This window comes from Brassica napus, chromosome A2, assembly GCF_020379485.1.
Source record: "Brassica napus cultivar Da-Ae chromosome A2, Da-Ae, whole genome shotgun sequence".
In the NCBI taxonomy this organism is placed as follows: domain Eukaryota; kingdom Viridiplantae; phylum Streptophyta; class Magnoliopsida; order Brassicales; family Brassicaceae; genus Brassica; species Brassica napus.
The window spans coordinates 16,634,340-16,706,428 of record NC_063435.1 but is presented as its reverse complement, the minus strand read 5'-3'; the positions used below and the strand labels follow the sequence as shown (position 1 = coordinate 16,706,428).

The following is a 72,089-nucleotide window of genomic DNA, read 5'->3' as shown; positions in this document are numbered from 1 at the left end:
TTAACAAGAATGGAGAGTTTATGGGCATCACCATTCTCCTCCTTGAGGAACTGGTGATGATTGTTTCTAACTTATTTTTTATCACTTTAACTCTGCTTTGCTTATTCTTTGTTCATATATGAAACGTGTCTTCATCTTTTTGTTTTGGTTTTGTCTATGGGTTTTTTTATGAACAACTAATGATTTTTCTCTGTTTTTCTTACAGGATTCTGCGATCTACGGTTTCATCCCTGCAATCTCCAAACAAAACAGGAAAACTGAATGAATTATGTTTTTGGCAACCGAATCTAAAAGAAATAAAAGACATCTTACTTAACAAATTAAAACATTTTCTTTTGCAGATTCCGACGACGACGAAGCACCCAGGACCAACGACAATGGAATGATGCAGATGAAGCCTAATAACTGATGTAAGTAAACTCCTCTTCAATAACGCATCACACTATTATCGCTCCTCAATCTCACAAACTTAAGCTCTAATCATGCCAGAGATCCCACAGGTGATGCTGTCCCGACGACGGAGAAAAAAAAAGAAGATAACCTAACGTTTTTTTTATTTTCAGTTTTTAAGTTCAAATCATGTTTTAGACATAGAGCCCAACATAATTTGAGCCCAAACATTTTAAACCCACAATTACTTTTTTTATAATGTAAAAACGTCAACCTTCGTTTGTGTTTTGTTAAACTATTTTAATCTTTATGTTTTGTTAAACTATTTCACACAGGAGACAGATCTCCTTAGAAGGGGAGCCACTCGCCACGATGCTTCCAGTTTCACCATTCTTGAAACTCTTATGAACCACAAAGCCAATATAAGAGCTCTGTTTTAATCCAACGGCTGGATTTTGTCACAGACCACCGCTAAGCCAGAAGAGGGAAGACAAGTGGAGTGCTGCGTTTTGGAAGATGGTTATTTGGAGTTTACAAGATGAAGATGGAACCCGTGACGAGGAAGACGAGGAGAAGTGTTACTTGGAATATCCTAACGTTGAGGATGTAGACAATGTGTGATCTTAGCGATGAAGATTAGTGTAGCTCTAATATATGCTACTACGGTCGTTGAGCTCCCTAACAAGTACTAGCAAACAATGTGTATTTTGAAAAAATAAAATAATTTTGTAGTGCAAGTAGTTTGAAACTTTGAGTATTTATTCAAACAACGGATATATACAGAGTTGATAACTTGATATGGACCCCCAAATAAGTTGGTGTTGCGCTGTCACAATATATGTCTTTTTAATTTCATATACCTGACGTAAGCTTATTCATCTTCTTCTCTTTCCCTTTCCGTTGTTTTACGCTCTCTGTTTCATGTTTAGGCATTTTTCACATTCTCTATATTTTACCTTAATTATACTTTTTGAATTTTCCTTCCGTTTTGGGAGATGTCTCTAACTTGAGTTAATCGTCAAAAGCTAGGATCAATTTTATTGTCTTATTTCCGATAAATTTTATTCTTTAATTTACACAAATCTTAAACAACACCAACATTCTGTAAATCATATCGTCCCACGAATATCCAAAGTAACCAGCCCCGCGCTTGCGCGGGGTCTCAGCACCTAGTGTTCTATAATTAGCTAGTACTTGCAATCAACATGGATTACTTTAATACCACTTGTTAATATTTTTAATTCTGATAAATATTTATATACGAACTTTGATATGAGGATGTTAGATGAATGAGAAAAGATACAAGAAATTTAATAATATAACTCTCATAAAATGGCTTTCATGTAGAAATCTTTTCCCACAATTTTCATCATCAAAAGAAAAATTGTCATGAACAAATATAAATATCACAAGACTATAAAGCAAAAAGTCTCTTAATTATTATCTCTCTTGATCTATCTTTTTGTTCTACTTATTTCAAGATGATTTGCCTTCTTTACAACGACCATTATTTATACTAAAGTCTTCCTGGGTTAATTCTTTTTTCTTATTGTTATAATGTTTTCACCGTAAGCGTGAAACTAATTATTTATTTGGCTTGGACTTGAATAAATAATAAAACCCACATGAAGCAAATAATCAAATAATATTATGCGAGGATTTCATTGGAAAGACACCAAAAATATTTGGAGTAGAGTACAATAGTTTGAGGATGGAATTTTTTTGTTACGACTTACGACCTAAAATGTTTAGTTGTTACGGTTTGATGCCGACATATTTTCACCCAATTCATTTGACCAATTTGTTTGTACTATATAATCTCAGTTTTCTGGTTGGAAATTTGTTGAATTCACTTAACTAAAAGTTTGAAAATAGAAGCACAAATACTTTATATTAACCAAGTACACATGCACTTTGTGGGCACTAAAAATGGCTATTCGATCCACTAGTGCATTACATCTTCTGAATCAAAACAAGAAAGAGCTCATAACAACTGCTTGTCAAGAGCTCGCTGAAAAATGCTAGCTAGTTAGGCTAGCGCAATGGCTTTCTCTGCTCTGATAGGGGCTTGCTTCTTCAAGCTCTTTCCAACCTATACAAAGTGATGTAGATTGGCACAATTGGTTAACTAGCTGACCTTCCAGCCGCCTTGAGTTTATTTGCATTTGGTTTAATATGGTACCAATAACAATAGTCATTTTCCAGTTTATTGACCACAGCCTATAGGAACCAGGCTATCTACCGCTTTTAACCATGTTTACATAAGATCATGAACTGATTACAAACAATAGCAGTTTAAAGCTTAGCCTCTCACAACAGCGACGCTGCACGGGGAAGTATGGGTTAAAGGAGTGGACATAGACTGATCCTATCTTTATGACTGGCAAGTCCATACCACAGCTAATATAGAAAATCTAAAAATCCCAGCAAACCCAAATTGATTTGAACACAAGTGGTTCTAAACTGATCATGTACTTAAAGATAGTAAAACTCAATGTTCAAGAAATCGCTAGGCGGTAACTATGCGCTTAAGAGAAGACTAGCGACTCCGAAGCTTAGACATAAACGAGTTATTGATATATTTTATATATGTTTTTAATTTATTTAAAATATTGAAGTTTTTGGGTGTATATAAAATTATCATGATAAATTATCAAAATTAAAAAATATACCAAAAAAAAAATCAGAAACATTTGTGATTTTTTACTAACACTATTGCTTAATTTAATAGATAAAGACTATTTTGGGATGTTGCGCCAGTTATGCATCCCAATATGAGAGTCAGCGATCTCATTAATCAGGCAGCGAAGAATTGGGATGTTGGACTTTTGGAAAATTATGTCAATCTTGATGACATACCGCTCATATGAAGTTTGGCCATTAGCTCAGCTCATCGTCGTGATACCTAATGCTGGAGCTACATAAGGAATGACCAATATACGGTTAAATCTGGATATTGGGTGGCCCAAAACTTATTAAAGACGGAGGAAGAGAAGGGGATCTTAGAGCCGAGTATCACCAAGCTTCAAGCCTTTTCTTCGAAGTCAAAAGCACCTACGAAGATATGCCATCTTATATGGCAGTTGTTAACTGGTCATGTGGCAGTAACAAGGAACTTAGCTAGACTCAATATAAGATGCGATAATTACTGCCCAAGATGCGGAGATTTAAAAGAATCTGTAACCCACACCATTTTTGAATGCCCGCCAGCTCTACAACTTTGGTCTTTATCAGCAACTCCAACAAGTCTAGATGTATTTCCAGTATCAAGTGTCTACACAAATATTGACTCTCTTTTTTGGAGGAAAAACAATATTATTGAGCCGGAACAAGACATGGACCATTTTTCTTGGATAATCTGGTATATCTGGAAGGCTATGAATGATAAACTGTTCAGGGGGATAGATAGAGAAACTTTGGAGTTAGTTTGATATGCAGAAAGTGAATGTCAGGCCTGGTTTGATGCGAACGAAGTGGTACAACCAGTGGAACAAGATAACAATATGGAGAATCCCCAAGTCATAAGCTTGAGTAATATATGCTTGTTAGATGGATCTTGGACCGCCTCTGCCAATTATAGTGGATGTGGGTGGGTTTGGATGGACAGTAGTGGGAAGACTCAGCTCATGGGGATAAGAAATTTCACTCGACGCGAATCAGCCTTACATTCGGAAGTAGAAGCACTGCGGTGGACGATGGAGAATATGCTTCAGTACTCAACATGTCAGAGCTTTGGGACAGACTGTAAGGAGCTGATTGCAATGTTAAAGGAGCCTCATGCTTGGCCAAGCTTTGCGACGGAATTGGAGAAGATAGAGACGCTACATATATGCTTCCTCGATTTCAACATCACTCATGTTCCACGAGCGCGCAATCAAATTTCAGATTTTTTTTTAGCTAAGACTGCTAGATCCTTCTATAAGGAGTTAAATTTTTTTGGTTGTTCTATTCCGGTCTGGTTATCCAGGCCACCTCAAGTTTGAGTAATAGAATAGCTGTTTGATGTAAAAAAATAATAAATAAAGACTATCTTACATCGATTTAATACGTTTTAAATGATTTAAATCGTATAAATCAGATTTTTAGAAAATCACGTATAAAAGGACCGAGTTGCCGTAGACCAATTTTTAGAACAATGGTAAAATTCTGAAGAAAACCAAACCAAAACGGACTGAGCACCCATAATCAATCGTTTGATGTTTTTTTTTTGAGTAATTGGCGTAGATACACCCAGAAACCCATGTAATTTGCCATATAACCTTGTTTCTTTTTAATATTTTTAATGACTATAATACCCTTATCTCTATATCTCTCTTCTCCCTTTTATGTGTTCTAATCTCTTTATCTCTCGTACAAATTCTTCAAATCATCTTCTAATTCAATATGAAACTTTATTTTTTTTTTATTCTGATTCTTTTGACACTCATAATGCTAATCTTATTATCTCACCCCAATTCCAATGTTTCCAATTTCGAATCACAATCAACTTTAAGATAATATATACGTTAGTAGGTATTTTATTACTTACCTGCTATTATTTAGATTTTAATGGATTCTTAATCGATACATGAAGTGTTAGCTGTTAGCCTGTTACAAATAGATTTGGAACTATTTAATAGATAACTAATTAATTGTTAATAGTTTCATTAACTGATATATGATTTGTTAGTCGATACATTTGTTTGATACATAGATTGTTAGATGATACTGAAATTATTAGCGGATATGTTAGTTCGTATGTAGATTGTTACCTGCTATGTAAATATATTACTTGTTTTCGACAAAGCATAAGGGCATTTTCGTCCGCACAGTATCAAAAGGTTACTCTTTTTTGAGTTATCCATAATTATGGGTATTCAGCAAATTTGGATCTTAATCGGGGATATTCCACATATTGTCTTTTTTTTTTCCAGATTGACAAAAAAAAGTTTTTTTTTCCCAAACAAACTGGAAAGGAAAGGATTTTGTTTTATATTTGTTTGGGCTTAAGAATGTAATGGATTTAAGTGTAGCGGAGCTAAAAGCCCAAATAGAAAGAGAGATATTTGTGCTTTCCATTTTTTTGTTGTTCTTACTTCCCGAGGATTCTTTTTCTTCTCAGCTTCTAAGTTCCGAATCTGCCACGATTGTCTGAGAGACAAGACTCCACAAGACAAGAGATACTCCCTGTAATCGGATCGAAGCTTTCAAGGTTAGATAACACTTGCGCTTGTTTCTTTCTGAGTTTCTGTTTCTTCGAGATTGTATGCGCGCAAGGTGTTTGTTCATTTGCCGAAACGAAGTTACTATCGAAATATGCATCGTTGATATTACTTCACGAATTGAACTAAAAATTGTCAATCTATGGTGCAATCTGACTGTGACCCCCCAAAGGATTCTGTATATCTCCTTTGTTAGAAAACAATTGAAAAGAAACTTTGTCTTCTCCAACAGATAACAAATAATCCAGTTTGTAACTAGGAGTTGTTTTGCTTAGAGGTTTTGGGTCGAGAAGATTCTTTTAGGACATGCGTTTGATTATCTCTGCTTCTGATTTAGTTTTGTTTCTAAATGAAAATTTCCATGCTTACCAAATTGAGGGTTTTGTTTCAGTGCAGAGATAGATTGGCGTATGAATGGCGTTGAGGCACTTAGGCAAGAAGGTAATCATTCATTCGTGCAAAAAGATTATAGCTTTCCATTTCATATTTTTTTTCTGGCATTTGCTTAAACTTTACTTAATTTTAGTGGTCAAACAACTCTTTTTTTCTCCATGGGATATGTCGTAGTTATGTATGATGTTGGATTCTTGGTTCTCGATCTGTTTCTCTTTATTCATTGCCACATTAAAGCCTACGAGTATGTGTTTATCCATGGATGAACGTGAAGGGTGTTTTAGTCAGTTCATTGTCTAAGCTACTCCTTTTTCAAACTGTTGGTTGAAGATTTAAGTGATTTTCTTGTACATTTCGGTCTCATTTTTATTAGCGTTTTCACATATGTTTACGGATGTATTTACAGGGCATTGAAACCTCTTTTAAAAGAGGTTTGGTTCTTCCGCGGGTACCAGCATCTACAGAGAGACATATTTCCTCTACGTTTTCCAAAAGCACTTCTGAAAGTGTTGCTTTCTCATTCGCTCGGTACATTAATGGTAAGCACAGTGAAAAGGATGGTTACAAGATTTCCTTTTAACGTTGTTGAAAATGGATAAAGACCACTTTTATTCATGTTTTAGGGTTCGGGTTCAGCTCGCCTAACCATGAATCTTTCCCAACCTTAACATCCATAAGGTATTAACCATTCGCCTACACTTTTTAATCCTTCTCTCTTATATATTATTCTATAGAAATGTTCACTGTCCTGTGTTTTTTGAGCAGCAGGTGCTTTCATGCAAGCCGAGAAACACTGGCGAGAAGAAAAGAGGATCCTGATCGTCAGCTGAGCCATCGTGAGCTCAAGAAGCAGACTGTGAAAACGAAAGGAAAGTTCTCAAAACGGGAGAAGAAAACTGATAAGCCACCCGTTGAAGCTCCTTATGTGCCTCCCAGGCTACAAAGATTGGCAAAGGGATTGGCTGAGAAAACAGTCGACGTGTTTGAAGGCATGACCTTACTTGAATTCTCCAAGCGTACTGGTGAGTCATTGGCGGTTTTGCAGAGCATTCTCCTCAATGTTGGGGAAACTGTTGGTTCCGAGTTCGACGCAATCAGCATAGATGTCGCCGAGCTTCTTGCAATGGTAATAAAGTGATTCGACCTCTAGCGCCAAGGTCATGGATTTTTCAGGGGCAAATTCATGTTAAGATCTTCTTCTTTTGCAGGAAATAGGGATCAATGTAAAGAGACAGCACACTACAGAAGGATCGCAGATCCTCCCAAGGCCTCCGGTTGTAACGGTAATGGGCCATGTCGATCATGGAAAGACCTCTCTGTTAGACGCTTTAAGAAACACCTCCGTGGCGGCAAAAGAAGCAGGTGGGATCACTCAGCACGTGGGTGCGTTCGTGGTGGGCATGCCGGACTCCGGCACTTCAATCACCTTCCTAGACACGCCTGGTCACGCCGCTTTCAGTGAGATGCGTGCTCGGGGAGCTGCTGTTACTGATATAGTTGTCTTGGTGGTTGCTGCTGATGATGGTGTAATGCCACAGACGCTCGAGGCCATCGCGCACGCTAGGTCGGCGAATGTTCCGATTGTGGTTGCGATTAATAAATGCGATAAGCCGGGAGCTAATCCGGAAAGAGTCAAGAACCAGCTCGCCGCTGAGGGGATAGAGCTTGAGGATATTGGAGGGAACGTTCAGGTTGTTGAGGTGTCTGCGATGAAGAGTACAGGGCTAGACAAGTTGGAAGAAGCTCTGCTTCTTGAAGCAGTGGATATGGACCTCAAGGCACGTGTGGAAGGACCAGCTCAGGCATATGTGGTGGAGGCTCGTCTAGACAAAGGCCGTGGACCGTTAGCAACCATTATTGTAAAGGCTGGGACTTTGGTGAGTGGTCATCACGTAGTCATTGGGTCTCAGTGGGGAAGACTCAGGGCTATCCGGGACATGGCCGGTAAGCAAACGGACCGAGCAACACCAGCGATGCCTGTTGAGATTGAAGGGCTTAAGGGTCTTCCGATGGCTGGTGACGATGTCATTGTGGTGGAGTCAGAGGAAAGAGCGAAGATGCTTAGTGAAGGGCGGAAAAGGAAATATGAAAGAGATCGGTTGTTGAAAGCAGAGGAAGCTAGAGTAGCTGAAGCAGAGAAGAAAGAAGCCGAGTCTGAAGAAGGGTTTATTCGAGTTGAGTTACCCATAATAGTGAAGTCTGACGTGCAAGGAACTGCACAGGCTGTTGCTGACGCGCTAAGAACGTTAAATAGCCCACAGGTGCTTAAATATAAAACCTATCTGTTTTGGTGGTTGTTGATTATTGGCTCTATGTGTTTGTGATTGTTTTCTTATGGTTTTTGTTTGGATAGGTTTTTGTGAACATTGTTCATAGTGGAGTAGGAGCAGTGTCTCATTCTGATTTAGAAAGGGCACAAGCTTGCGGCGCGTGTATCGTTGCCTTTAACGTCAAGGGTGGAGGTTCCGGTAATCTTTCCGCGGCTCAAGCCAGCGTCAAGGTATATGGTTTATGTTCTTGCTTTGGCATTTTTATTGTGGAGAGCGCTTTAACGTTGTAACCAATGGTGATCTGATCTCTTAGGTATTCCATCACCGTGTGATATACCATCTGCTCGAAGACATAGGGAAGTTGATCGTAGAGAAAGCACCGGGGGTATCGGAGCTGGAGGTGGCTGGTGAAGCTGAAGTTCTCAGCATTTTCAAGGTGTTGGGAAAGAGGAGAAGTGAGGAAGATGGAGTGAGCATAGCTGGTTGCAAAGTGATGGATGGTCGGGTGTGTAGAAGCGGGATGATGAGGCTGTTAAGGAGTGGGGAAGTGTTGTTTGAAGGGTCGTGTGCGTCGCTGAAACGGGAGAAACAAGACGTGGAACAGGTAGGGAAAGGGAACGAGTGTGGGCTTGTGATGGGAGAGTGGAATGATTTTAGAGTTGGAGATGTGATTCAGTGCATGGAGGCAGTCATTAGGAAACCTAAGTTCGTTTCCTCTGAGAGTGGAGCTGTGAGAATCGAGTGCTGAAAATCTTTAAACCCTTGTCAATTCAATTAGGGATCTTACCCTGATAATAATTTTGTTGTTGTTACAGGAAGTTTCATACATTTCAAATTTTTTGACGAGCAATTTGTAATGAAAATTACTCGAAACCAACAAACTCCATCATTTACTAACTACAAGTTACTAATATATCAAATGTAACTTGAAAAAGCGTTTGAAGTTTTCTAACGTTGGATTTTTATTTCTTCTATCTACATAGCAGGGTATATGGATAATGTGTGACCGGCAAAATTTTCTTGATTTTCAAACTTATTTTAATATAAGAACGAACTATGATGTATATATATATCAAAAGTCATCTATATGTTTCACTTTTTCAGAATTACTCATATATAGAGTGTAATTGAGTATAAACGTTGAGTGTTTTCTTCTTCTAAACCATAGGTTTCAACATAAAACTTTCATGGGTTTTTAGATGACAAAAAAAACTATAATTTGAAATGATTAGGATTTGTATGTTCAGCGCATTCGGGTTTCTTGAACATGTCAAAGAAAGTGTGTTCAAGTGATATCGAGTATGACGGATCAGCTGGCTCTCCTCGCGATGTCTCTTGTTTCTTTTGTGGAAAGATTTACATTGATTAATGGGTTCTGTTGGAAAGTTTAGGTTACTACGATTTAGTGTTCTGTTGGAAAGTTTAGGGTACTACGATTTAGTTTGATCGCTATAGTAAATTTAAATTATTGCTTTATCCTAAACATTATAGCGATCAATCAAATATCATAAAATCATTGCAATTTTAAAGTGGATACTCTCTGACGGATCTGATCCAATTTACGAGATTTTCCTTACCTCAATGTCTTTTTTTTTGTCGCTAACCTAAATAAAGGCAACACTGAATTAGTTGCTTTTACTGCAAAGCAACAGACAGAAACCTTTTCTAAAGAGCTCGTTTCATCCACCAAAATTATTAGGATATATACTTTTTTTTTGGTGGGGGAGGGGGGGGGGGTGTTTAAATGTTAAAATTATTAAGATATATGCTTTTATGTATTATGTATAACATGTTACATGCAGATTAGAGACACCAGTAATTACCTTATCAGTGGGATTCTTAGAATCATCCTCAATAACAACCAAGTTAGCCTCAATGTTAACATTCACTGAATCATCATTTCTAATCTCACCAGATTCCAAATCATCCGCCTGTCTGTCTGCATTAGGTTAACATAAGGAAGCGAAGATGAAGATGGTAGCATGACACGGTCAATAGCGTGCGACTTTTTAGCATCAGTACCATCAGAGAACATATTACTATTATGTTAATCTATGTTTTTTTTCTTCAGATGGCTATTCTATTACTCAAGTTTTTAGGTGGTTTCGAAAACCAAACTGGATCAAAACAACCAATGTAGTACAAGTTCTTGTAAAAAGATCTTGTTATCTTGGCTACTGGATCAGACGATATATTTTGAGATCAAAGGAATTAAACAATCAAGAACTCAATGAATGTACTCTTCAGCTTCAGCAGCTCTTTTAGGGCAGTGGAAAAGTTAGGCCATGCTCCATGGTCTTGAATCATTAATACTAGATCATTATAATCGGTGTCAAAAATCTGACACGTCGAATGTTGTAACATGCACTCCATTGCCCATGAAAGGGCCTCAAGCTCTGAGTGAAGCGGTGAGATTCTTCGCAGTTGGTTTCTTGCTCCCAATAGCTGAGTTACTCCTCTGGAATTTGTACATGTCCATCCATAACCACTGAAGAGTGCGTCATGTGTCTATCATACATCGTTCAGAGATTATTGCTTGTTATGGGCGTTGTGGTTCCGTCGGGTCCTCCTGTTTACGATTCACATCAAATCAAGTATGGCATTTTCACTCAGCATGTCGAATAATTTCCAATGGGTCCATGTCTGTTCCTCTAAACAATTTATCATTTATCATTTTTCAAATGTACCATATGATCCAAGGATATGGATCTTTATCTAGCTCATGATCTTGAATATCGTTCTTCCGCCAGAATAAATAATACATATTCGTGAAGTGGCTTGCACTAGGAAACAGTACATGTGGTGTTGGGTTTCTGCATGTGCCCATGTCTGTAGAGCTTGGGGACATTCAAAATTGCATGATTTATAGTTTTATCCTCTGCTCCACATCGAGGAGGATAATGATTTTCACATCGCATACGACGATGTGTCAAATTGCTTGTCACTGCTAGTTGTCCAGATATATATTGCTTGCCAAATATGATGTTTGATTTTTGGTGGAGCTTAATCTTCCAAGCCTTTGCTTGGAGTTTTGTGATGCTAGGTTCTGCTTGTGTCTCCATCGTATCCCTATTGATCAATAGAAGGTTTCTGGCTATCCAGTATCCTCACTTAAGAATATATATCTCATTCTTTGTATAGCTCTAACAATAATCATCTTGATGGTATCTTTGGCTTATGGCCAAATATTGGATCAATGGAATGTCCTCCGGATTGATATATTTTCTAGCAACTCAGTGTTCCATCTTCTTGGACTTCCTAGTATTAGTTCACTTACAGAAAACATTGGGTGTACCACCGGTGCAATAGGCCTTGATGGCTTTGCTGGGATCGTTGGTAGACAGAGGTCTTCCCAAGTTCTAATTTTATTTCCAGAGTGTACCTTTTGCCTGATTCATAACGATTAATGGCTTTTCCGCCATTATGCTCGTCCACCCATATGAAAGGTTAGCATCCTTGTTTAGTCTCAAAGGCGAACTACATCTGAAATTTTTTTCCCTTAACACTCTTGCTAGCAAAGAATCTGGGAAGTGCACCAATCACCATAGCTGTTTACCTAGTAGGGGAAGATTGAATTCATAAATCATCTTGAATCCTATCCCACCCTCTTCACTTGATCGACATAGTTTGAATTCCGCTAAAACTTTGCAATGGTGCTAGATAGGTTTTCACATTTCTTCAATGGTAGAAGCATAGTCAACATTACATAGATAGGTAGAGCCAGTAGGATAGACTTTTATCAGTACTTCTTTCCCTCCCTTTGTTAGCCATCGACATGTCCAGCCATTAACCCAGTTATGCAAGCGTTCTTTTTGGAAAGCAAACATCTTCTTTTTCGAACCGCTGATGTCCTCAGGAATACCAATATAAGTTCCCATTCCCCCATCATTTGTGAGATCAATTGAGTTTTGACCACCTCCTTTACCTGTCCCGGTATCATCTTATCAAAGAGTAAAGAATATTTTTCAAAGTTAATACACTATCCAGAAGTTTTCCCATTAGTTCTAAGTGTTTACATGATTTTATCGCATTCACGGGGCTCCTTCTTATAGAAAAACAAGCTATCATCAACAAAGAGAAGGTGTGATACCAGAGGGCTAGCGCGTGACATGCGCATCCCCGCTATTTTACCTTGATTCTCAGTGTGATTAAGAGTGATAACGAACGCTTCTGTGCATAAGATAAAGATGAAAGGAGACAAAATATCTCCTTGATGCAATCCTGTTTTGGGCTATATTTTCTCTAGGTTGGCCATTGAACAGGACGTGGTACTTCACCGATGTTACACATCGCATTATCCACTTAATCCATAAGGCTGAAATACCCATTTTCTTCATGACCGCATTGATAAATTCCCATTCTAGAAAATCATAATTTTTTGCTCATGTATGTCTTTATTTCCATATGCCTATTTCTTCCACCGGGATCTATACGAAGAGCTTGAAACACCTCATGTGCTATCAATACATTATCAGATATTTGACTTCCAGCAACAAAGGCAGACTAGATTTCAGAAATTCGATCCGGTGATACTTTCTTTAATCTTCCACATAAGACTTTCGATATTATCTTGTAGCTTACATTGCAAAGAGTAATTGGTCGAAACTGAAACATCTCATTTGGTTTTTCTTTCTTAGGGATGAGACAGATATTGGCATCGTTGAGCCCATTGGCCATTATTCCATCGAAGGAGAATTCATTAAGAATCCGGGTTAAGTCATCCTTCACAATGTCCCATAATTATTGATAAAATAATGATGTGGGTCCATCAGGTCCAGGTGTATTTTCTGGGTGCATTGCAAATCGAGCCAGCTTAACTTCCCATTCTGAAACAAGGGACGTAAGATCCACATCTAGTCGGTCATATATTGTTGTCGTGACATTAGCCAGGGCCTCGTCAATCAGTTCTGGATTGAAAGTCGTAGTTTTTCCTCGTCCTCCGCAAGACTGCCTGCAAAATTCAAAAGACTCATAATCTTATTCTTGAATCTTCTCTGTTTGGTAATAGCATGAAAGAACTTGGTGGTCAAGTCCCCCTCTCTGGGCCAGAAGACTATGTTCTTCTGTTTCCAAAATTGTTCCTCTGCCATAAGAGTCTCTGTAAGTTCTTTCAAAACTGCCCATATCTCTTCTGTTGTGGCATCATCATCCGAATAGAGGTTATCCACCTTTGATTTTAGATCTGCAACTAATTTTGCAGCATTTAAGTCTTTCTCTCTTTTCCAATTTCCTAAAGTTTTCATGCAGCAAGATATATCTCCCCTTTTTATTATTTGAGGTGCATTTTAAAAAATAAACCTCACCTTCATGTATGATTAGCAACTTTGTCATTTCTTAGGTGTCAACACCACAATGCACCTCACACCCTTTATTAAATAGCCCTCTCTTCCCTAGGCTAATTACATGTCATGCCATTGCCAAATAAACCTACGAAGTCATTATAGTATATGTTTTCATTTTATATGCATGGTAAAGATGTTATGAATAGTGTAATTTTGAATTATTGATTAGCCTTCTTACCTTATTCGACCAGTTTGATGTAATGTATATTTATATAAGAGCGAAGTGTGGAAGCCAGTAGATCTCAACTTGTGGAAGCCATGACATTAAATAATATTTTGGTGTACTATTATCACATATCATCTCCAACTAGAATTCTAAATTCATACAACAATATTAAATATAATTATATTATTACATTTGATTTTATATAGTGTCAAAATTTATAATTTTTTATTCTTTACAAAAGTCATTAAGTAAAATTTAATTTTTTTTTAATATTAAAATTTGTATATCAATCTTTATGTTATAACTAATAACTTTTGTATATCACCCCAACATGTCAGTCCTCTTGGACCATGCTGAACTTTTCAACGTTTTTTTATATTTTGTACGTGTTTTTAATATTAAAAATTTATATATCAATCTATATGTCATAACTTATAATTATGATCTTTGTATATCAAACTTTTGTTATTATGATAATCATTTTTAGTCCATTTGTATATGCTTTGTACAGCAATCTATATGTTATAATAAAAAGTTAGTGACCTATATAATACATGTTCTACGTGTTTTATACTCCATCTCAATCTCTTTCAAACTAAATTTGGTATGCAATTAATATGTTTGACCGAAATAATGACGGTTATTATTTTCTATAATACATTATAAATCATAATCATGTCATTATGATAATGGTCATCAGAATGATAAATCATAATCATGTCATTACTTGCGCAATATTGATTCAAACGAAACAATATTATGAAGTACATAAATTCAAACGGATTGATATTGCACGATATCGCTATAAATCATAATTTATTGATATTACGAAGTACATAAAATTCAAAAGGAAAATCCATAATAAATTAATGCAATCCTTTAACTTAATCACCAAGACATTGAGATTAAGAAATCTCAATAAATTTTAATAGACTAATAATGTTATTTTTCATCAATTGGAATTATTTGAGAAGACGAATGTTGATAAATCCTTATCATTTTCCTTATCAGCCCAGAGTGTTGATAAATACATGTTGTGATTATTAAGGGATCTCCTTTCCAATATACATATATTACATTATTATGATGACATGATTGTTTATGGGAAGTCGAATGATTTATTTCCGATTTAAAAATCAACAATACGATTTATGCAACAATTTTGATATGACAAAATGTACAATAGGTTATGTGTCTTGATTAGTTTTTGCTAACAATTTACTGATTGTTGGATTTGAAATGTTTATGGTGTAAATCTAATCTGTATTCTTTCCAAATTAGACGATCAATTAGGGATTGTAGACATGATTTTGTGGCTATAAAATCTTAATTACCGAGAGAAGTTTCCTCGCCTAAACCGTAACGTCGAAATATTATATATATATATATATCTTGCCTATGCTAAGACTACACCACCATCACAACCCAAAAGTTTCAAAAGTATAATCCAAAATGCAAGGCATGAATTTTATTTCTGATTTAAAACCAAAAAAGTCTCTATGGAAGATTAAGGTGAAAGTCATAAGACTTTGGAAGCAATACTCGGCCGCTGGTGGAGAGACCATAGAAATGGTTTTTGTTGATGAAAAAGTAAGTTATAAATTTTAGTTTCCTGTACATATTGAACATGTTATTTCTTTCGTATCTGATGTTTTTTTTTTCTTTTGCAGGGAGATAAAATCCATATATCAATTAAAAACGAACTGGTTTCCCAGTTTCAACATTTATTCACCCAAAGATGTTCTAAGCTGATGTTTAACTTCTTCTTGACACCATCTTGTGGTTTCAACATTTCTTTTGGTAAACTCACTCTTCGTTATTTCTCTCAATAGGATTGCAAACCAGGAATTTTGAAGACAATTTTCATGATTTGGTGTTATATTTTTCTATTACCTATGTTGCTTTAGTTATTATAATCATAATTTTATTATGAATGGAATAATTATATTTTCTATGTTTTGTTTTTTTTAATTCATAATAAATTTATATAAGTCTTTGCTTATTTTTATAGTTTTTTTTTCATAAAATATACTTAAATGCACCTATCCAACTACATAAACTTTTTCAAAAAAAAAAGCTTACATTATATAAACATGCACATTATAGTAAGATATTTTATTATATATAATATTTGTGACTTTTGACTTTCTATTATATATAGATTAAAAGTAATAATCTTTTTTAGCCATTAACCCCGCACATGGCGCGGGTTATCACCTAGTGATCCATTATATTTGCTTTAAGGAGAGAGGTCACATGAGTTCCAACCATCGAAAATGACTTGTCTTATTTCTTCACTATCCAGCCATCGCTTATCAAATTTGAAGGTTTTTCTTTTCGTTGTTGATTTGGATAGGATATTTACAAGTACTGGATGATGATGGTCCGAGCCCCACATACATAAAACTGAACTTTATAATGTGGATAGGTTATGCTCGTTTGAATATCCTTAATTAACGGGGAACGTAAAGAACAATGTACGGTTGCATGACTATTTTTCCTTCACAATTAGTATGAAGTATCCCCTATATATTAATTATGGAGCAATACAACATGTTTTCGTAGCCACGTGTCATCACTAGGATGATTCTTATAATCCTTACAACTAACTATCAAACTGATTAGTAGTGTGCAAAAGAATATTCTCAATTATTTTCTTAAAGAAAAGCTACGGAGTTACCTAATATAATTAACATATATATGAAAGTTAATGATTATGATTAATACATATTTGATAACAATTTTTGTATATTCTCTCTTTTTTATTTAATTTTAATTTTATTAAAAAAATAAACAATCACATTAAGCATATAATTAAAAAAAAAATTAAAACGACTAATTAATAAAAAAATGGTAAAAATTCTACCTGAAAATTTTGTGATCAATGGTTTAACTTTTTTTTGGTTCAAGAAAGATATAAATTGTCATAAATCGTATGATAATATACAATATAAAAATATGTTGATTTCAAAATTTGCATTGAAAAATTATTGAAATTTTAGTATTTTAATTTTGAAATTTGTATTGAAAAATTTCACATTAAAAGTTTTGTTATAAATAGTTTAAATTTCTGTTAATGTTAATAAATTCATATGAGTAGGAAGTGTCAATAATAAATATTTATATTAAAATATACTATATATCTATGTCCATATCACTAAATTTTAATTATATACCATATAAAGTAAATAAAACGATTGTTTAAATTTATTTACTAAAACATGATTTACCATATAAACTCGATGCTTCTGGGATGTAACCGACACTGGCTCTGGCTCATGGATCTGGTCAAGCTCCTTAAGCTTCGGCAACAGGCTGCCTCCTATCTGCGATCTGAGATCGGAAATGGTAGGCACACTCTATTCTGGTTTGATAACTGGCTTGACATGGGAAGTCCGCTTGATGTTGCAGGTGACTCTGGCACTCAGCTCCTCGGTATCACTCGCTACGCAACTGTCTCTGAATCAGCCACGTCTGGACAATGGAGCATTCGACGATGTCGCAGCTATCACCTACGGGCGATGATAGCTCGCATCCACGATGTTCCAGCTCCGGTAGTGGATGCAGAACACGACAAACTGCTATGGCGACACGGGGAAGACGACTACAAAGCATGGTTATCCTCATCGAGGACATGGGATCAAGTGCGAGAGAGAAGCCCCACAGTGGCATGGAGTGAGTTGGTTTGGTTTCCACAAGCTATACCTCGCTTCTCTTTCACTGCATGGCTTACTGTTCGCAACCGTCTCTCAACCGGTGATCGCAGTCAGGCTTGGGGTGAGCACCAACACTGTCGCCTCTGTGGTGAGCCACAGGAAACGCGAGACCACATCTTCTTCGGCTGTCCTTATACATATACGGTCTGGACAGAGACGATAGGATCACTACTTCCGAGACCAAACCCAGACTGGAACATCACCATCACAACACTCCTCTCTAGGCGCTTATTTGCTTTGTCTCTCATTCCAAGCCGTGATCCACAGTGTTTGGTGTGAACGGAACAGACGCAAATACAACAATGGTTTCAATACAGCACCAGAGCTCATTAAGAAGATTGACAAGATTATTCGAAACAGAGTGTCCTCCTTGCGTCACAAGAATGTTGCTTTCTATGGCAGCATTTTGCTTGAGTGGATGGGAAGAACAACATAAGGTTTACTTTGCTCTCTAGTTTACCATTCTAGCTCTACAAATGTTTCCAAACTCTACTGTGCTGTAAACATTTTTTTTCTTTTGTTGATAAATAAATTTAACATTTCAACCAAAAAAAAACATGATTGTAAATAAACAAAAAATATTGATTTTTATTTATTTGCTTACTCTTAATGTATATACTTTTATGTATACAAATTATTTTTTAAATAGATGGTTTCTAATATGTTATTTGATCATCACAATCCCAGAAATATAATTCTTTAAATCCGAGTAATTTTTAATATTGGAAGCACTTCATATATATATATATATATATATATATTATTTCATTCAGATTAAATAATTTAGTCTTGATTTTATTATTAAAAAGCTTTTAATGAAATATAATGACAAGATTCCAATCACCTCTTTTTGATTTTGTTCGAAGAATGAGAGATTTGATTATTCGTCTAATATTTATTTCTTCCTATTACCCTGTCTAGCTATTATAATTACAAGAATGAGATATTGAACTATTTATTATAAGTTTTCTGTTTTATCATTTAATAAATCAAACAGTTCTTAGTTTATACATAGTTTACATATATTAGAATGGTAAAGTATTATATATATTTTTATCGGTATACTTTTAAGTAACTAAACTTCAAAAGCATAGGTTAATAGAATAAGTAATTTGTTTTGTTGTTCCAGAATTAGATCATTTTTTGACCTAACTGGTGAATATATACTAGACATGCATTATATTTCGAGTCTGAACTTATATTTTATAACATCTTGATATATTAGATTTGAATACTAACATCTTCAAAAATTTGATTCCTAGATATGTATCTCGAGTGAAACTAATTTTTACAGATTTCCATCTTTTTAAACTGACACTTATGTAATTCACAGAATTCGTAGAAGAAGTTAAAAAAAAAATCATATCAGTAAAACAAAAACGAGTACAAAAGCACAAGTTTATAGAGGTAGAAAATGAAATCACTTATAGAGAGTCAATAGTAAACAAATCGAGAACTGAAAACCTAATCATATTTCTTTATTTTACAATTGAAGTTGTCTATCTTGTTTTGGTGATTTGTGTGAACCGCAAAACTTAATTTTTTTTGTGCATATGAAGTCTTAAAAATAATTAAAATGAGCTGCAATACGTTAACACTTCAACAACGATGATACATTTAAGAGACCAATATTTGTATTCGCCATTTTACAATCAATAAAGATTGTAATGTTGCAAAATGTTAAAACCATTTAATGAACAAATATTAATATAAAAAAACTCAATTCCCGCATGCACGCGGATTATCATCTAGTATTATATAAATCCCATAACCAAAAAATAAAATACAACGAAAAATTGTTGTGTCCTCAGTTTAATTTATTCCTAAATCTGCGGTTAAAATATCTTAACATTTCGGATAGAAGTATAACAAAAATGATTTGCACTTCACGGCTTGGCTTGATTCACTCATTTAACACAAAACTTGCACCTAAAAAAGCTACTCAACTCCTCTCCCCACTCAACTAGGTATTCGCTATTTTATAATCGACAAAGATTGTAATGTTGCAAAATGCTAAAAACATTTAATGAACAAACATTAATATAAAAACTCAATTCGCGCATGCACACTGATTATCATCTAGTATTATATAAATCCCATAACCAAAAAATAAAATACAACGGAAAGTTGTTGTGTCCTCAGTTTAATTTATTCCTAAATCTGCTGTTAAAATATCTTAACATTTTGGGTAGAAGTATAATAAAAATGATTATGCACTTCGCGGCTTGGCTTGATTCACTCATTTAACACAAAAAGCTATGTATATTAACAAAATGTTATGAGAGACTGGATATCCAAACCCGAATGGATAATATCCTAACGCGAATGGATATCCGAAGATAACCGAACATATGTATATTAACCTTATATTTCTAGTTTACATCTTTTATTTTATATAAAATATTTATATTGATACCAAACACACTTTAAGTTCATATGATATACATACAATTACGGAGAAAATAATTTGCTATTCACTTAAAATGCATGTCAAACTTTTTATTTCAAGAATTAGCAAAAAATTACATCCAAATTTTTTTAAAAATGACTAAATTAATGTATTTTTAGTTTCAAAATGTTATGTCCAAATCTATTAACCATTTAATCTATTAAAAATTAAAAAAAAAACTAGTTAAGTGAAAGTTATATTTTTAAATACAAGAAATTTGAGAAATGAAAATTTTTAATTTTTTTTTCAAAATCTAAATATCCGAACCCGATCTGAAATAACCGAATCCGAACTAAAAAATACCCGAACATGATCCGAAGTACAGAAATACCCAAATGGGTTCTACACATCTATACCGAAATACCCAAAAATCTGAAATACCCGAACGGGTACCCGAACGGATACCCGAACGCCCACCCCTATCTTAAACTCTATAAATTAACAATGTCAGAGATTTTGTATTTCATTAACTTATAAATTTATTCCTTTGAATTAATGGTTTAATTTTATAATTCTCTGAAAAATTTTATGTAGATAAAAGATGCGATTTCTATATTTTATATATCTGATCAAATTAACTTGATTAGATTTTAACCCATTTTCTATGTTTACCATGACACTGAATATTTAGTTTTTTTTTTTTGTTGAGAAAGGTTTGTCGTTACTCTCCAGATTTTGATCCCATTGAATATTTAGTTATTGTTTTTTTTATTTGTGTACCATGTGCCGATATGCAGCTTTAGATTGTATTCTGACTTGCTTCAATTTTCCAAAAGCAATCCTGTTTTAAAGAGAAATCAGCTTTAGTTATATTGTGTGCGTTTTCTTTTTTCCTTTTGGTTCGAGAAATTTGGTTATAAATCTCCGTCCAGTAATACCTTGCCACAGAATTAGCGGAGGTGCTAATCAAACCAACCTTGTTAAAGAAGGGATCAACAAAGCAATACTTGAAGGTTTGGTGACCAAATAACTTTCCAGTGTGATGTTTCGAGTCGATGCGGATAATGAGATTAAAATTATGGGTTACATGTCTGGAGATGTACGGATAACTTTTATGATTATGATTAAAAAAAGTCGTATCAAATTCATAATGAGTAGTAGACAGTAGACACTGAAGAATCCAAAGGGTATTTCGGATCCTGTCAATTGTACTACGTATTTAAAAAATCCGTGAATTGCAATTTAAGGATTTATTATAGCCAAGTTTGGATTTTCTATATTTAAGGGTTTATTATATGTTTTAGTCTTAAAATTGTATTTAGTTTTTGGTTGATTAATAAAAAGATTTTAAATAATATTGATTAAAATTTTAGTTATATTCGTATAAGCTTCTCTTTTATTAGAATTCTCAAGTGCATTCTGTTCTCATTCCATCTACACAAGCTTTTTCGTATATGCACTTGATTTGAGTTTTAAACTAAAAACCGAGAAAACTTAACATGAACATATTTTTTGTCGTTCGTTCTAGCCAACTTAAGTGAAAAAATGTTCGTATTGGTTTTAGCTCAAGTCGGATTATTAATTTAAATGCGAAGCAATAGAAATACGTAGAGGGATTTGATTTACGAAGATCTCGTTTCACCAAGATTAAAAATTTAAAAGATACACTTTTTAACTATTACACATCTACAGTAATGAAGATTTCTACTTTGTGTTTTTGCTATTTTGTTTTTATCAATCGATGAATTCCTGTGTGTAGTGATTGTTACTTCTTCATATATATGTTCCTAAACGGAAATGAAATGGTTTGAGGAAATATTATATGTTCAAAGTAATCGTAAAAGGAAAGGTAAGGAATTAAAGTGTTCTGATTTCAACCACGCACCTTTAACGTTTTCAGTTGAATTATATTTTCCGTTATTTTGAATTTAAATTTTTTTTCTTTGTTTAGCATGTAGAAAAACAAAATATAATATTCTTATTCTTAATAAGTGTCACTTTAACATTTTTCACATAGATTAAAAAAGTGATTAAAATGTATTTAAATTGTTATTTATTACACCTATTTGATCAATATTATTTGAGATAAATAAAATTATTTATAAAATCAATGCAGTTTGTAATTAACTCTCAGCTGAAAATAAATATAATTTGCATTAAAATTTTAAAGTAAAACTTTTTATGTAACAAAAAAAATATGTTAGAACAACACTTATTATGAAACAGAAAGAGTATTGATCGAAAATTATTGGTAGTGTATTTAATGCTTAGAAATCCAAACTACATTTAGTGCTATTATATGATTTTAGAACGTATGCTGAAATTATATATTATTGATTTTATGATTAATAGATTATATTTCAGTGTTATTCAATCATGGAAATTTTGCTAAAATGACTTATCTTTTTTTAGTTAAATACAGAACTATTTTTTCAGTTTAACATATTTTGCCATTTCATTTAAAACAATATTAATATATCAAATTATTTACAAAATATCATTATATGTTATTTAAAAATCAAAGAAATGTCTCTGAATAATTTTATCACTTTTTTTTTATAATCGTGGGGATCTCAGAGGTTTTATAGACTCAAAAACTAATCCCACAAGGTGTTGCATCTCGGTATGCAACTAATCCATAAATATAAAGTGGCCAAGAGGAATCAAACCCAAAATGGAAGCTCCAGCCGGAATCCGTTTACCACTAGGCAAAGATCATTTGGTTAATTTTATCATATTTAATTATTTACGAAAAATATTTTAGAGTTTGCTTTTTTTTTTTAATTAATCTTATTTTTTCCTTATACACACAACTACAATATTCTATTTTCTCTCTAATTCATCTAACTGTTTTTAAAATTTCCATTTTCAAAATCATAATTTCATGGAAATTCTTCAATTTTGATAAGTTTTGGTTAGTAATGACTGAGTATCTTTCATTTAGTTGAAGTTCAAACTTCAAAGTTATATATGCTTAAAAATCTAACGGATCTAGATAATTATTTATTGATCTTCATATTTCAAAGATATGTGTCATGAAAATACTTTATTGAAATTTCTTTGTTAATTTTAAACGTAGAATGTCTGCTAATTATCTTTAGAGAAAAAATTAAGTCGATTCATGTGACGATGTGAATCTCCGTAAAATAAAGTTACCAGAATTTGATTTTCCGAATGATTACTTCAAAGAGACTTTGCATGAAGTCTCCCTAAACTGCACATCGAGTCTCTATATATCAATTGAATTTTTCTCATGTTAGTTTTGTGTTTGATCAAATGTTAAAGAAATTAACCAAAAAAGAAACTAAATTGCATACTTCTTGTGAAATCTTCTATTTTTGAACATAAAACAGAATTTAAGTGTTAATTTATTTTAAAATTTTAGTCAAACACAAAACTAACATATGATTACGAGAGTTTACATCACGTAAGGTCTAAACATTTTCAGACTTCACGGGCAGTGTACTTTGGTAAAGTCAAACATAGGCAATAACAAGACAAATATGTCTTTACACGATTTCTTTCGAAGTCTGTTTCGAAAAGTTAATTTCTTCTTAAATTGTGGTTTATTGTAAAATTAATATGACCATCATGTAGGGTACACTCATCTCTTTGAGAAATCTCATAGAGAAGTCTGCTATATAACTATAAATTTGTGTTATGTAATTTTTTGTCATGTGTTCTTTTGAAATTATGTTACGATTGAAATTATGTTATGTTGCAATTGTAATACAATACTAGGTAATAACTCGCGCCTTACACGGAATTTGATTATTAGTTTCGTTATTTTTAATAAAAAGGCATTAAATCTGTTTAATCTGGATATTGGTTCGGTTTTAAGTTTTTTTTTCTTTAATCTTCTAAAATATAACTATTATTTTAAATTAATATTCATTTTAGTTTATTCGGTTAAAATGTTTGATTTTTTGGTTTTTTTTTCCGGTAAAAACCAAAAATTAATATTATTTATTTATTTTCATGTTATGAATTTTAGATAGTCGTCATGTCGAACCAATAGTTTCATATTATAGTTTGTAAACATATAATAGTTTAAGAAAAAGAAAAAAAAAATATTAAGATAAATTATTTTACTACCATTTGGTCGGTACAGAAAGAAGCATTAAGAAAAAATATTTCAACTTTCAAAAAAATTAAATATTTCAGTTACAAGGTGCTCACATCAAGCTGCACATGTATGTGTATGTAAAAAGTATATAAAAATAGTTGACAAATATAAAAAGATATTTATAATTAATACAAAATGACATTTTTGTTCAAAATATTACATTAAAGATAAAATTAAAATTAATTTAAAATAAAAAGGCCTTGACATTAGTCAATTTTTAGTGTAAAGAAAATAAAAGTGTATTTGTAAATAGGGGTAGGCACAAATAGAATATCTGGATATTTGAAAGCATTCGTGTCGATTCGATCTTTAGCCACCTAGATATTCGGATATCCGAAATTTTTTAGAATTTTAGAATAACCGATTTTATCCGTAAATAAAATAAAATTTTAAAATTATTGAAAATTTCAATAATAACATTTTATTATTATTGCAAAAATAAAACAATATTTAATTTTTTAAATTCTATTACCTAATATAATAATTTTAATTCACAAACATATTGTAAAACTGATATAAAGTATAATATATATAATGTATATATATATATATATATAATTCTTTACATATATTTATATATAGTGAAACCTCTATAAATTAATAATGTTGGGACTACACAAAAAATATAATTTTTTATTAATTTATAGAGATATTAATTTATCGATATACTAATTGAACCAAAAACTCAATTTGGGACTATAAAATTATATTATTTTATAGAGATTTTTAGTGTATATTAACTTATAGAGTATTAATTTAAAGAGGTTATACTATATATGCATATAACAGATCAAATTAGATATTTGTTCTTAAAAATATTGGTATTTGTTATTTGCTTCTTTTTTTGGATATTGTATTTTAGTATTTGATTTGTTTCGTAGAGTTACGGATATCCAGATTTTTTTGTTCAAATCAAAACAGATAACGAATCAAATCAAAATTTATGAATATTTTGCTCAACTTTATCGGTTAAAAAATAAAAATAATATATATATATATATATATATATATATAGTTTGACTTTTGATTCATTATCTATTTTTATTCGAACCGGAAAATCCAGAGTTTTATTGGAACCATGTATGTGAGTTTTATATTTAAGAAAGTGCAAAAGTACATAGTGTGAACAGATTTATGAATATAGTGTGAACGCGTTAGCATACTTATTATCAAATTATTATAAAGTTGTCACGTGTCTATTATAGTGTGAATGCATTTATTATAATGCTTTTCTTTTAATATATAAGAGATGAGTGATACAAAATCTATTACATCAGTTACAATTTACGTCTATGACTTTTTTTAAATAGGACTCAATCTACATTCACTCATCTATGTTGCAAACAATTTAATTCTATTAAATCTAAATTTACATCATTTGTAAATGTTTATAGTTACATGACTCAATCTTCCTCCCATATAAATATTTTTGATAAAATTTATAAATTATTTTTAAAATTTACTGTACGAGAAGACTTTCCTAGATGTCTTCTCACGCGGAGGATTATTATAGTAAAACTCAATACAAGTTTTTTGTTTGGTCATACGAGGTTTGTTATAATTTCACTAGTTTTTTAGATTACTTTGAATTTGATTAAATTTGGGATACACTTTTTTGTATTTAAAATCAAATTTTAAGTTATTTTTGTAAAATTCCCCTTTTATTTATGTTCTTTTACATAAATATGAAGAACAAATAATATTCATTATATATATATATATAGTTTATAGATATATATTCCCCTTTTTGTCAACATAGATATATATATTCCCTTTTTATTGTTTATGTAGTTTTGGTAAGAAAAGAAAAGGAAAATGAAATTAAAATAAAATCGAACCAGAAATTTATTAAATAAAATGGAAATATAAATAGTTTTAACATTGACAACTATGTATGACTTTTTTTTTTTCGCTATAGAACTATGTATGACTTTTAATTCATGAAAGTTAACTTTATAATTGATAATGAAAGAATTATGATATTCGATCAATCCAGCCATTATTTGGATGCTAATGTTTCTTATGTCTTTCTAAAAAAGGATGCGCCTTGCTGAATCTATCCTTTAAATTATTTTTGAAAAGTTAGTAGTTGGGCAAATAATATATCGAGTTTCCCACACGATCAGTGTTTAAAAAAGTCAATATGCAAATTTTGGCAATTTAGCTTTAGACGAAATACAACTAATTATATGCGTCTCTCAAAGCCACTTTTTTTAACCCAAAAACAAATATGTGAATTGTGTATATAAATAAGGTTTCAACGGCCCTCTTTCTGTTCACAAACCAACACCGCTACTCATTTCTACTAAACGCAAGAACCATGGCAAATCAAGTCTCCAAACAAATATTCAAAACCCTATTTTCTTTCTTCTTATTCGTTTTACTCCTCTCTGATACGGTCTCATCAGTCCGAAAATCAATCGACCTAAAAAAACCATGCAAACATTTCGTCCTCCGTCTCCATAACATTGCCTACGATGGTGATAACGCGGATAATGCCACGTCAGCAACAATTGTAAACCCTATAGGACTAGGCAACTTCAATTTTGGAAAGTTTGTAGTCTTTGACAACCCTGTGACAATGGACGAGAACTACCTCTCGGAACCGGTGGCTCGTGCCCAAGGCTTCTTCTTCTACAACAAGAAGACGACCTACAACACGTGGGTGACTTTCACGTTGTTGTTTAACTCAACGCAACACAAAGGGACAATGACCATAATCGATGCGAATCCGATGATGGAGCCGACCAGAGACCTATCGATTGTTGGCGGGACCGGTGATTTCCTCATGACTCGTGGGGTTGTTACGTTGACGACCGATACCTTTGAAGGCAGCAAGTATTTCCGTATCAAACTGGATATTAAACTCTACGAGTGTTACTAATATATATGTATCCTTTGTCTCCGTTTGGGTTTCATGTGTGTTTGGACATTTCAATAATGCATTCCAGGTGATGTTTCTTCAAGTTGCCACATAATAGTATTGTAATTCGCTTGTAACGAGTTTTATGATAATAATAATCTTATGTTTTGTTTACTAAATCATAAACATACTGATAAAGCCATGAAAACATACATTTTTAAAGTATTCTATGTCGTAACATATCGCGTTTTCAACGTCAGGATGTCTCGTTATATGAGCAACATATATCCACGATCAATTTTATAAGCTTTTGGTAAAAAAACTAATTATGAAATCTTGTTTCAGTTTTTTTGATAAAACAATTTCGAACTTCATCTCCGGAACATGGCCTAGCATAGTGATAACGCGGCTAATGCAGTAAAGTTACATCAGAAACAATCTCATACTAGATTAAGATCCGTGCCTTGCGCGGGATAAACATTATATATATAAATATATATGTTTACAAAATATTATGAAATAATAAATATATATTGAATAATTAAAAAATCATTATCTACTACTTATATAATTAAATTGGTGCGAACATATAAATAAATTTTATAAATCGAAAAAATATTTTTTCTATTTGATATGATATATAATTAAATTTAAATGATAGTAATATATATATGGTATATTTAAATATTAATATTTATTAGATGATGCTTTTTGCTCATATCTTTTTTTATCATTTGTATCTGTTATAGCAAAAAAGTTTAAATTAGTGATAACAAAATTTTCACTGTGGGATTAATGGTTTAAGTAATTTATAATATTTAAAAAAATTAAGTTGTCAATATTTTTTCAAAATTTTTATCAAAAAAATGTTCAAAGTAAATTTCAAAATTATGATATTCATGTATTTTTATATGGCATATAGTTTAATTTAAAATGATACATATATTTATATATCTTTTATTTTTGATACTTATTAAATGAGATTTTCAATTTATATTATTTTTTAGTTATTTGTATCATGTCATAACAAAATTTTTAAATCATAGATCACAAAATTTGAATGTGAAACTTTTAACAGTTTTAGTAATTTATACTTGTTTTTAAAAGTTCAAAATATAATATATAAATAATTTTTTTAATTTTTATTATATGGTAACTATGATTGTTTAATTTATTTTAAGAGCTTAAAATTAAACAAATATAATTATAATACATACTTATTTTTATCAAATTTTTATTATTCAAAATCATAAATTGTTATATATACTTTAGCAACATTAGGCAATTCCGTAATCTTATTTTAAGGAAATAATGAAGCACATTAATAATGTATTTATTGTGGTTTAATAAAAATCTTATTATATATTTAGATGGACCAACCTATTTTTCTAAGGATTCTAAGAATCATTCTAGTGATGACACGTGGCTACAAAAAAATGTTGCAATGCTTTTCAAATAATATATAGGGGATTCCGGGAATTGACGGAAGAGTCGTAGCCTCTACTTATGTAATAGTTACCGACTTTTAATTAATTAATCAAGAAAAGGAGGTTGATTACTTACTTTGAACATAAGTAAAACCTTTGACAACCTAAAAGTTATGGTTTGTGAGGACTGTGGAATTGATGTAAACAGTCAATATATAGCTGAGTTACTTACCTACTGATTTGATCATTAGCATCGTCTCACCACCTGTTTTCATCACCAATGAGCATCCACAACTCAAAAATTATCTTACATATGTTAGGGACAAAGCTTCTACGAGGTTATGTGTGTCTATTCGATCTAAGGTTATAGGGCTGGGACTTTTAACCGGTACCGTTTACCTGAACCGGATCCAACCCGAAATGGACCGATTCGGTTCGGTTTCAGATATGGCCATATTACCCGATGGGTCATTGCTTCTAATACCCGTGGGTATCGGGTCGGTTCCGGTTATTACCCAAAACCCGATCGGATACCCATTTAAACCAAAATGGATAGCCTAAAACCCAAAATATTAGAAAAAGTGTCAACACCTCTACTCGAACCCGGGTTGGATAGGTAGAAAAGCGGCTATGTTACCATCAGACCATTTCAACTTTTATGCGTTCTTCTATATTGTAAATATATATAGTATTTCAATATTATTTTTTTTAATAAAATTGACAATTTAGGGACTTGAACCCAGGTTGGCCACACTAAAGATAGAGTATGTAACTACTAAACCACTTCAATTTACACACATTATTTTATTTGATAAATATATATATGATTTACATAATAAATGGGTACCCGGAACTGAACCGAAACCGGTGGTATCCGACCCGAAACCCGAACCGAAATCTATTAAGTACCTATTGGGTAGAGAATTCATTAATCCGAAAAACCCGGACCTGAATGAATCTTACCCGAACCCAATCCGAATATCCGAAGTCCCAGACCTATAAGGTTGAGACAGGCAATATCACAGTCGATTTTAACTTGAATGAAGAGCCAACCGAATCGCCTAACAGAGAGGAAGAGCCTATGTCATATGAAGTTTAAAGATGATACTGATGGTGAAACCGAGTTTGAAGAAGAAGATGTTAAGCTAGATGAAAGTGATGATGATAACAATTGTGACAAAGATATGATCAACAAAAAAAGTGTTTCCGTTTTTCTCTGGTTGATGTTGTGAAGAAGCGTCAACATTTTACTAGCAAAATAGCTTTGAAGGCAACAATGGAAATATGTGCAATGAAAAATAATTTCGACTACATGCTTGGCAAATTGGATAAAAGTTTTTGGTATATAATCGTTGTGCAGATTATGATTGCAGCTGGCTTGTTCGTGCAGAGGGATTAACAGGTTCTTCATATTTTATTATCAAAAAGTACGTACCTGATCATTCATGTGCTCCATCAAAAAAGAACAATTTTGTTCCGACAGCTTCATCAAAAACAATTGGTACTCTCATTGTGCGTAAGTATGAAAGTGTCAAAGAATGGCTGAAACCTAATGATATCATCCAATTTATGCGTACTGAGCATGGAGTTGAGATACCTACTTTTTAGTATAGGAAGCACGTGAGTATGCAGTAAATGCAGTGAGAGTTATTTCAGAGTAAGGTTATGAAAAATTCCCAAATACTTGCACATGATGAGGGAAGCTAATCCAGGATCACACACATTTTATGAGACTGATAGCAATGGGAGATTCAGATTCCTCTTCATCTCATATGGTCAGTGTGTTCTCGGTTTTTATGCTGCCATTCGGAAAGTTATTGTTGTGGATGAGACTTTTTTGAAGAGCAAATATAAATGAGTATTACTAGTTGCTACTGATTTAGATGGAAACTAGAACCTATATCATATTGCATTTGGAGTTGTCGACTCAGAGAAGGAACGCTCGTGGGACTGGTTTATGAGACAGCTTAATGTTGTCTTTGCTGATGATCCGAGTTTAACTTTTGTTTCTGATAGGAATACCTCAATTGATAAAGCTCTTGCGAAAGTTTATTGGCAATCTCATCATGGGATTTTCAATCACCACTTGACGAACAATGTTGTAATATGTTTCAAGGGAAAATGTGTCGCTGGTTTGGTTGCAAAGGCCTCGAAATCTTACCGAGTTGCTGATTTAAGAAGATGTTCACTGCTATTTTCTCAATTAGTCGTGAAATTGGAAAATATCTAAAATAACCTGATGTGAGAAATTGGGCTCGTTGTCAATTTTCGGGTTACATGTATGATATTAGGACCACTAACCCTACTGAATCTATAAATGTTGTTTTGCGTTCACCCATAGAGTTTCCAGTTATACCTTTGTTGGGCATCATAAAAGAAATGATGAATCGATGGTTTTTCATGTAGAAGTTAAAGTACTTAGTTCTTTGCATACGTAGCCACTGAACATTGTTGTGGAGAAGAAGATTGACTAAAGGATTGAGAAAGGTAAGAAGTGTAAGGTTTTCCCAGTTAGCGATGACAGGTTTTTGGTTCGAGGTGAAACTTTTGAACGTATGGTTGACTTGGTCAGACGCACATGTTCATGTGGGAAATTCGATTTGTTGAAAATCCCATGCAGGCACGCCATAAAAGCAGATTTTTGTGTGGGAAAAAAGCACATACACTAACTAATGACATGTACACCACTGCTTCATGGAGTAGGAAAGCATAAATCCTATTAGTGTTTTAGAGGATGCATGAGTTGTCCCATCTTACATAAAGCAGTCAAAGCTCCTTTTTTGAGAGTCTCAGCACCAGGATCATTTAGCTTACACTTGCCCCTTCAACATCCTCTTCTTAATCAAAAAGCTCTACATTTGGAGGCAAAACTTCAACTTCCCAAGCGAATTGCTTCCAGTCTTGTTTGACATTGATAAGAGCAGTAACACGACCAACTCTTTCATCACCCTTTTCACTTAAAAACTCAGATTAATCAATCTCATCGAAATTCTTAGTAGAAGATATATATTGGAACAGCTCTCCCTGGCAAGAACAAATGAAACAATAAACATAATTTTTTTGACAATTGAACTGAATATAAAAAAAAAGGAAAACTAATTACCTTATCGAACTGAGATTCTAGACTAGCGATATCTTCGTAGGATACTTATCCACTTTCTTTCGAATTCCTACATCTCACTTTGGTCATGTTTTTTTATCTTCTTAACCACCATAGTACAAATGTCTGGGATTGCCTCCATAACCCATATCTAAAAGGCAATGGAGAATCCATCAAAAACGTAAATTTTCTTAAGATGCACATTTTTCCTTGCTTTGAGTATTGATGCAATCAGCTCATCATACGCGTGAAGACTCCAAGGATACATCCTCATTTTCTCAAAGTCCATCACCAACTGAATGTATTCATGAAGGATAAACACATTCTCATCCCTTGTGATGCAGTGGACAAATAGGTTGAACGGTCGATCAAGGAACTTTAAGGTTCTTAGAGACCTCTTCTTGGATCGAGCAAGAGTTTCTTTCAATAGCTTCTTGAGACCAACTTTCTGCTTCATCAATTTAATCAAATCGAACAAGGTATAAAGAACAACTGGTTTATTACCAAATTTTGAGTACAACTTTAGGCTTTAATATATATTTATAATAAATCTTTAAATCTAGAAAATCCTAATCTTCATTAAAATAGGAAAACCAATAAAATATAGAAAATACAAATAAAGGTGATTATCTAAATTTATTCCACATAATAAAATAAATAATAAGATATTTGGATATATTCCAAATACTTATCTGCATCACCTTGCCATGATGAATCCCTAGATAATATACAGTTACACTAGATTCACCATTTCCACTGGTTACAGACTTAAAGGTGCTCCTTCCTTATACTCACTAAGTTGATACTTCCATTTTGCTTCAGCACCTTGTTCCAGAACCCCTTATCATCGTTCCAATCATCAAATCTATGCCGGGTTCAATTTTCGACTTGAGTTTAGTCACAACATAAAATTCTTGCATAGAAAACCTAAGAAGCCTCTTTGCAAATAAAAACCACAACTCGTGAGGCTTGGAAACCTTGAGCTGCTTGCATGTAAAGCTGTGAATAATCTTCCCTGAGTAAATGAGCTTGTTGTACAAGTGCCATCGGACCGAAGACTGGGTCGTGCAAAGTTTCCTCGTACTCATCCTTGAGAACAGCCTTCACCAATTCAGAGTCCTACGTCCACACGTGTCGCTGATCTTATCAATCTGGGTCTCAACTCCTTCAAGAATGCGTTTTGAAAACTCACTCGGCATGCCTATCCTTGAATTCAAATACTTCAACCCGTTAGCCATTACTTAAAAGAAATTCAGAAATGAACAGTAAACCAAATATAACCATCACACATTTACTAGTCTACTAGGCATTCAAAAATACATGCAAACCCAATCCCAAAACAAAATATAACTCAAAATAGCACATATAACCCACAATCAACTCAACCGCAAACTACAATTAAAACCATAAACGTGAATCGATTTTTGTTTCTAAACAATTCAATCTCATAAACAATAACTAACCAAAACAAAAAAAAAACAGAGACGGGATTTCGAAGCCTTAACCTTCAAGTTTTGAGAACCGAGATGAAGTAAGAGTAACAGAAGAAAAACGTGAAGCTAATCGTTCTTTCTAAGAGACAAAAAGCTTTTCCTGAGCTTGAGAAACTCTGATAGTAGCCAGCGGAAATTACAAAGTGATTGTAATCGGTGGTGTTTAAAGAGGAGAAACGAAAGAAAGAGGACGAAGGAGAGATGTGATGACGAGTGAAAGCTCTCCGACGAACTAAAACAGGCCGGAGAAAGAAGGTGTCAACGGCGAAACCTAATCGCCTCTTCGATGGAGAGAAAGCAGAGTCGGAGTTGATAAGTTCTAATTTTTCACTTTTCATTGTTTTACTTCTTAGATAATAAAAGTAAAAGTATTTTGAGGTTAATTAGAAGGGGTAAACTGGATTTTTATTACTGTTTATACTATAAGGACAAATATTTTGGTTTTAATTCTAAAATATAGTTGTTTTGTTCTTTTTTGCCAAATTTTTCTTTTTTTGATTATCAGAAACCAATCAGAAATTATGTGCTCTAAGCTTCTAGACCTTAACTTAATGTACTCTTTTCACCCATGTTTTACAATCTTATTCTTGATGAATTGGCTAAAAGTTAAATGTACCAAAAAAAACAAGAACAAGAAAGTTGTATGAATGAAGCGAAGAAAATCATGAACATTAATTTTACATGTATACCAATATACTTGATTCGATTGATTCAAAAGCCACATTGTAGAGGAGCCATATCATTTTTACCCTTAAAACTGTTCTTTGCGGAACTCGAACCTGGAACAGCCCGTTTGATTAAATTCATGGCACAATGTGGAGAGTTCCTTCCCTAAACTCGGTCCTCCACAATAGAACACTCCTGTTTTACCAAATCAAAAACTTTCTTCAGACAAAGAAAATACAGACCATGATTGACTACAACTCTGCTGTTATTTTTACCGATTCTTGCATTCTTATGTTTGGTGCTAATCTTTGATAAAACCTTCTTCCACTTCGGTCTCCCAAAGTGTGTTCGTACCTACAATAATCAAAGTCACAGACAAGAAACCAAAGTATTGTCTTATGTATGTATATATATAAGGATAAAAGTAATCGATAGTTTGGCTAATAGAAAGTAATCGATAAAGATAATTGCCTTAGTTCCAGAAAACATGTCAACGCCATTTTTGGCGTGGTGTAACGTTTGGATCATGGTGAGAAGAGTACTTCGAGCATCTCCAACGTCGTACACACTCGTCAAGTAGTTGTGCATCTCAATAACACCCTTTTGTATTTGTTAATACAAACATGTTAGTAGTTAACTTAAATATAAAACATTCTTAAGTTTCTTTCTACAAATGCAAACGCCAGACACAAACACAAAAATTTTCCTTCTGTTTGACTTCGGCGTTTTACATTTACAAATTAAAGATAATTGACAGCTACACCAAATTTATTCATCACGTAGCCATACGTCTAGACAATACTAACTTATAACTAACTATACAAACATGAGAAACATGTATCAACTAATAAATATTATGTAACTAGTACGTGTTGCCAATAGACCACGCATTAGAATCCGACAACCCAAATTGTAAATCGATCTCTTTTAAATAGAAAGCCGACAAGAAACAAATGAACCGATCCGATTAAATTTAAGCAATAGAAGGCTGTTTGTTTCACCATTTGTCATCTCCATCCAAATGATTCATTTGCATGATCTATTCAGATGATCCATTCAGATTTTTGTGATTGTTTGTTTGTCTATCCACATAGCTCATCTAGATAATTCATCTAAATGGATCTTATGTTTGTTTCTTTATTTTCATTTCCATTCAAATGAGTCTAGTAAACACATTACCGAAATATCCTTATGTTGATTTAATCATATGTTTGATATTAATTTTAACTATATTACATTTAATTATTTTTGTTTAATATATTTACATTAGAATTATTTCAATTGTAACGAGTTTTCTTTTTGCGGTTTGGACGGAAAAAAAAAAGATTTTTCGGTTTCAGCGAGAAACACACATTTTTCGGTTTTAGCGGGAAAACAAGATTTTTCGGTTCTGGCAGCAAAATGAGATTTTTGCGGTTTTGGCGGGAAAATACAAATTTTTGGTTTTGGCGAGAAAATACGTTTTTGCGGTTTTGGCGGAAAACACATTTTTGGTGGAAAAACACGTTTTTGCGGTTTTGGAGGGAAACACATTTTTGCGATTTTCGCGGGAAAATGAATTTTTTCGGTTTTGGCGAGAAAATGAAATCTTTCGTTATTGGCGGGAAACCCGTTTTGGCGGGAACATGCATTTTTGCGGTTTTGGCGGGAAACACGCTTTTGAAGTTTTGGCGGGAAAACACGTTTTTGCAGTTTTGGGCGGGAAAACACGTTTTTGCGATTTTGGAGGGAAACACGCATTTGCGGTTTTGGCGGGAAAATGTGTTTTTGCATTTTGACCGGAAAACGCGTTTTTCCGGTTTTGATGAGAACACGTTTTTGGCGGGAAAACGTGTTTTTTGCGGTTTAGGCGGGGAAACACGTTTTTGGCGGGAAAATGTGTTTTTTTGCAGTTTTGGCGGAAAAACGAAATTTTTCGGTTTTGGTGGGAAAACGAGATTTTTCGATTTTGGCGGGAAAAGGAGATTTTCGGTTTTAACGGGAAAACACTTTTTTTTTTGTTTTGGCGGGAAAACTTATTTTTGTAATTTTGGCGGGAAAATACGTTTTTGTGTTTTGGCGGAAAATGTGTTTTGGGGAGTTGGCGTGAAAACATGCTTTTTTTGTGATTTTGACACGAAAACACGTTTTTCAGTTTTTCCGGAAAAACATGTTTTTGCAATTTTGGCGGGAAAATGCGTTTTTGGAGTTTCGGCGTGGAAAAAATAGTTTTTAGGTTTTTGCGGGAAAACGTGTTTTTGTAGTTTTGTCAGTTTTCGTATGTGACAAAAATGATATTATGTTTAAGTTTGTAATTTGTGAATTACATTAGGGGCATAATAGACATTATACCATTTTGAATGAACCATCTTTATTCAAATGATCCCAATTGGTTCAGCTGAATGAATTTTAAAATTAAGCCTAAATTTTCAAAAGTCATCTGGATGATCCATCTGAATGAGTTGCACTTTTAGTGCCTAAACAAACAAAACTCTCATCTTCATCCAGATGACTCATCCAGATGGAGAAACAAAAGTGCCATCGGACCGAAGACTGGGTCGTGCAAAGTTTCCTCGTACTCATCCTTGAGAACAACCTTCACCAATTCAGAGTCCTACGTCTACACGTGTCGTTGATCTTATCAATCTGGGTCTCAACTCCTTCAAGAATGCGTTTTGAAAACTCACTCGGCATGCCTATCCTTGAATTCAAATACTTCAACCCGTTAGCCATTACTTAAAAGAAATTCAGAAATGAACAGTAAACCAAATATAACCATCACACATTTACTAGTCTACTAGGCATTCAAAAATACATGCAAACCCAATCCCAAAACAAAATATAACTCAAAATAGCACATATAACCCACAATCAACTCAACCGCAAACTACAATTAAAACCATAAACGTGAATCGATTTGTGTTTCTAAACAATTCAATCTCATAAACAATAACTAACCAAAACAAAAAAAAAACAGAAAGAGGATTTCGAAGCCTTAACCTTCAAGTTTTGAGAACCGAGATGAAGTAAAAGTAACAGAAGAAAAACGTGAAGCTAATCGTCCTTTCTAAGAGACAAAAAGCTTTTCCTGAGCTTGAGAAACTCTGATAGTAGCCAGCGGAAATTACAAAGTGATTGTAATCGGTGGTGTTTAAAGAGGAGAAACGAAAGAAAGAGGACGAAGGAGAGATGTGATGACGAGTGAAAGCTCTCCGACGAACTAAAACAGGCCGGAGAAAGAAGGTGTCAACGGCGAAACCTAATCGCCTCTTCGATGGAGAGAAAGCAGAGTCGGAGTTGATAAGTTCTAAGTTTTCACTTTTCATTGCTTTACTTCTTAGATAATAAAAATAAAAGTATTTTGAGGTTAATTAGAAGGGGTAAACTGGATTTTTATTACTGTTTATTCTATAAGGACAAATATTTTGGTTTTAATTCTAAAATATAGTTGTTTTGTTCTTTTTTGCCAAATTTTCCTATTTTTGATTATCAGAAACCAATCAGAAATTATGTGCTCTAAGCTTCTAGACCTTAACTTAATGTACTCTTTTCACCCATGTTTTACAATCTTATTCTTGATGAATTGGCTAAAAGTTAAATGTACCAAAAAAAACAAGAACAAGAAGGTTGTATGAATGAAGCGAAGAAAATCATGAACATTAATTTTACATGTATACCAATATACTTGATTCGATTGATTCAAAAGCCACATTGTAGAGGAGCCATATCATTTTTACCCTTAAAACTGTTCTTTGCGGAACTCGAACCTGGAACATCCCGTTTGATTAAATTCATGGCACAATGTGGAGAGTTCCTTCCCTAAACTCGGTCCTCCACAATAGAACACTCCTGTTTTACCAAATCAAAAACTTTCTTCAGACAAAGAAAATACAGACCATGATTGACTACAACTCTGCTGTTATTTTTACCAATTCTTGCATTCTTATGTTTGGTGCTAATCTTTGATAAAACCTTCTTCCACTTCGGCCTCCCAAAGTGTGTTCGTACCTACAATAATCAAAGTCACAGACAAGAAACCAAAGTATTGTCTTATGTATGTATATATATATAAGGATAAAAGTAATCGATAGTTTGGCTAATAGAAAGTAATCGATAAAGATAATTGCCTTAGTTCCAGAAAACATGTCAACGCCATTTTTGGCGTGGTGTAACGTTTGGATCATGGTGAGAAGAGTAGTTCGAGCATCTCCAACGTCGTACACACTCGTCAAGTAGTTGTGCATCTCAATAACACCCTTTTGTATTTGTTAATACAAACATGTTAGTAGTTAACTTAAATATAAAACATTCTTAAGTTTCTTTCTACAAATGCAAACGCCAGACACAAACACAAAAAATTTCCTTCTGTTTGACTTCGGCGTTTTACATTTACAAATTAAAGATAACTGACAGCTACACCAAATTTATTCATCACGTAGCCATACATCTAGACAATACTAACTTATAACTAACGATACAAACATGAGAAACATGTATCAACTAATAAATATTATGTAACTAGTACGTGTTGCCAATAGACCACGCATTAGAATCCGACAACCCAAATTGTAAATCGATCTCTTTTAAATAGAAAGCCGACCAGAAACAAATGAACCGATCCGATTAAATTTAACCAATAGGTTTATTAAACACAAAAGCAATTTTGCGTTTAAGATGCTAAAGCTATTGGTTTAATTTGAAAAAAAAATATAAATAAACGTAAACGCAAACTCAAACACAAGCACCCAACTAAAGACTCAAATGAATGATGTACTTTACCTTTATATCAGAGTCAGCAATTTCGCTCATGATTTGTCTAAACCAATCGAACGAGCCCTGTTCACGTGTTACCCAGTAAAAGTAAGCGTTCTTGGTATTCAACATTCCCGTTCGATTTGTTGAAATCGAATTCCCAGGTTCTGAGTTTAAGCAACTGAAACTTTGATCCGACGACACATTGCTGTTACTACAGCTACCCGAAAGGCCTTCCTGAAAACATAACATAACTCGAATTAACTTAGTTAATATTCTATTAATTCTCAAAATAAGTTTTCTTAACTTTTATACTCACAGCTTTTTCGTGTTGCTTAACAATCTTGTTGAGTAAATCTCTCAAAATGCTAATGAAAGGTGTTGCCCCTATCCCAAGGCCAACGAGTAATAACACATCGTACTTCCAATGGTCTTGCGCTGGAGAGCCATAAGGTCCATCTATCAACAGCTCTGGCAAACTAAATTACAAGAGACTTTACGTGAGGATGAAGATAACCATATTATGGAAACTCAAAACTTTTTATTGCACCTTGTTTTGTTTGGTCCGTCTGCTCTGAGTAGTCCACTTTTTCCAGCATCAGGTGCTTGACATATTACTGAGAACGCCTTCTTAATCCCTTCTGTCCAATCACCGAGCTGACGGATGTGAATGCTGAGGTAATCATCTCCAGGGGATGATGTAATAGAAAATGGATGCCTGGAGATAGATTTAGGGCCAAAAAACATATATTAAATATTATAGACTCTTAGATTGCAAGAAAAGCTATTAAGGGCTTGTGTAACCTCACACACACATAAAAAAGACTCACCACTCAAATTTTGATACAGCAGGACACTGAAGAAATATATATTGTCCACTCTTGTACTCAAATGATGTAGGCTTAGACATGTGTAGCACAATAACGTTTCCGGGGTAAATTACAACCTGAAACCGAATCATTTAAGTTGGTATAAACATACTATAAGATTACCCAAGATGATTTACAATGAAAATGTAACTGTGAACAAGACTTTTACCTTGCAGATCTCAACGCTGTATAGCCTGGAACGGAAGAATCTCAGCATCCTTTCACCACCATAGAGTAAAACTGGACAAGCAAGATACATCCATATCTGCTGGAGGCAGCATCTGGTATTATTATACATCACTCCCTATTACTTAAGAAAAGAGAGTTATGGAATGTACCGTCTTGTGGTACCATGTCTGCTCGAGAAAGAGGGAAACACCGTGAATGATCAACAAGACGTAAACAGCTAGAAGCAAGTGATGTGAATACCAGAAAGCATTAAATCCAGTTAGCTTATCAAATGGCTTTGGCAACTTAGTTAGGTTCCGTCTGAGTCTTCGACTAGCCAATGTGTATGCAATTAACATAAATATAACCATTATAAATCCAGTGATTCCCACTGGACCTTTAACCAAGTCAAAGTATGTTGGTCTGGGCACACCAAAGTAATGAACCAAGTATCTTTTGTAATCAACATCTGTAGCTGTTACAATCCTTGGGAAGTCACATGCCAGGTGACTAGATGCATGGATAAGCATTCCAATGATGATTGCTACAGAGACAGTCTGCCAATAACCAAAAAAAAAGGTACGAATCAATTAAAGCATATATAGTCTATTAAGACAAAATGTAATGATACCTTGTGAAAGTTGAGACTGTCATCGAAAGGCACTGAGTGGGACAAAGCGGTAGATCTAAGATAGGTGATGGTGATTCTGCAAACGGGTAGAAGGATAAGAGCCATATTGAATTTCAATGTCTCAGCAGCGCCTTTCGCCACGACAAGACAGTAGCCCATTACATGGAATGCGTCTTTGCGTTTGTACTGAACGCATTTCCACATAAACAACACGACCATGATCATTAACCATAGTGTCAAAACCCAAATCCTCTTCAAATTGTCTTGGAAAGAGTATAGCAAGCTCCTACTTATTCCCCATCTCATATCCTTTAGGTTTTGGCTTAAGGCTCGGCTTGTTTGGCTGAACGGTTGGCTGTAACTTTGAGGTGTGTCCTTGTGTAGTAGTAGCATCTCTAGATCCTTTAACTGCATCATTTCAAATGCATAACCAAAGATATCATATTAGAATGTTGAACGGAGTTCCTTGGTCTGATACTTTAAATGTTCATGTCAGTCCCAAACAGGGAAAAAAAAGTCGAATAGGTAGGCAGGCTCTCAATTAGTACTAGGCTACTAGCTGTTAGTGTTCCTCAAAAATGATCTTAACCCCTAATCACACAACGCCACTACAACAGTTGATATTAGTTTTGAGTACCAGTCATTTGAAGCTCTAATTTTTTTACCTATCAGAGAGCTACGTCAATTTTTAATTATGTTGATTCCATACAAACACACAAACTTGCATAGCACTTAGCTTTAAGCTCATTGGTCTCTTGACTCAGTCAAATGTCATTATCAGAGAACTAGAAAGGTAAGATCTCAGCGTCATCAATTACTAAGGTCAAACTAACTAAGAACTCTTCTAGTCTCTCTCATTGACAGGGATTGCTCTGCCCACTTTTCTTTTTCTTTCAGAAAATGCTCTGGATACTCACATCAATAGCTTTTTCGTTTAAGCAAGTTTTGTGTTATATGAACTTTTCCAATATGGGAGATAAAAGTGATGAAATCACCTCTATGTACTGAGAGGGGAGCCCATCAGGAGACAGTTCTTCCATGATCAATGCTGCATACTCTTCTGCTCTTTCTCTCAACCTTGATAGATTATTTGCCGATGCACTTAATATAATTATCTACAAAGTTGTCAAAATCAAGAAAAATCATACAAAAATGTTAATGCCTATTAGAATCTTCTATTTGAAAGATTCAACATAAACTGAGTGGTTATAGAAAACTTATAATTGAGTTAGTAGTTACGAACTCTTCTTTTAAATTAAGTAAGCTGTTACAAGGTCAATCAAACATAGTGTATTAAAAAAAAAAAATTGTTAATTACATTTTCTAGACTTGCATTGGTTACAAGAGATACATGGAAAAGAATATCATTTATAGCTATAAAATATCAACAACATGATCCTTTACTAATAGAAATAATCAACTGAAGGAGAGATAATGGCACACATGTAAGATTCATTAAATTATAAATCTAAGACTGTAAAGCTTTGCTTACGCTTGGATGGTTAACACAGTCAACGGCTAAATGTTGATTAGAATATGAAACATAAGTCACCTCCCTAATAAAACCGAAAAAAAAGAAACATAAGTCACCTCTTTTACTTCGTTCTCTGTGATTCTACCGTCTCCATTTTTGTTGACCCTGAAAGTATCAAGAATGTGACAAGTAAATCAAGAAACTCATGTTTAAACATATTTAATAATTAATTGATGATAGATTGATTACTACATGTTGAAGAAGATTTGGAGGCGAGAATCGAAGCTTTCGTCTGCAATTTGGTACCAAAACTCGTATAGTTCTTGAAGGGTGATCTTATCGACCATTATACTTCTTCTTCTGCACAGTGCGTCGAACAACTCCTCTGCAAACTCTTTCGAATTTTCATTTTCCAGCCCTAACACAGGAAAATCAAATGTCAACGACAATCTACATCGAAATCAGACAAAACAAGAAACCAAACTCAAACCTATGCAACGACCGAAATCGCTCCGACAAAGATAACCGTCTTTCGACAGGTTAGCGAATTTGTCACGAACTTCACTCCAGGCAGCGATCTCGTTCTCTTTGCTGCTGATGAATCTCAAACCGTGAATCGCTCTCTGCGTGCATGAACCATTCCGGTTAAGTCTCTTTGTTACGGAACGACATAACATAAGCGCATCGGGGGTTTCGCCTCCGTGTGGAACCACCGGCTCCGGCGCGGACCGGCACGAGTAACCGCCGCCATCACGCTGTGAGATTCCCTGGCCTGCCTGAAGCTTCCGTTTCAAATCTTTTGAGAACTGTTTTGCGTTCGCCACCACCAGCCGCTCCGACGATCCTGAACCGGAAGCGGAGCAAGATGTGATCTCTGGATCGGTGGTTGAAACAGAGTCGATGTTCAGTAGCACGCCGCTTGGAAATTCAATGGTCACCTCGAGGAGCTCTTCACCACAGGAAGGTGAGTAAGTCGCCCCCAGCGATGGAAAGCTTTGGGTGAATTCTCCGGCAGAAGCCAAATCGGAGCCCCACCGGTCGTCATGGGAAAATGACATTGACATTCCAAAAGTGTTTGGAGGGGAAGACTAGGGAGGAGAGGGAGAGACGCGACTAAATAAGATTTTTTGAAAATTTAAAATGATTTTTGTCTTCTGCGCTAATTGGTTAACCAAAAATGATTTTCATAGAAGATTTCTCTAGAACTCAGGTAATTTCTTTTGTAACAAAAAAGAATTTAGTAAATTTTTCTAGAAATGTTTTCTGATTAGACATTACTTTTACATTTGACCAAAAATTTGCACAAATTTGACTTTGTCATTTCCCGATAAGATTTTTAAAGGCATGGACATTCGGGTCCCAATCGGGTTTCGGTTTTATCCAATCGGGTTTTGGTTTTTCGGGTTTATCAAAATCAGCCCCATTCGGATTATATGAAAATTTGGTTCCGGAGCGGTTCGGGTTCTATCGGGTTCGGATCGGGGTTAGTAAATCTTCAAAGAACCGGTACAACCCAATATATTTTAGGGTTCGGGTCCCGGTCGGTTTTTCGGTTTAAAAGTACCTGATTTTTACCTATTTTATAACCAAAACATGAGTAAAATCGGTTCTTCAGTTTTAAAATACCTGATCTGTACATATTTTGTAACCAGAACTTAAGTAAAATCGATTCAAAAATAAGGAACATCAACCTTGATCATTCAAAATCAAACGAAAAATAAACATATTTACTGATAAAAAGAAAACAAAATAAATAAAAGCATAAAACAAAAACTAAGTTCTCATGAAATAAGAAACATTGTTTAACGAAAACAAAATCTAAATCTAAATACTTCAAGATTCAACGGCCATTTTCAACCATCAACCTTCATGTAATAGAACCACCAATCTTCATGTAATAGAACCACCAACCTTCATGTAATAGATAAGTATTTTAGATGTTCAATATTTCTTATTAGAGTATTTTGGATATATATTAGGAATTGAGATCATGTTTGGCACAAGATCTTTTTGAGGTTTTTGAATGTATCGGGTTCTATCGGATATCCATTTAGATTCGGATTCGGTTCGGATAATACCTATAACCCGAAATACCACAAAACAAGATCCATTCGGTATTTACGTCGGGTTCGGATCGGTTCGGATTCATTTTTATCGGATCGAATTCTGTTCAGGTTTTCGGGTTCGGTTTATTTGCCCAGTCCTAAGTTTTTTAGTCCGAAAAAACTTCTTGAAAAATCAATCGCATGAAGTGTCCGAAAACTTCTCTAGAAATCCACATAAATTAGTTTTTCAATTAACAATAAATAAAATAACTCAAAGACTTCTTTAAAGTCCTCTTTAATTTTGTTCCTATATTCTGATCAAACATTTGGTTTTGAAAGCAAGGTTCTAAGAATTCTAATAAAAGACTTCTTTAATTAGAAAGCTGCTCTTATAAATTCAAACATGGTCAATTGTAAAATTGACTTCCGTAGATTTTTTGCGCCACTTCGAAGATCTCATGTGACTGAAAAATATTTTTAGAAAAAAAATTTTGTATAACTTTTTTCGGGAAGTCTTTTTTGAAAAATTAAACTTCTACAAAATTTTAATAAATTACCAAATTAGTCTGGTATAAAACTAATCCAGTAATACAATAAGCTGGTATAAATGTAAATATGTAATCCAGTAAAAGTAATCCAAATTATTCTGGTATACAAAGGAAAACTTACCAATCTTGAAAAGTCTTCCTTCATAAATTTGATTCACGTTCATTTACATAATAGTTAGGAATGATAGGATCTAACCACCGACCTATAGTGCCAACCATTGAATATAAGATTTTTTAGAAAAAAAAAAACAGTTCAATTTGGATAAAAGATTGATTTGACAAAATGGTTTAATTGAATCAATATCTAGAAGATGAGAATATTTAGGAGGACATTACAAGCAAGATTTTGTTACAAAGTTGAGTAGCTATTGCATGAGATTAGAGGAAAAAAAATCCACCTTATGGGGAGAAAAGATTAATGAACACAGAGGGTTCTGGAAGAGGTCCAAGATAATGATAACATGATCCATGAGGGGTTATGGATGTGTTAAGTAAACTGTAGGAGGGATACAAAGATGAAGAGAATTACTAGCAACAGAAAAGCACAAGTATGTACTATACATCAAGACATTCAAATACAAAATTCTACCATGTTTTAACTAACCATCTGAGTTCAAAATTACATGATGAAAAAAAAGAAAATGGGTAATTGACAAAATGGGGGTCAAAAAACTGATGTGGGTTATTTTGACCGAGCGCGTGTCCCGCTTGGTCACTACGTAGCGACCGAGCTTGCGCGCCGTTCGGTCGCTACGTAGCGACCGAGCTTTTCCGAAACGTCGAATGCGACACTAATCCATTTATTCTCGTCTACCATTTGATGCTATCTCCCGAAGACCGTAGCAAACCTATTTCATGTTTCTCGACATTTGGGTCATCAATCAAACTTTACGATAAAAACCGCGGAAAGTTCATTTTTATCAAAAGAAGCCGTAATAAACGCTTCGAGCCAAAAGACGGCCCAAAGGGACCTAAGACATGACTAGAAGCCCACTTTACGATTTCTTAACCAACAGCCCGATAAAAGATAATAACGGCCAAAACAGGCCAATACAAAGTTCAAAGGCCACATTCGGCCAACCAAACGATGGTTCAAGACTGTGAACGATTTCTTGTTGGGAGATGTGATCGAACCATATCTCGCAACCCACCACGCCTCGTTCTCAGCCGGATCTACCGAATGAGGCACAAACTCGATCTTCGGCACAAGGAGCTCTTCATTGACATTTGCGGACGAGGTGCCTTTCTTCGAATTCTTTTTCCTACTCGACATTTCGTAATTTTCAAATGAAAACAAGAAGAAAAAGATGGAGAGAAGAGATAAATTTCTTTCAAGAAAGCTCCTTATGAAAACAAGCAAGTGAAAAAATTATGAAGAAGTTACCTCCCTTCTTATAGGCTTGAGAAATTACTATTTACTTGTGGACTTTTGGATATGAACCTCGCCCAAATACGCCAATGTCGTTCAAACTCACCATACCGCAAGCTAGAATCTCATCGGGAATCCATGATTCTAACGGGCTGGGGCGCTAACTGTTGGGGTGGAAAAAGGTTACGACGAAGTTAATATCCAAACCTCCGCAAAAACAAGTGTGAGTGTCTTTCTGCGATAATTACGCTTGGTAAAAATAATGTCACGACACATGATCTCGAGATAAAACCTTGTTCAAGTCTCGGTTAGATCAAACACAAGCTGTCCCAAGGTAACGGAAACGTATTTAAACCAGCCACGGATACGTTCGAGTGTGACGATCGGAACACAGACAAGCCAAGCTCAGTCACTACGCAACGACCGAACATGCACACTTCCCGGTCGCTACGTAGCGACCGAGCGTGCGCGCCGTTTGGTCGCTACGTAGCGACCGAGCTTTTCCGAAACGTCGAATGCGACACGAATCCATGCATTCTCGTCTACCCTTTGATGCTATCTCCCGAAGACCGTAGCAAACCCATTTCATGTTTCTTGACATTTGAGGTCATCAATCAAACATTACGATAAAAACCGCGGAATGTTTGTTTTTATCGAAAGAAGCCGTAATAAACGCTTCGAGCCAAAAGACGGCCCAAAGGGACCTAAGACATGACTTGAAGCTCACTTTACGATTTCTTAACCAACAGCCCGTAAACCATAGGACGTTTTACGCTTGGTTCGCAAGGAAAGATAAATGTCAAGTTTCCGCGGATAAATACAAAGTTTTGGAAGATAATTACGAAGATCGGAAAAAATGGAATATCTCTATTTTTGGCTATGACGGGTTAAGGACAGAAGGGGAAAAACGTAAACCGACCTAGGAGGGAGTATATAAGGAGTCCTAGGCGAGAGGCATGAGAAGGACTTTTTTAACAGAAAACTTAGCACTTAGAGCAATTAGGCAACTTTCCGTTTTTGTTATTTCGAGCTGCGACTCAATTAGGTTTAGCCGTCTTAGGGTTGTTAGAACTAGGAATCTCGCCAACAGCTCTCGAGCCCATGCTTATACCTTGTAGTAAACGCTCATATGCAAATTCGGAATAAGACTTCTCTTTGCTCTCTTTTTATGATTTCTTATACTTTATCGTTGTTACCTCGTGTTCTGATTGCTTGGCGTGTGGTATTAGCAGATATCCGGGACCTCTGGGAAATTAGAGTTTTCCTAGTCTCCTAATTTAAACGGAAATCGATAGTGCAAATTTCGGTTCCCACAGTGGTTTTGTTTTGTTATGTTATATTTGTTTTGTAATGGTGACAACATTTTCCAACCGAAAGTTAGTCCAATTTAAGATAATAATGCAAGAATGGCTTGAAACTCTAAAAAAGTACACACAAACTTGCAAGGTTTTCTAATACAATAATCATAACGTTTTTTTCAGACCGCACCGCAAGAATGAAGAGAAAATTCAAGCAAAAACCAAAAAAATTGAAGTTTAAATATTTGTCACTATTTTTGACAAGACACATAAATGAATATTTAAATAGATACCACCATTTCTTAAGCTCTATGCCATCTGGAGGAGTGCTCTCCAGTTTCTTAGTCCCAACATCTTTCCAATTTGTAGACAGCACTGTCCCGTTCGACTCTGCCTGTCAAACCAAAAACAACCCGAGAAGGTATATCGTCAGTTAAAGAACAAATGATAAGTAGTCAAAAAAGAAACACCAGAAGAGAGATTGATCAGCTCACAAATGATTTGTTCATAGCTCGCCTCATGTCCTCATAAGCACTCTGGTATATATCGCTGAAAAACTTGTTCATAGCTGCATCTCCATCTAGCTTCTCATCCTTCTCCTGCCTATTCAAAAGCGATAAGCAAAAATAGTATACAGTAAAGTCAAAGCCTCTGGAGCTAAAAGAGAAACCTGTTTCTTCACTTCAGCTTTCAGCTTGTCTGATTCTTTTCGAGGCTTAGAAGATGGGAACACTGGCCTGTGCGAAACCACTACATATCAACATAAAATTAAATGAGAAGAGAAAGTTTTTGCTTAAGTTGTTTAAGTATAATTGTTGTTTGGAATAGATGTATAAATCTTTTGAGACCAAATAAACACACTGTGGTAACATAAAGGTAACCTGATGTGACATTGGGTTTAGGCAAAAGAGCTTAGCATTTGCTATATTAAAGAGAGGCCCAAGTGAGATTATTTCTGCTTTTGTGAGATGAATCTGAACTTTAGTTGACAATACTTTATATCTGCACTTCTCTGGTATTATCTTATATAACACACACATGAAGAATGATTTAGTAAAAAACCAGACAATTCTAATTTGCGGTATAAAAATACTTTCCCGAACAATTTTGGCTGGAATTGATAAGCATCCTCTCCAGCAACATCAATCACAACACGACAAAAAAAAAAGAAGAGACACACAATGTCAGATTACATTGCGAGATAGGTTTACAAGTTCAGTAAAAAATCTGATTGCAGGATACTCACAATCTGGTCACCAAACTCAACATTTACGTTCTGCTTTGGTATTCCTTTAGCGAAAATCGTCACCACCACTTCTTCTGGCTTTTGATAGAACTCGTGTCTGTTGAAAAACAATAAAGTCTGAGAGATAAAGTGATACAAAAATTAAACAAAAAAAAAAAAGAAAGAAACACTTTAGAAACTAGACTACCTGAACATAGGTTTAGCAAGACTTGGAAGAGGAGTGCTGCGGTTGCTAGTGGTGTTGTAGAGCTTGAAGGAAAAGTCGGTGGCATCTGTTGAACCAAATCTTTCTCTTCCTCGAGAGAAAAAAAAGATTATACTACAAATCTAAGCCTTAAAAAAAAATTATATTAGTGCAGGAAAATACTGAGAAACGCATAGTTCTTTTTTTTTTTAAAAGCTTATGTAATAACTGCAATGAGAAGATTGAATTCATCTAACATCTTCTTAAACTTTGATTCATTAGGTGCAACAGAAGCGCCTTTTTCTAGGGCTGATTTAGTAGTACTATATTTTTCCAGCTTCATACAAGCAGTACTTCCACTAGTAAAAATCCACCGCATAGCCACTACAAAAACGTGGCTATAGAGAAAATATTTGTGGCTACAAAAGAAAACAGCCACGTTTATTTGTCAAAAAATTACAGTGGCTATAGCCTCGTGGCTAAAAAAATTGTGGCTTATCGTGGCTAATAGCCACGCTTTTACCACGCGCGTTTTTGTTGCTCTTTTAGCCACAGTATTAATTAAAAGCGTGGCTATAGATAGTGGCTACTATAGCCACGGTTTTGTCACTTTCTTTATCATAGCTAGGTTAGCCACATTTGTGCTACTATTTTATTTGTTGCTATTCTAGCCAACGTAGCCACGATTTAGCCACTGTGTTTTAGTGGCTTTGTTGTAGCCACGGTTTTTAAAAGCATTTCGTTTGGTTAGTTTTAATTACCCAATTTTTCATATTAGATATCCATTCAAATTATTAAACATTGCACATTCAATAAACACGACAACTTCATATATATATATAAAAGATAAGTCTTAGATTCATCATTCATAAAAACTTACATAGACAAGGTTAAGAGTTTTGAGTCTAAGAAGATTATCAAAAGACCTTGTTACAAAAGAGGTTATAAGATAAACAACCAACTTCTAAATGCCATTGGGAGGATTAGGCTGAGCAGTTGGTGCTTGAGGCTGATCAGAAGTCTGTCCAGTAGGTGCTTGCGGGGGCCTAAGTGTTTGGAGGAGCTGATTGATTGCTTCCCTTGTTGATGAAAAGTCCTGCCTCATGTCTGAGACGTCCTGCTTCACCCCAGCAACGTCCTGCTTCACCCCAGCAACATCAGCAGTGACACGTTGGAGGCTTGTCTCAAGACCGCCCACACGCATCTCCAGCTCCAGGTTGCGGGCAAGACCATTGGGGATGCGTGTAGAAGGCGCATGCTCCCTGTATTGTTCACTGCCCAGTCCGTAAACATATCCCCTCTTACTCTTAGCATTATGTAAGAGAAATGGAAAGATATTCAAAACCAAGCAAGACAAAACATAAGCTAACATAAGGCAATTTGATCAACTCAGGTAACACAATCAACATTTTAAATAAATTGATCATATGCAATGAAATTTTTAAAACAGAACAGAACATAAAAAAATTCCCGAGAATGAAAATGTTAAGTGATCATACCTTCAGATAAGCTTTGTTTAACATGAGGCGAGAAGGAGCAGATGATGCACTTGGACTCCCGGGTGATCCTTCAGTGTTAGAGAGCTGTGTGGCTTCCATCTCGGCCTGAGTTACCTGTTCTTCAGCACGATAGTCCTCAAAAGTCCCATCTGGTCGGGAGTGTGTCTCCCTGACAAGGGCAGTGTAGGATGGTGGTTCTCCCGTAGCAGACGCTTGCTTCTGCAAAAAAAAAAAAATAGAAAGACAGTTAGAAAAAAATATATTTCAGAGCATAGACATGGAATATACCATGTTATACGCTATCCTTGCAAAAGACCTAGGTCCTGCATTATGCTTGTGGCAACTTTTACCCACCGGATCAGACTTGCGGCTGGTAGCAGCCTTCTTGCTTTTCTTTTTAGCTTAATCAGTTGCCCAATACTCCAGAAGGAGTGTCGAGTCGCTATCACTGATGTACTTTGGCTTTTTGTGTTGCATCTTCTTCTTGCTAATCCTTTCACCAATGGTTGTCCAAGTTTCTTTCTTCCACATACCGTAGACCAAGTCATCAAACTGAGACTCCCAGTAGAAATTTTGCTACAAAAAAAAAAACAGTAAGTGATTTAAAAACATGTAAGACGCATATATATAACGTATACTAGACAATGACCACAAATGTTTGCCTCCATGAATCCTTCCTTTCCTCTGGAACCTTCCTTCAACTCTTCCAAGGACCCATGTAGTATCCTTGCCAAGTTGCACGGATGAAAGCATGGACAGATGGGTCAATACCAAACCTAAGATGATAACAAATATTAGTAACAGAAACAATACTATGACAAAATCCTACAGAAACTATCACAAAACAATCCTAACAGAAACAATCCTAGCAATCACAGGCACAATTCAAATAAAAGAAACATTCCAAGAGGAGGAAGTGATCTTACCATAAAGCTCCATTCAGCTTATCGGGATGGAGATGTGGCTGTAAGAGCCGAGCAGGTGAGTTGAGCATTGCATTAAGGGTCATTTGCGGGTAGCTGTTGGAACGAGATGAGGAAGCAGTATGGTTTAGAGCGGGTCCAGTAGCACCAGGAGGCATAGGAGGAGATCCAGGATGGTTAAAAGCGGGTCCAGTAGCACCAGGGGGCATAGGAGGAGATCCAGCATGGTTAAAAACGGGTCCAGTAGCACCAGGAGGCATAGGAGGAGACACAACATGTGTTCCATGTACTCTTGTTGAGTTTATCTGTTCACAACCAAAGAAAACACATTAGATCTTACATATTCATCGTTTAGAGAAAACAAAGAGAGAAAGACAAATCTAACAAAGACAACTGATTACAGAGACAGAAACAGCGAGCTTACAAAGTAGACAGTCTAAAACCCTAGATCGAATGCCCTAGAGCTTACAAAGTAGACATACTAATTACAAAATAGACAGACTAAAACCCTAGATCGAAAACCCTAGAGCTCACAAAACAAAACAAAAAGACGAAAGTCTAGATCGAAAACAAGAAATAAACATGCAAGACAAACACAAAGAAGACACAGAGAAATCGGAAACCCTAAAACATCATATCTAATCGAGAATCGAAGGGCTTGAGGTTCAAGTCAGGGGAAGAGAGAGAGGGTTACCTTGAGTGGTGTGAGATTGAGGCGGAAGGCGGGAGACGGGAGATGACGCGACTTGGAATCAGAGACGGCAAGACTAGAATCAGAGAAGGTGATTCTGTGTTGAGTCGCGAGTCGAGAGTTTCTCCTTTTTTCTCTAAGTGTTGAGAAGAAAGAAGAAAACCGGAGTATAAAACCCTTTTCAGCAAAGCCACGAAAGTATAGTGGCTAACAGTGGCTATGTTTAATAAGAACCGCCAAAACCAAATAAATTGGAGCCAAACCCAAATGGTTTACCAAAATTTTAGAGAAGCCACGAAATACCCACGCCATTACAGTGGCTAAATTTCAATATCAAGCGCCAAACTAAAAACAGTTGGAGCCAAATCAATTGGTTTTGTCCCAATTTCCACATAGCCACTAGATAGCCACTATATAATCGTGGCTATATTAAAAACGCGAAACCACAAACACCTAACCCATAAACTACGATACCCAAACCCAAACCCTTTTCTTATCAACCTTATACTCATACAACAACTACAATCCAAACCTTTCATACATATTCCATATATTCTACATCATATAATTTTTTTAACATACTCACAACATATTTTACAAGCTTACAACATATTTTACAACCTTACATCATATTTTACAATTTTAGAATATATTTAACTATTCTGAATCACCATCTGATTGTACCTCGAAATCTTATACATATTCATCGTTTGGAGGATTCACCGGAGAAATATCATAATCAGACACATCGTCAACAACATGTGTTTCCAACCGTAACAATGAACTTTCCGCAACTTGGTCACGTCTATCATCCAGCCAAGTAGTTAAAGCAATTTCTAACGTTTCTCGGATTCCTCGAGGTATAATTTTTGCGCATGCCCACCAATCATCGGCTGAATGTCGACGTACCCGTGGATAAGAAATAAAACATGCTTGATCACAATTACCTATTCATGATACAATAACATCATAGTTTCAAATCATGGCTTTTCATCAAACATCAAATCTCAAGCACATAACTATATTTCACTTACCAGGTAATACAAAAGGATCATATTTGGCATATTGTCTTCGTGGTGAGACATCAACAAGACCAGATGAATGTATTCTCATACTGCGATTTTCCGTGGTGTCAAACCACGAACATTTGAAAACTATGACTTTCAAGCCAACATCACCATGATACTCCACCATCATAATCTCCTGTATGAGGCCATAGTAGTCTTTTTTATTGGTTCCAGGAACACAAACACTATAATGTTGAGTTTTCCTATCTTGACCGTGGTTATGTGTGTGGAAAGTGTATCCCGTGTGTGATATATTGGCCAAGACCTATAATTGCGCCTAGGACCTTGTACAAAATCCAACATCCACATAGAAAATGTGTAAAACTGAGTCACATCATTAATCTGCAATAAAATAACATTGCTATAAATTACAAGTTTAATTAAATAAATTGTGGAACTTGATAATATAAAAACAAAAACTCACATAGTCTTTGCACCACTATGCAAACTTGGTGTCTTTCGCTTTTTGCATTGCAGCTGTAGTAATATCAGGAATACTTCGCGTCATATATTCTTCAAACATCCTACACACATTTAAAATATTAATTATGTAACTAGAAATATGTATTTTTATTATATTTTCATAATATTAAAGTACCTTTCATATGGAGCAAATGGTTCACAGTTGAGCATCATAAATGTCTGAAGAACGATGTTTATCTTCATCATTTAACCAACCAGTTGAGCATTGACCACTGATTATCTCTTCATGGTAAAACAAAGGTGGTACATCCGAATAATTGTATGAGAAACAAATATCACTTGGACCTTCTGGAATGCTCATGATTTCAGGATTCCCAAAAAAAATTGAGGATGCTCTTGAAATCTCCTCGTTTATCCATTGTGCAACTATCAAACCTGCAATGTGTGATTTGTTTTTGACCATTTTCTTCAAATGGTACATGTATCTTTCAAATACATACATCCACCTAAAATGGACGGGGCCTTCTAAGGCTACCTCATCTGGAAGGTGCACAAGAAGATGTTCCATAACATCAAAAAATGATGGAGGAAATATATTTTCCAAGTTACAAAGCTTCACACCAATATTTGCCTTTAAAATACCAACATCTGATTCTTTTAAAATCTTCGAAGAGATATCTCAGAAAAAGAGGAAAATATCTGTAAACAAAACATTAAAGTTATAACATCAATTATAGTAAATTTTAAAATGATATAAAAAATAAATACCTCTAATTGCCGTATGAACATTTTTTGGAAGGAGTTCAGCGAACGCAAATGGATATAGTCGTTCCATTATGACATGACAATCATGATTTTTCAAGCCATGTAGCTTTAAATTGCTTTCGTCAATACATCGACTAAATTTGGAGGCGTATCAATCGGGAAATTTTATGTCTTTTTTTAGCCACATAAGGAATTCTTGCTTTGCCGCATTTGACAGCCTGAATATTGGCATGGGCATCGTTCCATCCTCTTTCATCTCTAAATCACGTCTTTTGCATAGTCCTGGAAGATCCAATCTGCTTTTGATGTTGTCTTTTGTCTTTCCAGGAGCATTTAACAAGGTGTTCGTGAGGTTATCGAAGAAGTTCTTCTCAATGTGCATGAAATCAAGGTTATGCCGAAGTAGATGAGTTTTCCAATACGATAACTCCCAGAAAATACTCTTCTTTACCCAATTGTGAGTAACTCCGTATTCAGATATTGTCTTAGATGGATTATCATGTCCATTCCCTCCACATTCAACGGACTTTGATAAACCTTCTATATTATTTATCCTCTCACGCAATATTTCTTCTCCGGTCAACCATGGTAGAGGAGGATCTAGAACTGTTTTTTCCCCGTGTAAATGCTTGAGTGTTTTTCCTGTAAGGATGATCTTCATCTAAAAACCTTCTGTGGCAATCAAACCAACTATGTTTTCAAACATTACGTAACCAGAACGCACATGTCTCATCTTGACAATATGGGCACGCCAACCGACCATGCGTCGTCCAACCTGAAAGCATCCCATACGCTAGAAAATCGCTTATAGTCCACATCAACACTGCTCGCATTATGAATCTTTCTTTCCTTGAAATATCATATGCCTCCACACCATCCTTCCATAAACTCTGTAATTCTTCAATCAAATACTGAAGGTAAATATCTAAGCTTTTTCTTGGATGTTTGGGCCCCAAAATTAGCACCGAAAGGTAAAAGAATTCTCTTTTCATACACATTCCCGGAGGCAAATTGTATGGACTTACAATAACGGGCCAAAGGGAATGTGCTTCGCCATTCATACCAATCAGATTAAACCCATATGTTGATAAGCATAGATAAATATTTCGGCTTTCAGCAGCAAAACCAGGATATAACTCATTAAAGTGTTTCCACGCAATGGCATCACATGGGTGATGCATTTCTCCTTCCGGAGTCACATGTTCCTTATGCCACCGCATATTGGAAGCTGTCACCTCGAGTTGGTATAGACACTTCAGACGATCTGCAATTGGCAGGTAAAACATTCTCTGTTTCGGTTTGTTTTTACCTTTTCCATTCTTCGGGTAGTAGCGATCTTCTCCATAAAACCGACAACTGACCAACTTTGCATCTTCTCCTTTCCAAAATAACATACAATTCTTCACGCAAACGTCAATCTTCTGTACAGGTAACCCAAGCGCTCGTGTCAGTTTCTTTGTCTCATAATATGTTGCTGGAGCTTTATTTGGCTGTGGAAGTATGTTTTTAAATACTTCAGATATCTCATCTACACAAGCTTCTGGTAGATTATAATCTGTCTTCACTTTCATCATCCGCGAAGCAAGAGACAACTGAGATATTCCCTCTGCACATTCTTCGTAGAGAGGTTGAGTGTCTGCTTCAAATGCTTCAAAAACACTATCGTGATATGGTTCCGCTATGCCCATCTCTTCTATAGATTCTGACATGTAAGGTGGCGCAATGTCTTCTTGTACTTCTGGAATATTCTGATGGTGATCTTCATAAGCATTCCAAGTAGGATTCTCCCACATTTCTTCTTCACCCGTCAACTGATTCGCCCCAGAACTCTCACCAACATCGTAGAATTTCTCTCCATGACTCGTCCAAACATAATAATTTCCCTTAAAACCGTATAAGAATAGATGTCTTGCGACAACTCTTGCTTCTCGTTGCTTCACATTTTTGCATCGAGCACACGGATACAATAAAGTTCTTTCTTTGTAATCAGCTTGATTACACGCAAATTGAATAAATGCGTCAATACCTCCGAAAAATGTTTCTGAAACGCAATTACTCCCAGGATCAATCCTTTGATCCATCCATTCTCTAGACTGAAAGTAGAAAGACATTTTGTTTAGAAAATTTGAGTGAAGAACAAAAGTTGTAAATGTTACGGTTGTGTAGTGTATATATATTACAAAGTAGCCACTCTTTAGCAACGAACATTCCGTGGCTCTTTTAAAATATCACAGCCCAATCAAATCTTTCTCTGCCACGGACTGAATAAAGTACATATAGCCACGACATAGCCATGAAAAAACCGTGGCTGTATCTCTTTTCGTCAAACAATTTGACGTAGCAATAACTTTTTGATGTCGGCACAAAAAAACAAAACCTGGCCACTCTTTTATTAGTGGTAAATTCGTGGCTATATTTGTTCCCACGAATACTTCATTGCTTTTTCGTGGCCACACTTGTTTTCGTGACTAGACCGTGGCTTTATTTAGATATACCGTGGCTTGTTTTGCCTTGTGTTTAAAACGTGGCAATAGCGTGGCTTTTATTTTTTAGCCACGATTTTGTAATGGCACTTCAGTGACTATGCGAAGATTTTTACTAGTGTTCAAAATACAGAATAGTACATCACCAAATTCAAATATATCATCATCATCATCATCATCATCATCAAAGTGTCATTATACTGAGAGATGATGACAATATCATTCATAGCCCTTTCGGAGGTAAGCTTTGGCCAAAGTAGGCTCCAACTCGATGGCTTTGTTCGCATCTACAACAGCTTCTGCTCATTGAGAAGCACAACAGATCATATGTCAGATCCAAGAATCAAACAGCATAGAAAGGAACACAACAATTCAAACGTGATAAAGCTGTGAAAATCAAACGGATGAAGACCCTAAACGTCAATGAACCCTAACGCTAAACTAAACCGATAAAGTATAAAACTTGGTTCCACTATGAACAATCGAATTACATAAAGAGACAGCAAAAGACAAAAACCCAGAACCCTCAAAACTTACAACGTTTTTAATCCTAATCTATTATGTCATTTATAAATAAAAAAAAAGTAAAAAAGATATATATATATATATATATATATATATATATATCACTTTTAAATTGAATTTTGACATATCCGATTCCCAGACTTCACAAATATTTTCCAATAATTGTTACCTTAACATAATTATTATTTTATCATAAAAAAATTTGCATGTGGTTGAATAAAAAAATCTCGCATGTTATGATTTTATTATTATATACTATATAATATTATTGAGATACGTTGATAAATTTTACAAGATTATATATGAAATATATGTTAATAAATTATGCATATATTAACATATTTTGTTCAAAAAAAAATTATGCATATATTTTAATTGTAAAATTAAACCAATATGTATTATTTTTCTTATCTCTTACACTATAAAAAAAATCAAAAAGTAGTATGATAGTAGTTATACTAGATTTGAAGATAATGATTAAATATGAAAATAGTGATTTTATTTGTGTCTTATAATTCTATTTTCTTAATCAAATTAGAACAAAAATAAAAATCAACTCGATTAATCTTAACCAAACTCAAACAAAATCAAACTGAAGCGAACAGAAACCAAATAAACTTTGGTTTATTTCAATTATATTTTAGAAGCAAACAAATTAAACCGATCAAACCAGAATTTAAACATAAATACACACCCCTAAATACCACATAAAATTTCTCTCCAGTTGCTTTAGAATGGACCTTAAACAATTTGAACTTATATCAAAGCCCAATACAAACTAAAGAAACCCTAATTCAAAAACATATTTTAAAACCCGCTCACCACTAAGTTGCCGTCTTCTTCCTCCCTCCATTTCTGAAAACCCTAACCCAGCCGGCGCCATGACGGAGGTCGAAGAAGTTGCTGCCGAAACGGGAGAGTACATGATCAAGCCTCAGAGTTTCACTCCCGCCATCGACACATCTCAGTGGCCCCTCCTCCTCAAGAACTATGACCGCCTCAACGTCCGTACGGGTCACTACACTCCCATCTCCTCCGGCCACTCTCCCCTCAAGCGTCCTCTCCTAGACTACATCAGGTACGGTGTCATCAATCTCGACAAACCCTCCAACCCTTCCTCCCACGAGGTCGTCGCTTGGATCAAGCGAATCCTCCGTGTCGAGAAGACAGGACACAGTGGAACTCTCGACCCTAAGGTCACGGGTAATCTCATTGTCTGCATCGACCGAGCTACACGGCTCGTCAAGTCTCAGCAAGGTGCCGGTAAAGAGTACGTCTGTGTCGCTCGCCTTCACTCTGCTGTTCCCGATGTGGCTAAGGTGGCGAGAGCTCTGGAGTCGCTTACTGGGGCTGTCTTTCAGAGGCCTCCTTTGATCTCTGCCGTGAAGAGGCAGCTGAGGATTAGGACAATCTACCAAAGCAAGCTGCTTGAGTATGATGCGGACAGGCATTTGGTTGTGTTCTGGGTTTCCTGTGAGGCAGGTACTTACATTAGGACCATGTGCGTTCACTTGGGTTTACTTCTTGGTGTTGGTGCTCATATGCAAGAGCTTAGGAGGGTTAGGTCTGGGATTTTAGGTGAGAATGATAACATGGTTACGATGCATGATGTCATGGATGCTCAATGGATGTATGATAACTACAAGGATGAGAGTTATCTGAGGAGGGTGATTATGCCTCTTGAGGTGATTTTGACGAGCTACAAGAGACTCGTTGTGAAGGACTCTGCTGTTAATGCCATCTGCTATGGTGCTAAGCTGATGATTCCTGGGTTGTTGAGGTTCGAGAATGACATTGACGTTGGCACTGAGGTTGTTCTGATGACGACTAAAGGTGAGGCGATTGCTGTTGGTATCGCTGAGATGACCACGTCTGTGATGGCTATGTGTGACCATGGTGTGGTGGCTAAGATCAAGCGGGTGGTGATGGATAGAGACACTTACCCCAGGAAATGGGGATTGGGCCCTAGAGCTTCCATGAAGAAGAAGCTTATTGCTGATGGTAAATTGGATAAGCATGGGAAGCCGAATGAGAAAACGCCTCTAGAGTGGAGCAGGAACGTGGTGGTCTTGCCAACTGGTGGTGATGCTATGATTGCTGGTGCTGCTGCCGCTCCCGAGGGAAAGGTTGAGGCTGTGAGTGGAGAGGTGCGCAAGCGTAAGCATGATGATAGCAGTGACAGCCCTGCCCCTGTGTCAACGAAGAAAGCTAAAACAAAAGATCTCGAAGGAGGAGAGGTTGAAGAGAAGGTTAAGGCAAAGAAGAAGAAGGACAAGGCGGAGGGGAAAGAAGAAGAAGCTGGGTCTGAGAAAAAGGAGAAGAAGAAAAAGAAGGACAAGGAGGAGGATAAAGAAGAGTTGGCTACACCAAAGTCAGAGAAGAAGAAGAAAAAGAAGAGCAAGGAGGCAGATGAAGCTGCTGCGGCTAATGGTGAAGATGTATCAGCAGCAGAGAAGAGTGAGAAGAAGAAGAAAAAGAAGAGCAAAGAGACAGATGAAGCTGCTGCTGGTGAATCAGCAGAGAAGAGTGAGAAGAAGAAAAAGAAGGATAAGAAGAAGAAAAGCAAAGACAGCGATGACGAATAATGAGATGGGTTTGTGTTACACTGCTCTTTAAGTTTTGAATCTTTTGGTTTATGGTATCTATTCTGGAAAAAGTGAGACAAAAGGCTTTTATGCTTGTATCCAAAGTCTCACTTCAGATTAGTTTTGTTTTTAGTTTCTTATGTTATATTTGTCCTTTTATTTGTGAGATTAGTTTCACTTAGCTATGGACTTTATGAATATGATGATTAGTTTCACTTTTGTCTGATGATGATTTTTATGTTTCCATAATTCTACTGTGTGAAAGTTTGTGGCTTTCTAGCCAATTTTCAGTGGTGCCTTGTCTTAGGAGCTTAAGAGTTGTTAATATATTGTTAGTGTTGAGAGTAGAGGAACAACAGGTTTCAACTAGAGACTTGTTACCTTTTATCACTGATCATAATTTTTCATTAGATGGGTGCTGCCTAATGTTGTTGTGATTGTTCGGTTTTCACTTCCACTGCGTACAGAAGCTGCATATCAGGGTCTTAAAGAATCAGAACTGGTTTCATCTTAAGTTTTGTTTGTTTCCCCCGTTGATAAGTGATAAGATATAATATTAGAGGCTAGTAAGCGATGCTTTATACATCTCTGGTATACTTAATTTTGTTTGCTTTTATGAGTCTTACCTTGTGTACACCGCTCTTCCCACACTAGTGACCAGTTCCTAGGACTTTTGTTATACTTACTGAGTGTTAATCACTTTTGTTATACTTACTGAGTGTTAATCTGACGGACCATTAAAGGTCTACTTTCGTAAGTAGAAGAAAACGGTTGATGAGAAGTTAGGTGATCAAGGCTTGAAAGAGATGAGCTAGTTTAGAAGGATGATATGGACAGGTTGAGTGAACTGTACATGATACTATTAACAAGAGTTGTACTTTTGCAGGTCATTCTATGCAAATTGTATTAGTGATATTTGGTTGACGATATGAGTCATCCGTTGACCGTTACTAGTTTAAAATATTGTTAGAACAATCTGTATCTCCTTTAACAAAGTAACTATGTAATAATCCGCGCAATGTGATTATTAGTTTTGTTATTTTAATAAAAAAGACATTAAATCTGTTTAATCTGAATATTGGTTCGGTTTTAATTTTTTTTTATGATTTTTAATCTTCTAAAATATAACTATTATTTTAAACTAATATTCATTTTAGTTTATTCGGTTAAAATGTTTGATTTTTTTTTTTCCGGTAAAACCCAAAAATTAATATTATTTGTTTATTTTCATGTTATAATTTTTGATAGTCGTCATGTCGAACCAATAGTTTCATATTATAGTTTCTAAACATATAATAGTTTAATAAAAAGAAAAGAAAATTATTAAGACAAATCGTTTTACTACAATTTGGTCGGGTAGTGAAAGAAACATTAAAAAAAATATTTTAACTTAAAAAAAAATAACTATTTCAGTTGTGGTGAATACTTAGTTACAAGGTATTCACATCAAAATGTTCCCTTGCTAAGAGAGCTCTGACTCAGTTTCATGGTGTGTAAACTTTTGTTTAGTTAATAAAGTATTTGATGTCCAATAAAAAAGGTGCACATGTATGTGTATGTAAAAAGTATATAAAAATAGTTAACAAATATATTGTTAATTAATATTAAATAACATTTTTTTTCAAAATAATACATGAAAGATAAAATTAAAATTAATCTAAAATAAAAAGGCCTTGACATTAGTCATTTTTCACATAAAAAAAAAATAAAATTGTATCCGCAAATAGGGGTGGGCACAAATCGAATATCTGGGTATTTGGACGCATTCGTGTCGATTCGATCTTTTACCACTTAGATATTCTGTGACTCGAATATCCAAAATGTTTTAGAATTTTAAAGAATATCCGATTTGATCCGTAAATAAAATAAAATTTTTAAAATAGTTGAATTTTTTTAATAATAACATTTTATAACAAATCTAAAACATTATTTAACTTTTTAAATTCTAGTACCTAATATAATAAATTTAATTGATAAAAATATTGTAAAACTGATATAAAGTATAATATATAACGTATATATTTGCATATAACATATCGTATTAGATATTTTTTCCTAAAAATATTGGTATTTGTGATTTGTTTCTTTTTTGGATATTGTATTTTAGCATCTGATTTGTTTTGTATAGTTACAGATATCCAAATTTTTTTTGTTCAAATCTAAACGGATAACAAATTGAATCAAATTTATGAATATTTTTCTCAACTTTATCCGTAAATAATATATATATATAGTTTGGCTTTTGATTCGTTATCTATTTTTGTTCGAACCGAAAATCCAGATTTTATTGGAACCATGTATGTGAGTTTTATATTTAAAAAAAGCGCAAAGTACATAGTGTGAACATATTTATGAATATAGTGTAAACACGTAAACATACTTATTATCAAAGCATTATGAGACTACCACGTGTCTATTATAGTGTGAATGCATTTATTGCAATGCTTCTCTTTTAATATATAAGGGATACAACTCAAGTTGATAACAAATTGGTGTGCTCATGATACCATAACGATGTTTTCACACGCGAAAGCTTAATTACAGGTTATAATGGAGAATCCGACGAGTTCAGAGATACAAATACCTTTGATGTCTCGTTTGCAGAAAGATGTTTGTTAGGGTCAAAATCGGGGATATAATCCTCCGAGAATTGTATCACTTACAAGAATAAGTCGGAAATATCGAGATAACAATACATAGAAAAAGCTCCGCATGTTTCTTCCCAGAAAAGGACGAAGAGATTTCTATAAAAACAAGAAACAACTGGAAAAAAAAGTTATTTCAAAAAGTTTTTACGGCAAAACACCATGCTTTATGAAATAATATTCCGTAATAAACTTTAAAAGTTTTTATACAGAAATACTTCTGTAAAAATACAAAAGAACAATTCCAAAAGTATACAAAACCATCAACGAAGAATGGAGGAGATGACAAGGCAGGAGGGTGGCCTCATCGCCATCATCTCCCACTCTCAAGTTCTCATTGCCGTTCTCCCTCGTCGCCCCTCTCCTTTCTCCTCATTGCCACTCTCTCTTTTCTTCTCTCTTCATTACCCATCTCTCATACTCCTCATCGTCATGTCTCCTCATCTCCATGGCCTACATTGCTCACTCTCATCAATGGGACCTCATCGCCACTTCCTCTCTATCTCCCCTCATCACCGGGACCACCCTCATCGCGCAGGACCTCTCCTATCTCCCTCATCGTCCTGGCCACATCCTCATGCTCACTCATCGCCCATGCCCTCTTCCTCTCTCCTCATCGCCGTGGCGTCATCACCCAAGTTCCCTAATCTCCCTTCCTCATCGCCGTCATGCCTCTCAGTTTTACTCATCTCCCATGCCTCATATTCATCACCCATTACTCTGTTCATCCTGTTCTCGTGTGAATAAGAACATCTTGTTTTCTTACTAAATAGCCAAATGTCAAGTCAAAAATGGTTAACTTGAACACCAGAATGTTAGCGACAAAACAAAATTATTTTTTGATCATTTTGTAGAATAACGGCACAAAAAGCCGCAACTTTGAGCGAATTGACGATTTTTTCCAAGAGAAATTAAAACGTGTAAGTCATAAAAACGGTCCAAAATGACTTAAAACACGGCAGAACCCTCTTACAATTTTGGACATGATGCGGCCAATGTAGATTACGGTTTATCTTAGTTGGAGGGGATAATGGAAGAAAAAAAGATAACATAATATTTCTGGGAAGGATAAACTTGAATCTCGAAAAATAAGCCAAGATAAAACGAAATAGAAGATATGGATATGCGGGGACAATGAAACTCGTCCGGCCTTATAGGAGAATATTAAAAAGGCGAGGCAGAGAAGAAAAGGAAGAAACTTAGCTACTGTAACTCTCTATGATTAGAAACTTAGGCTTTATTTTCGTCGAAGGATGAATCATGCCTTGAGATGTTAGAGACCAGTGTGCTGGTTTAGGGCAAGACCTAGGTTTCCTCCGGGTTTTAGAGGGTGCGATGACTAATTCGACTTACGTATCCCGTTTCAGTTTCATCATGATTCCATACCGATTTAAAGTCCGCGATAGGTTCTCGGCTTATACGACTTGTATGGTTGGAACCGAGCATCTCTCCAAGGACAATTTTTAAGCCTCCTAGAAGTGCTGATCAAAAATTTTGGGTTTCTTTTATAGCGCTATTATTTTTGTGTCGGATGTACGAGAGTCATCTCTACGAGATGGCTAAGTCTGTTTAGGATGTTAAGATTTTGTTGTGATCAGCAAAAAACTTAATAGTAAAAATTACCGATTTAAGTCTTCGCGAAGGATATGTTTTGAGAAGATGTTAGTGCATATGACTGTCTGGTCTTCCAAGAAGGTGTTTTTATCGAGGAAGAAAATTTCGTCGAAGGACGAATCTCCAGTTGTCTGCGACGTCTCGCGATGCTGAAGATTTGTTATTCTTTCGTATCTCGCGTTTCGTGCTAGAAATGTTCGCGGGCTTGAAGGTGTTCCAGTGTTGCAAGGGTTTAGTCTTAACCCTGCGTTGGAGAAACGTCTTGGTTTATCTGCAGATGTTCGCAGCCAAAATTGTTGTTCCATTTTTGATGTTAAATAGTTTGATTTATGATTGGGGGATTAGGATCAAGGGGTCACATAGATTTGTCCCTGGGAAGAAGCGTTTTTCTTCACTGTGCTTTTGTGAAGAGTCGGCCCTCTGAGATTTTATTTCGTGCATTTATGATTCGTATAGATGCATGAGCTTTGTTACGTGTTTTTCCTAACATGCTGCGTTGTACAGGTACAACGTTGCATGCTTAAAGTGAATTGTAAAACTTGTTCGATTATCGATAAGTTTAATTTTTCCGTTAACTGTTTGGTTGTTAGGACTCAAATTTGTTATGGAAAAATGTATCGTATAATTTCCGCTCTGGGTTATACGACAAATAGTCTGTGTAATCGTCACTTGGCGTTTTATGACAAATCGTGGATTTTTCTTTACCTGTTTAAGTGATTGGAGCGGTTGTCGCTTAATTATTATGGCTTGGATGAAGATTGTGTTCAGCCGTATAGCCAAGGACGTTGTTGGTAAAGGACCACGCCATGGAACTTTTGTCTTACGATTATCCTCAAAGAGGATGCTGAATTCTGGTTCGGGTTTTACGGGGAGGCGTAGTTGGCCGAGGGCCAAAAAGCGTTTGTCGAGATTGATAGGCCAAGTTTAGCGGAGTTTTTCGTGTTATGGTTGATGGTTGTTTTAAAACGAGCTTCCACTTTGGGTTTAAGTTATACGATGAATGTTTCGTATACTGTTTTTTTTAGTCGTATAAAATTGTTTCCTTTTTATCTGAGGGAGACAAATTTTAAGAGGCTCAACGCATAACCCTTGTGGATTTGGTTGCGAGGAAATTTCCTGCTCAGATCTAACCGAGGGAAGTAAAAAGTAGAAGTCAACAATCTTGATGGAGCTTTGTTTTTATTATACGAAAAATTATCAATGATAGTTTTTCGGAAGACCCATAATGTCTATTTCATAAAATTTCTTCGTATGACCTGATTTGACTATACATGGGATTTTTAGTGAAAGTATTGTGAGAGGGGCTTCTAATAGGAGTAAATGGAGAGTGTTTTTCACAAATTACTCGTGAAATTTGTGAAGTTGTTTTGTAGTGACACTGGTCTTGTTTTCCCATAGGCTGTTTCGTATAAAATATTTTTGTTATACTAAAAATAATGGGTAGCCAGTTTTATGAAGATAGGAAATCAAAAACTTCAAAGTTGCGATGTTTCAGCGGATTACACGGGGAACATTTCTGTTTTGATTTTGACCTTCAGTGAAAGTTGCTTGGAATTACTGATGGAGTTTTACCAAAGTCTATTCCATTACGATCTAGTCGCTAACCGTCGTGTTATGAGTCTGATGTTGGTACAAGTTTTCTAATCACGAGATTGCAACAAGAGATGTTGTAGAGCTCTCAAGACGATATTTACGATATTAGGACAAGAGATGTTGTAGAGCTCTACAGACCATGTTCGTTGATGGTTGGGCTATATCGCTAGCGTTTTAGACAAATCTTCGGTTGTCGTTTGCCTTTTTTGGACAATTTTAATGAGGCATCAGAATGCATATGTGCTTTTCTGCCTGTTGCTGCGGGAGTTTGCTTTGTCAAAAGCGTTTTCGAGATGCCCAGGCAAAAAGGTTTTTTTGAAGTGTGGGAATATACGAATATAGTATACGTATCTACTCCATTTTTTTTAAAGATTGGGATGATCGACAATCTAGGTCGGTTTGAAGACAATGCCAGGATTGTGACTTGGTGGTTTTCAGGTTGACGACTTGGAATATTTTAGTTTTTAAGAAAATTACTAGGAACGAACCGATTTTAAGACGACGTTTGTATCTCTAGTTCTTTCTTTCTTTAGGAAGCGAGATAAGTATGCTTGAATGTGTGATGATCGTTTCTCGGTTTTACGAGAGATTAGATCAGTTTGCGAGTTCTGCCTGGTCAGTTAAGGAACAATAGAACAAGACTGGAAAAATTGCATAAGACTTAGCTCACTAGACTATCCCCCTAAATTCTAAGCTCCTTAAAGTTTACGGCAGTTCCTAAGACGTTTTCATCCTTTTTCCTACGAAAAATTAAAAATATTATAAAATTTTCTAAGTCGGACATACCTTAGTCTCATCGGTGATTCGGGATTGCCTCTTCTTCATTCTTCTTCTCCCCCGTGTCTTCTGATCTGAGTTTCAATTTTTGAAGTGTTAAGTTATTTCAAGGACAGGCGTGTGTTTCGTCCAAGGTTATTCCCGAGTACGAGTAAGTAATTTGTCAAAAAAAATTTAGGCGTTTAGGATTGGCCACTTTCGATTCAATGTTAAAGGACTTTTAAAGGTCTGATACTGATTTTCATATGTATTGGTTTTCGATGAAATTCTGACGAGAATATCGGAGTAAGGAAGGAATTTCCCCGTCTAAATTTCTGTTCTCGTTTCTTCGTAATGTTGGTTTTACTAAATGGACAAGGTGCACTTTGTATATTGTTGAAAAGTCTATGAAACGTTTATGAATAGATGTTTTCAACTCATCATGGCAGAATTTTGTAAACCGGATAGTATTTTATGTACAAAATGAACTTTACAAAATCGTTGAAACAAAGTGAGGAGAAGTAAGTGATGAAGCAAGGGACATGGAGTCATTCGGGTGAGGTTCTCCTTTTGTCAAGTTATGAGTCAACTGGTTCTGTCACAGCCCTTATTGTCTTTATTTTTCGGTTGATTGTTTCACATGAGCTTGTTTGACCTAACAAATGATGTTTCGTAAAATATTCACGAGCTTAATCTTACGATTGATGTTTTGCAAAATGTTGTTGAGCTTAATTTTCGGAAAGTTATTCCACAAACTGTTGTCGAGTTAATTTTTCAAAAACTGTTTCATAAAAGTTGTCGATTTTAATTTTAGGAAAGTTACTTCATGAAACGTTCAGTCGAGGCTCAAAAGAGGAGAGTTGGAAATGAGTCGCCAGCTCGACATATGGCGAGTTGGGAAGGGATTGTGCCGGTCGTCATACGGTGATCTGTTCGGTTAACAGGCCGGTCGCCATAAGGCGACCAGATTGACTGATCGACCGGTCGCCATATGGCAAACGGGTTGCGTACTCGACCGGTTGCCATATGGCAACCAGTTCGTGTGATTGACCGGGTTTATTTTTCTGAAAACTTTTTGAAAAAGTCTTTTGTTCGAACCCTTATTTACTGAGATTTCTCCAACTTGGTAATGAGACAAATTTTACGGGTTTTGATAGATTTTATCGTTGCCCTCTAGGGAAATCGAAAGTCATAATTAGGTTTTCGATTCTCTTGAGCATTGCGGCGTTTTCGTAAGCATTGGCCATTGGAGCAGTCACAGCTGGAGTAACTTTACCAGTGTTTGCGAGCTTTAAAGGGTGTTTTTTGAGCTTCCTCAAGCATTCAATCGATTTCAGTGGCGGTACCGGTAGCGTAATGGATCTGGGATCGTACTGCCCTTAATTCTGCGGCAGTCTTTATTATGTAATTGCGAAGGTCACGAATGTCGGGATTCTTGCCAGGAGTTTTTCGACCCCGTCGGCGTTTGCTGCGAGTGATCTCGGCATGCTCTTCGGCTAGCTCCTCATGTTCGACTCAGATGATATGGCTAATGTGTCATCAGTGATGATTATCCTCACGAGCTTCTGTTGCAGAAGAATCATTAGTTTTTCATTATCGTTTTGATGTATTCTTCTATGATGTAATATGCTTCAAGTCAGTTCTTTTTTTTTTTGCAACAAACGGCTATTCTATTACTCAAGCTTGAGGTGGCCTGGGTAACCAGACCGAAATAGAACAACCAACAAAGCACAAAGACCTATGAAAAGAACGGGCATTCCTAGCTAATGAATCAGCAATTCCATTTTGCACTCTTGGGAAGTGTTCGATTTTGAAGTCCGGAAAACACATTTTCAGAAGTTGAATGACCTCTAGTTCGGTTGCGAAATTTGACCATGCTTATGGATCCACTACCATTGCAATCAGGTCCTTACAATCCATCCCAAATCTCTGACATGTCGAGTGTTGTAACATGCTTCAAGTGAGTTCAACAAAACAAAAAAGTAACATTTAATATTTAAAAATCATTAAAAAGTTTAAAGTAAGTTTTTGGGTTAATGATGTTTTTACAAAGTTATTAATGGAGTTTGCTGATGGCCGCCTAGAGATGGTATATTTACGATCAGATATATAAAAATGATATCGTTATAAAAATGATATTGTTACAACAATAAAAAGAAAAATCAGTCTTCAAATCATTTTTCTTGTAACTAGAAACTCTTATTCAAATCCTTTTTTTGTGTAGCAAAACGACAAACTTGCCTTATGGAACTTTACGAAACGGTAAAAAAAGGATTTGAAGACTGATTTTGACTTCACGGGGCCCTCGCCAGCCTGTTACCGCACTAATTGACTCCACCAGCCGTTCAACTTTACGAAACGGTAAAAAAAAAAAACAATTTCGCTTAAAAATGTTGTGAAAATGTTTCATATATATTACTTATTTCTTTGATCAAAAAAGAAAGAATTTTTTCTTTTATTTTTTTACTTTATTTTACCTTGGAGTTTTGATGGAACATGGGGAACACACCAAAATCATTGGTATGTAACTAACAAAGTACGTGACCAGTGCTAGTCAATACACATCTCCGTGAGCAGTGACATTTCATAGTGATAAGTGGGGTTTAGTAGACCCAAATTGTCATGTCAGTTGTTTTTAACGTATATTTTTAATTCGATTTCTTAAAATATTTGTTTGATATTACAATTTGACTGTCATATCCTCGATCTCTTAAACTGGAAGTCTTTTGGTTTTTTTTATAGTGAATTTTTTTATTGTAACCCATTTTAATCCTTTTTTTACTTGGTATGCGTAGCAAAAAAGATTAAAATGGATTACATTTTAACAAGAAACAATTACTTATGTTATCACACAGAAAAAAAATCGAATATTTTCAAGATAGCACCTATTATATTCTTTGTAAATCTAATTTGTGGAAGATCTAAACTGTAGATATGTTCTATGCTATTTTTTATTGGCATATTTAAGGCCAAGATGAGAACTGATGTGATTTCTTCTTCCTTATTTCATTATCGTTTCGTAGTAGGAGTTTCTAACTAAATCTATACATGTGTGTTATCTATTAGCATACATGTATTTGTTTGATAAATGAACTATATCATACATATATACCTATATAATGTATTGTAATGTGTGAACAACTAGATGTATTCATAGGTTGCTAAAAGAATATGGTTGTATGATGATTGAGACTTTTATACGAGCGTTTGCAAACATGTAAAATTTCTCGAGCATTGCATCATTTCTTGTTGGATCATGCGGGGACCGAATAAGGTGGCATGATTCATCACCGGAACGGGTCGGTGGCGTGCATATATGTGGATTTTAAAATTTTGTGGCGGATCATGCGTGAACATGTGTCGCTAACATAATTGCGAAAACGTATTGAACTCATGGGTACCAATTTAAGTGGTAATATCTCCTGCGGTGGCAACATGACGAACGTGTGTACCGATTTAGGTGATGTGGTCTCTTTTTGGCACCATCGCAGTTTACGTTACTTGTTGATTGCTCTTGCTTTATTGGATTTTCTAGGTAGAGCTTTTGTTATGGTGTGTGGTGAATGTCAGGTGATAATTTCATCGCTCCTAAATCTTTCCTCACTGAGCTTTTGTCGAAATGTTCACCCTTCTTCCCTTTCCTTTTGCATGTTCGGTTCATATTAGTGAGAGTTTGTCAAAGGCGTCATGAGAACCTACTTTGTTGAAAGACATATTGTTTCGGTCCTTGTGGCAGAAGACAAGTGTACTGATATCGCCAACCATTTTAGCTATGTTGGTTCGGAGTGACACAAGTGGAATTAGAGCCCATGAAAGACTCTCTAGTCTTAACCTTGAGTGTCAGTCTCGATTCAAACCAATATGACCCGAATAAGTTCATTTTCTTAACGGTCGAGTTATTCTGTGTTCCAAATAGAACTTGAAAGTAATTCCCTATTGAGTGGGGAAGAGTTGTCACATCCAGTTTCTCTTAAACCGAGATGGTTTTTTTAACTAACTTGTTTTGGTCCAAAGTCCATTATTCATTTCTCTTCTTTTTTGGCCTGCATACTAATCTCCTCTCCTATAAAAAGGGGGCAGTCCCTTAGGTTTTCACACAAGAGAGAAAACGTAGCAGAGCTCTGTCGGATTGTTGGTCTAACCGTCTCCTTCTATTTCGTCTTCTAAATCTTTTTCTTCTTCTTATCTTCCTCTTTCTCTTCTCAATATGGACGCCATGAAAGCAGGTAGCTCTCGTTTTCTGTTGTGTAGTTGTCACCTTCGAGTTTTCTTGTCTTGATGGGGGCGAGTTAAGCCATTGGAGATCCACAACTAGCCGATCTCTCTCGTTGTCTAGATATGTCTTGTATTCTTTCTAGATCTGATCACCGGTGAGGTAAGAAACCCTAGTTCTCGTTTTCTCCATTTCTTTTTTTCTCTTTTATCTTATATATATATATATCATTCCGAGTTTTTGGTGTAGCACTTATCATATTCCTTGTAGTACTGGTTCGTGTGAAGCCGTAAACTGTAGATATGCTTCTACTCTCTTTTCTATCCGCAGATCTAAGGCTAAGGTGGGGACTGATGTGATCTCTTCTTCCTTCTTTCATTATCGCTTCATAGAAGGATTTTTTAACTAAACCATTCATACTTGTGTGTTATCTATAAGCATCACGTATTTTTTTGGTAAATGAACTATATCATATATAGACATATATATTGTATTATAATGGGTGAACACCTCGATCTACTCATAGGTTGCTAAAAAAAATATGGTTGTATGATGTTTCAGACTTGTATACGGGTGTTTGTATTGTTTTGGGATTAAGTATGTGTGGATAGAGTATATTAGTTAGAGAATAGCTTAAGACATGTGTAAATCTAGCAAGCTTTAGCGAATGGGTTAATGTGTTCTCTAATCGCCTAGACCAACTTCTGTGTGCGCCAAGTTAATTAGATCATACTAATTTTATTTTAGGAAACAAATCAAACTTCCGCTTGTACCAATCAATCTTAAGATTTAAGTTCAGGGTGATCAATCTTAAATTTAGCAGTAAAGAAAACTAGATGAATAACTATTAAATTATACTAACAATAATTCATATTAGCAAACCATATATCATCTTTTGAAGAACCCTAAATCTAGCAGTGAGACTACTCAGATGTATTCATAAGAGAAATAATGATGGTCTCAATAATATATTTTGGATATGGAAAGGGTCAATGTCTCGAGTTTGTATAATATTTATGGATAGTTCGTTTGGGTCTATTGATGAATGTTTTTTGTATGTTTAATCTTCTTCTTTGTGTTTTTATATCAACCACTAATTAAACCACATTTGCATTAATTATAACAAAAGATATACCTCCTCTACAATTATGTTTAACGTGATAGCGTTTGTGATACATTAGTCTAAACCATATGTTAACTATCATGTGATATATATATATATTTTTTTTCAAAAAAGAAATTTGAATTATTTTATAAATATTTAGTATTTGGTTCTGTAGTGGTCGAAATTTAATTTTGTATGATGGTTGATCCAGAGTCTTCTTACTCTGATTTTTCTATCATTATTAATTAGTCACTAGCTATAAAGAATTTAAATTGTAAATATACCCCTTCAATATATTTGTGGAATTAGTTAGTCCAGATTTCGTTTTATAATTTCCTGCTTATACGAAAAGAAAAGTTCAAGGAATATTTATAATTCATAGATGCTTTAGTTGTTTCGTCTTGTTAGATAAAACATATTACTAAATTTTATTTATTTTAAAATCATGGTGAAAGATTTACTAAGGCACTCACTCGCATCCACTGGTTCACTCCAATGGACATCTACCACGTTTTTATTTCTAATAAATAATTGTTACCTGTCTGAGCTCTGAGTACTATAAATGCCACCACGTGTTAGCCATATTAACACACACAAACCAAAGTCTCGTTAGCTTTGAGCCCCAAAGTGAAAATGAGTAGTCCTAAATCAGCCACACTGATCTTCTTAGTATCAATGGGTATCGCATCTTGCGCCATGGCCATGGATATGTCCGTCGTTTCCTACGATGACAACCACCATGTAATTGGTGGTCCCGGCCGCCGCAACAGCGGTTTTGATGCGGAGGCATCGTTGATATTCGAGTCATGGATGGTTGAGCAAGGGAAGGTGTACGAGTCCGTCGCCGAGAAGGAACGGCGTTTAACTATTTTCGAGGACAACCTTCGTTTCATCACTAACCGAAACGCTGAAAACCTTGGTTATCGGCTTGGTTTGACCCGGTTTGCAGATTTGTCGCTCCATGAATACGGACAAATTTGCCATGGGGCTGATCCGAGACCACCTAAGGACCATGTTTTCATGACTAGCAGCAACCGATACAAGACTAGTGCTGGTGATGTGCTTCCTAAGTCTGTTGACTGGAGGAAGGAAGGTGC

The 72,089-nt window shown here is 35.2% G+C and overlaps 6 protein-coding genes and 2 long non-coding RNA genes across 10 annotated transcripts in view; 5 read left to right on the top strand and 3 right to left on the bottom strand.

Annotated features, from left to right (window-relative positions):
• Positions 1–5,415: 5,415 nt before the first annotated feature.
• On the top strand, positions 5,416–9,131 carry LOC106401602 (translation initiation factor IF-2). Of its 3 annotated transcripts, none has more exons than XM_048756910.1 (8): positions 5,416–5,581; positions 5,983–6,032; positions 6,391–6,523; positions 6,608–6,662; positions 6,753–7,110; positions 7,193–8,245; positions 8,338–8,484; positions 8,568–9,131. In XM_048756910.1, exons 2-8 carry the CDS (start codon positions 6,006–6,008, stop codon positions 9,000–9,002), a joined length of 2,208 nt encoding a protein of 735 aa, XP_048612867.1. In that variant the 5' UTR covers positions 5,416–5,581; positions 5,983–6,005; the 3' UTR covers positions 9,003–9,131. The 3 variants fall into 3 exon arrangements, with proteins under 3 accessions (XP_048612867.1, XP_048612859.1, XP_048612863.1); XM_048756902.1 differs by having other exon boundaries at positions 6,750–7,110; XM_048756906.1 differs by having other exon boundaries at positions 5,441–5,581; positions 5,988–6,032; positions 6,750–7,110.
• Positions 9,132–16,983: 7,852 nt separating this feature from the next.
• Positions 16,984–17,757, top strand: LOC125584365. Its single transcript, XM_048752731.1, has one exon. The coding sequence runs from the start codon at positions 16,984–16,986 to the stop codon at positions 17,755–17,757; it is 774 nt and encodes a 257-aa protein (XP_048608688.1).
• An 8,497-nt stretch (positions 17,758–26,254) lies between these two features.
• Positions 26,255–27,035, top strand: LOC106399404 (dirigent protein 6-like). Its single transcript, XM_013839892.3, has one exon. It carries the CDS (start codon positions 26,314–26,316, stop codon positions 26,875–26,877), a length of 564 nt encoding a protein of 187 aa, XP_013695346.2. The 5' UTR covers positions 26,255–26,313; the 3' UTR covers positions 26,878–27,035.
• Positions 27,036–33,520: 6,485 nt separating this feature from the next.
• LOC125586946 lies at positions 33,521–34,289 on the bottom strand. Its single transcript, XR_007323491.1, has 2 exons — positions 33,818–34,289; positions 33,521–33,737 (listed from the first exon to the last, which is right to left on the bottom strand). It is a non-coding gene; the product is annotated as an uncharacterized LOC125586946 (long non-coding RNA).
• Positions 34,290–37,153: 2,864 nt separating this feature from the next.
• Positions 37,154–43,075, bottom strand: LOC106397822 (probable respiratory burst oxidase homolog protein I). The gene is made up of 14 exons (XM_048756888.1): positions 41,906–43,075; positions 41,668–41,833; positions 41,532–41,580; positions 40,937–41,056; positions 39,942–40,349; positions 39,481–39,867; positions 39,312–39,407; positions 39,104–39,219; positions 38,824–38,991; positions 38,593–38,752; positions 38,301–38,510; positions 37,649–37,777; positions 37,451–37,529; positions 37,154–37,370 (listed from the first exon to the last, which is right to left on the bottom strand). The coding sequence occupies exons 1-14, from the start codon at positions 42,477–42,479 to the stop codon at positions 37,261–37,263; spliced, it is 2,772 nt and encodes a 923-aa protein (XP_048612845.1). The 5' UTR covers positions 42,480–43,075; the 3' UTR covers positions 37,154–37,260.
• A 3,428-nt stretch (positions 43,076–46,503) lies between these two features.
• Positions 46,504–47,418, bottom strand: LOC106399925. The gene is made up of 3 exons (XR_007323488.1): positions 47,346–47,418; positions 47,170–47,274; positions 46,504–47,069 (listed from the first exon to the last, which is right to left on the bottom strand). It is a non-coding gene; the product is annotated as an uncharacterized LOC106399925 (long non-coding RNA).
• Positions 47,419–57,212: 9,794 nt separating this feature from the next.
• LOC106401912 (H/ACA ribonucleoprotein complex subunit 4-like) lies at positions 57,213–59,283 on the top strand. The gene has a single exon (XM_013842525.3). It carries the CDS (start codon positions 57,363–57,365, stop codon positions 59,064–59,066), a length of 1,704 nt encoding a protein of 567 aa, XP_013697979.2. The 5' UTR covers positions 57,213–57,362; the 3' UTR covers positions 59,067–59,283.
• Positions 59,284–71,569: 12,286 nt separating this feature from the next.
• The window catches only part of LOC106397618 (probable cysteine protease RDL5), a 2,937-nt gene continuing 2,417 nt past the window's right edge, over positions 71,570–72,089 (top strand). Inside the window, exon 1 of the mRNA XM_013838234.3 lies at positions 71,570–72,089. This exon is cut by the window's right edge and continues 32 nt beyond it. Within this exon, the coding sequence (XP_013693688.1) occupies positions 71,626–72,089 (464 nt within the window). The 5' untranslated portion in view covers positions 71,570–71,625.

What these genes read in the sequence shown, in the direction of transcription:
- LOC106401602 (XM_048756902.1), top strand. Translation starts at nt 6,006, where the DNA reads ATGGCGTTGAGGCACTTAGGCAAGAAG. An exon ending in TGAGGCACTTAGGCAAGAAG is followed by an intron (nt 6,033 to 6,390) that starts GTAATCATTCAT and finishes ATGTATTTACAG; the next exon opens with GGCATTGAAACCTCTTTTAA. An exon ending in CCAACCTTAACATCCATAAG is followed by an intron (nt 6,663 to 6,749) that starts GTATTAACCATT and finishes TTTTTTGAGCAG; the next exon opens with CAGGTGCTTTCATGCAAGCC.
- LOC125584365 (XM_048752731.1), top strand. Translation starts at nt 16,984, where the DNA reads ATGATTTACCATATAAACTCGATGCTTCTGGGATGTAACCGACACTGG.
- LOC106399404 (XM_013839892.3), top strand. Translation starts at nt 26,314, where the DNA reads ATGGCAAATCAAGTCTCCAAACAAATATTCAAAACCCTATTTTCTTTC.
- LOC106397822 (XM_048756888.1), bottom strand. Translation starts at nt 42,479, where the DNA reads ATGTCAATGTCATTTTCCCATGACGACCGGTGGGGCTCCGATTTGGCT. An exon ending in GACGGACCAAACAAAACAAG is followed by an intron (nt 38,753 to 38,823) that starts GTGCAATAAAAA and finishes CTTGTAATTTAG; the next exon opens with TTTGCCAGAGCTGTTGATAG. An exon ending in ACATGTTTTCTGGAACTAAG is followed by an intron (nt 37,530 to 37,648) that starts GCAATTATCTTT and finishes TGATTATTGTAG; the next exon opens with GTACGAACACACTTTGGGAG.
- LOC106401912 (XM_013842525.3), top strand. Translation starts at nt 57,363, where the DNA reads ATGACGGAGGTCGAAGAAGTTGCTGCCGAAACGGGAGAGTACATGATC.